General features: G+C 45.7%; 1 long non-coding RNA gene across 3 annotated transcripts; it reads right to left on the bottom strand.

Annotated features, from left to right (window-relative positions):
- Positions 1 to 31574: 31574 nt before the first annotated feature.
- Positions 31575 to 48682, bottom strand: LOC138848793 (uncharacterized). Of its 3 annotated transcripts, none has more exons than XR_011386871.1 (3): positions 48617 to 48682; positions 33634 to 44893; positions 31575 to 33224 (listed from the first exon to the last, which is right to left on the bottom strand). It is a non-coding gene; the product is annotated as an uncharacterized lncRNA (long non-coding RNA). The 3 variants fall into 3 exon arrangements; XR_011386872.1 differs by having other exon boundaries at positions 31580 to 34464; positions 36777 to 44893; XR_011386873.1 differs by having other exon boundaries at positions 31581 to 34464; positions 36905 to 44893.
- Between the last annotated feature and the right edge of the window lie 23407 nt (positions 48683 to 72089).

Here is a 72089-nt window from a genome sequence, read left to right as displayed (position 1 = left end):
AATTAAACCCGGCACAAGCAGCACTGACAGTGCACGTAATCCCGTAAAGAGACGACAATAGCAGCAGCTGTGAACAAGCTCACACATGAAGGCCGTGACAGCCCGGTCACGTGCCGGCCTGGCGGGCAGCAACCGCAAGATGCTTTCGATTGTAACATAGATTCCAGTTTCCAAGAGTTCAGCGATGCTAAACTGTGAAAGGAAAAAAGAGTGCCTTGGAAGCAACGCCAAATAAGCCGTAGATTTTTCTTTGAGTTTCTTACACTTCCTACTTTCCTACTTTGTGTTTTGCTCTCAAATGGAAGAAATTTCCTTTCAGGGACCGATGAAACCTGATGTGTGCTACACATCAGCTTTGAGTTTGAAGGGTGTATTCCTGACTCCGTGGAGTCCATCGGGACCATCCCTGGGAGGCCATGCCCGCTCTTTCCCTACGTCCTGGGTTGAGGTTGGCTGTGTTGGGCTGCTTTGCACACACCCCCCCCCCCATTCCCTGTGAGCTTCAAGATGATGCTCAGATGAGACACGCCCACGCTGGCATCCACCCACCCTCGCTCAGGACAGGTGCGCAGGGGACCGCATCAGAGCTTCGCACCCGCAGAGCGGGAGGCTCGGGTGGCCATTTCATCCATTGTGTTAGGAATTTTCTCACCACTGAACATATCACCAGCCCTTGATCTGCAGCGGGAGGGGACAGGCTAGATAAACACGTAAAGAATGCCAATCTCTAGTTACACATTTCCCAAAATATTTTCCGTGCAGAAACATGGGAGTTTCCAGGGATTTTAATAGGCATGTCCCCTGAATGACCGTGCCTGCCATGTGGAATAAACACACACCTCCATGGATGGCACGCTGCTCAGCTCAACATCTGGACCAGAGACGCATCAAGGGAGAGTGGGAAATTCAGGGATGCCCCACCTGAACAGTTTCCTTTACTCTACAAACCAGGGCCATCCTTAGTGAGTCCCGTGACTTAAAGTAAGAGGGGCTCATTTGCATTTTTTATATTTAGTGGGGACAAGATGGGGATGACTCCTGGCCTCTTGCGAGTGCGTGGAAATGACACTGCCCTTGGTCACGGCCACGTCTGGGGAAGAACAACCTGTCCCTCTGTGTGGCGGCTCTCACTTGGCCCACATGGTGGGTGAGTCCACCGATTATCGATTATCGCAGGCTTGCCTTGTGTTCCCGCCCAGCAAGTCCTACGGCAATCATGCAAGAATGTAGCAAGGTTAACTTTTCTCCCAGGAACTCAGTGAGCTTGATGTACCCAGGAAGCAGAAGCCAGGAAGCAGCGGCAAGAGCAGGGAGAGGAGGTGCCAGATCCCATACACTCTGGGAAGTGGGTGCTGAGCGCACTTGAAGCTTTGAGATTTCTCCTTAAGATTATATTGAGAATTTAAAGGAAAGACAATCAACAGAGAGCTTCGTTAGAAAGCACACTGAGGGCTGGTGCCATGGCTCACTTGGTTAATCCTCGGCCTGCAGTGCCAGCATCCCATATGTGTGCCGGGTTCTAGTCCCAGTTGCCCCTCTTCCAGTCCAGCTCTCTGCTGTGCCCCGGGAGGGCAGTGGAGGATGGCCCAAGTACTTGGACCCTGCACCCCATGGGAGACCAGGAGAAGCACCTGGCTTCTGGCTTCGGATCGGCATAGTTCTGGCAGTAGTGGCCATTTGAGGGGTGAACCAACGGAAGGAAGACCTTTCTCTCTGTCTCTCTTTCTCACACTAACTCCATTTGTCAAATGAAAAAAAAAGCATACTGAGATAATAATCTATGCTCTCAGCATACGAAGGTTCTTCAACAAGTTTGTGGAAAAATAGAGTGAAAAAGATAAGTTTATTTGGTACTTTAAAAAAAATGCATGCATTGCTTTTTTTCATAATATGCATTTTCCATGAATTTTTTGCAAATCCCACATACTCATAGATTTCAAAAATTTTTTTGCACTACAAATAAATTTCTCTCTCAAACATTTTGCACAGTCTCATTTATTCAAGAGGCAGAGAGGCAGAAAGAGTGAGGTCTCATCCATTCATTCACTCCTCAAATGCCCACAGTGGCCAGGGTTGGCTTGGGGCTGAAGCCAGGAGCGGGGCACTCAGTCCAGGTCTGCCACTAGGGTGGCAAGGACCCAGCTACCTGAGCCAGCACCTTGCAAGGTCTGCGTTGGGAAGATTCAGCTGGGAACTGGAGCTGGGACTTGAACCCAGCTACTCTGATATGGGACATTAGCGCCAGCCGTGAGGCTACCCACTTGCTCCCTCCACTTGCCTCGTAATGAAAGTCTCCACGCACTTTCTGAATACCCCTTTATGTTCCGACAGAGCATACCTAGACTTGCTATTTTTAAAACAGGATGAAGTGTAGTAGATTTTTGCTGTGTAGCAAAAGGCTGCAAATACAGAAACTTAGAGCATCACCTGAGTGTGCCCCAGGTTCTACAGGTCAGCATCAGGCAACCCCTACCTGGCTCTTCTGCTCAGGGTCTCACAGGTGCCATCAGGGGGTCAGCTGTGACTACTGTCTTGTCTTCTTCCATAGTGTGTGGCTGGTGGCAGAACCCATTTCCCATAGATCCCAGTTCCCGAGAATTCCTGGAGGCTGCTTCCTTGGGGCCAGCCACAGAGCCTGTCTGCTTTGAGTTTCTTGAATTTCTTTTATCAGTGTGTCTGATTGAACCAGGCCCACCTGGGATGATCTTTCTATGATTAATTCGAAGTTAGCTGATCAGGGGCCTTCCTGAACAAAGCGACGTAATTGTGGAAACGAGCTTCCATCCTAATCACAGATCCTGCTCTTCGTAGGCCAGAAGGGATTACTCAGGCATCTCCAGCAGGGGCCAGGAACCTCGAGGCCCACCTTAGATTCCTGTCTGCCTTGTGAAGTCAACACACACACACACCTCTGTTTACCTCCTGCTAAAATCAACTATAAACCTGGACTGGACACAAGGACAGCTGTTTGAGAACTCAGCAAAGTAAATACAGCAGGCAAATCAGGGGAGAACAGGATTCTAAGTACCATAAAACCTACAGATATGGCCAAGACCTGCCTTCTACACAATACCCAAAATGTCCAGGATACACACCAAAGTAATTTGTTGTAGAAGGAGCTGCGAAGGTCTCTATTCTCGTGGGAAAAGACAGTCAGGAAACACCAAGGATTGGAAGACACAGTGGAATTTTCTACAAAGACCTTGAATAAACTATTATTTTAAAATGCTTTAAAAAGCATACTGAAGCACTTGTAACTTTGAATTTCATTTAGTCTTCTTTTTTCTGGCTTTATGCAGAGGTTGAGGTAATTGATTTAAGGACTTTCTTTCTAATCTATGCATTTACTGCTATAAATTTCCTCCAAATACTGCTTAAACAGCATTCTATTCTTACTACGCTCATTTTTTGTTATTTTTATTCAATTGAAAATATTTTCTAATTTCTCTTTTTAATTTCATCATTGATTCGTTCCATATTTACAAGTGTATTATTTAGTTTCACTCATCCAATCATGTGGAATTTTCCAGAGATCTCTGCATAATTGGTTTTTTAATTTAATTCCACTGTGGTCTGAGAACATACTTTGTATGCCTTGAACACTTTTAAATTTATTATAACTTGTTTTATAGTTCAGAATATGGTCTATCTTGGCAAATTTCTATGTTAACTTGGGAAGTATGTGTATTTTTGCTGTTGGGTACTGTTAGGTAAAGTATTTTTTAAAAAGATTTATTTATTTGAAAAGCAGAGTTTCAGAGAGAGGTAGAGACAGAGAGAGAGAGAGAGGTCTTCCATCTGCTTGTTCACTCCCCAGATGACTGCAATAGCTGGAGCTGTGCCAATCTGAAGCCAGGAGCCAGGAGCTTCTTCCGGGTCTCCCACATGGGTGCAGGGGCCCAAGGACTTGGGCCATCTTCTACTGCTTTCCCGGGCCACAGCAGAGAGCTGGATCAGAAGAGGAGCAGCCAGGGCTAGAACCAGCGCCCATATGGGCTGCTGGCACTGCAGGCCAGGGCTTTAACTTGCTGTGCCACAGCGCCAGCCCCAGGTAAGTGTTTTAAATGTCAGTTATGACAGGTGAGTTGGTAGAGATTTTTAAATCTTTCATGGGCCTGCTAATTTTCTTTCTACTTGTTTTATCAATCAACAGGAGAGTAGTATCGGATTTGCTAATTATAATTTTGCATTTTTTCCATTCTTTTTGTTTGCTACGTGTGGTTTCAAGCCCTATTATTATATACCGTTCTGTAATTAATATGGCCACTCCAGTCTTCTTGTGACTGGCGGTAGCATGGCATGTGGCCTTTTAGCCTTTTACTTGCGCTGCCCATGTTCTAATATTTAAAAAGCATTTCTTGTGGACAGCGTTCACTTTGGTCTTGACTTTTTCGCAATCTGACAGGCTCTGTCTATTAGTGAGAATATTTAGACCACTTAGGTTTACTGTGGCTCGGCGTGGTCAGGCTCCAGGCTATCATCTCGCTTTGTTCTCTAGATGTCCGTCTGTTCTTTACACGCTTTGTCCTGTTTGTTCGTCTCTGTGTTACCTGAGTTTTAGATGGCATGTATCCCTCATTGTTGTCTTTTTTGCTGTAAATGTTGATTCTGTGATTTTCGCTGTAAAATACAGTGTATAGTATACCACTCTGCTTTACCACTGACTTACTTTTTTTGTTTGTTTGTTTTTGACAGGAAGAGTTAGACAGTGAGAGAGAGAGACAGAGAGAAAGGTCTTCCTTCTGTTGGTTCACTCCCCAAATGGCTGCCACGGTGGGTGTGCTGCGTTGATCCGAAGCCAGGAGCCAGGTGCTTCTCCTGGTCTCCCATGCAGTTGCAGGGCCCAAGGACCTGGGCCATCCTCCACTGCCCTCCTGGGCCATCCTCCACTGCCCTCCCAGGCCACAGCAGAGAGCTGGCCTGGAAGAAGAGCAATCAGGACATAATCTGGCACCCGGACCGGGACTAGCACCCGGGGTGCCAGCGCCGCAGGCGGAGAATTAGCCTAGTGAGCCGGAGCGCTGGCCTTACCACCGACTTACTGTAAGTGATAATCTGCCACTTCGTGCCACAACTGGGGCTGGCATCGTGGCGCAGTGGGCTCAGCGGCTGCTTGTGATGCCAGCATACAAACCGGAGTGCTGGCTAGGGTCCTGGCTTTTCTGCCTCCAGTCCAGCTCCCTACTAAGGCACCTGAAAAGGCAGCAGAGGATGGCCCACATACTTGGGCACCTGCTACCCATGAGACTTGGATAGAGTTCCTGGCTCCTGGCTTCAGCCTGGCCCAGCCCTGGCTGTTGCAGCCATTTGGGGAGTGAACCAGAGAACGGAAGATCTTTCTGTTTCTCCTTCTTTTTCTGTCACTCTGCCTTTCAAATAGATAAATAAGTAAATAAATATTAATAAGGAAACAATAGAATATTTCCATTTATCCTTTTTAGTTGTTATATCATTATTGTCATATTTATTTATATAATAAACATCACAATGCAGCCAATATTGTTCTTTAAATAGTTAATTACCATCTAGAGAGATTTACTAAGAAAAATCATATTATTCACCATTTCTGGTGTTCCTTATTCATTTGTGTGGATCCATAGTTTCATCTGATATTATTTTCCTTCTGCCTAGTACTTCTTTTAGGCTTGGCTTTGGTGTGGGTTTGCTGGTGAATTTCGTCAGTTTCTGTGTGTTTGGAAACCTCATTATTTCACCCTTGAGAGGTGCTCTCGCTCAGTGTGAAGTTCTAGCTCAGAGTTTTGGTCTTTTAGCATTTTAGGGACATCTTGTTGCTTACGTGGTTTCCTATTTAAAATCCACCCTTTGTCTTCGCTTCTCTTTGCATAACATCTCATTTGTCTCCCTCTGGCTGCTGCAGCATTTTGTGGGTATTATTGCTTTCTTTAGCGATTTCATTATGATTTGCCTGGAAGGACTTTCTTTATGCTTCTTTTGCCTGGGGGTTTGTTGAGTTTCTTGGATCTGTGGGTTTATAGTTTTAATTAAACTTGGAAAAATTGCAACCATTATTTCTTTAAATATTCATTCTGTCGTGTCTCTCTTCTCTGGCAATTTCATCGCATATATATTAGACTACCTGAAATTGTCTCACAATTCACTGATGCTCTTTAAGTTTAAAAACATTTGTTTTGACTCTTGGTGTTTTATATTGGGATGGCTTCTATTGTCATCTCTGCAAATATGCTGATTTATTTTTACACAGTGTTTAATCGGTTAGCCCCTTCATTTAGTCTCTCTCAGATATTATAGCTTTTCGCCTGTAAAAGTTCAACTTGAGTTTGGTTTATAAAAACATTTTTTATTTCTCCAATTAACTTTCTGGAGATCTGGAACACAATTAGCTGTGTTGCTGTCCTTGTCTATTCATTCTGACATCGGTCCTGAGTCAGTTTTGATTATTGGTTGTTCTCCGCACTCTGGATTCTATTTTCCTTACGCTTTGAGTGTCTGGTAATCCTTGATTGGAGGTCACTATGGCGACTGCCTTCTTTGGATCTTGGCTGCTTTATTTTCCTGAGGTCATTCTTGAGCTTTGCTCTAGGATGCAATTAAGTTACTTGGAAACGGTTTGAGCCGTTCAAGCCTAGGCTTTCGGGTTTCTGATAAGCATCTGGAGCAATGTTTGGTCCTACTACTGCGGCCTGACCTTTGTAAGTACTTTCCTAGTGTCTCCCACACTTCAATTTTTTCCCAGGCTGGCTAGGACTATATTCTTGGTCCTTTATAAACTGGGTCCTTTGTGAGTTGATCCTTTGAGAGATGTTTTTCCTTGCTAACACTGAGTTATACCTTCACAAAGCATGTAATAACGAATATCCTGCCATATATTTTATAAAGATTTATTACTTTTTAAGATATATTTGTTTATTTGAAAGGCAGAGTTACAGAGAGAGATCTTCTATCCGCTGGTTTTGCTCCCCAAATAGCAGCAACAGCCCGAGTTATACCAGGCTGAAGCCAGGAGCCAGAAGCTTTAGCCATATCTCCCACATCGATGGAAGCACTTTGGCCATTTCCCACTGCCTTCCCAGGGGCATTGACAGGGAGCTGGATCAGAAGTGGAGCAGCCAGGACTTGAACCCATACCCATATGGGATGCCGGCGTCTCAGGTGGCAGTTTAACCTACTATGCCAGAACATGAACTCCGTATTTATTTATTTGAAAGGTAGAGCAAGAGCGAGAGCGAGAGCAAGAGGGAGATAGAGAGAGAGAGAGGAAGGAGTATGGGGTGGAGAGAGATCCGCCATATGCTGGTTCAATCCCCAAATGCCCACAATAGCCTGGGCTGGGTCAGGCCAAAGCCAGGAGCCAGGAACTCCATCCAGGTCTCCCACATGGGTGGCGGGAACCCACACACTTGGGCCATCTTCTGCTGCTTTCCCAGGCGCGTGAGCACAGGGATCTGGATCAGGAGTGGAGACATGGGGACTCGAACTGGTACCTCGATATGGGATGTGGGCGTCAGAAGCAGCTGCTTACCCCACCGTGCCACAAGGCTGGCCATCTGCTATTCGAATCCTTGAGGGGTGCCCTGCAGACATCAGGGTTCTTCATGACGTTGTTTCTTTTCTGGCGCTCTGTTCGGTGAGCTCCAGCACCCGTGCTCTCTCTCACCTCCATCTTCTCACCTCACGGAGTCTGTCGGCCTCTGCCTCACTCCCCCTTCCTGCCCTGCAATCTGGACCCTCTCAAGACAGCCAGCGGGCGCAGGAGCAGGGCTCGGCTAATCTGTTTCCCTGCCTCTCAGATCGCTGTCCTTTCTGGCCTGCCAGCCGAAGTCTTGGAAACCGTCAGTTCCTGCAGTTCACTGTGTGTGTGTGTGTGTGTGTGTGTGTGCTTGTGTGTTTCAGGCTGAATCTATTGCGATGACTCCACCTGCAGCCAAAGCAGAACCGCTTCAAGCTGCGTACCTTCGCCTTGTACACTGAAGCGAATCGCAGTGTTTGGCTGACGGGGAGCAAAGATCCTGAGAGATTCAAAACCTCTCATGGAGACCGCCCACCGGGAGGAAGGGCCCCCACTTTCCCTGTGTGCCCCAGAGAAGGTTTGGTAGAATCTTCCCGACGCTGCAAGTGACACGGCTGTAATTACATTACAAACGCCAACAGGAGTTATAATCACAATTAGGCTACACTGTGTTTAGTGCCTACTGTGGCAAGCAATTATGGTCAATGAGCTCAATTGGTAAGTTTTATTTATTAAGTGTAGCCACTTACATAGACTTCTGTTTTAGCAGGCTGCCTATAGCATTTATGACGATCGCTATTTGCTTCAAGAATTTCCTAATAAGGCTTAATGGCTTATAAAAAGGCTTCCCATCGTTACTTCCCTTTGGTGGAACAGATGAGGAAACATGCCAGAAATCAGGGTTTTGGCCTGTCTAGTAGATAACGGGGACTTGGTGACGCTCTTCGCAAACACTTCAGAGAATGTTTTTGAAGAAGCTGCCCAGTTCTGGCTGGGAGCTCACACAGGCGCTGTAGACTAGCGGAAACCTCAAATCTCAGATGGCAGCAAGTAGCATGGGTATGCAGTGGAGACAATTAACATGGACGGCGTCTCTTTACTTCTCGTGTTTACTGGAACACTCCTAAACCGCAGTTGTGTTAAGTGAATACGAGCAGAGGCAGGCAACATTCTGCAGTGCAAATCCTTCTCCAGGAGAGTGAGCGATGTAACCAAGTCGGTCTTGAAGGCATTTGTTTATCCATGATCTGATCCACACGTTGGCCCAGGCTTTCCAGGACCCATCTTTTGCTGCTTAGCAAGCCCTCCTCCCCATGCCCCAGGGGAGGTTGCCTCTCTCCCACTTGTCAATGGGGGCCTTTGCTGTGGCCCGTTTCCTTAAGGCCTGGTGTCTCCTGGCTTGGCTCATCAACTAAGTCAAGAAAATTGTTGCTTTGGCTGTGGGTACCCTGTGGGCTGTAGGCAGGAGGTACACAAAGTATCTACTGAAGTGAGGGAAGAAGGTCACATAGCTCTTCCTTATATTTATTTTTTGCTCCATCCTTTTCCTTAGTTTATGGTTTTTCAGGTATGGTAATGAGTATCATAGTTTGAACTGATATATGCAAGTGAAATGTGTGCATATGCTAATCTTACACAGTCATGTGCCTTGTGACAATATTTTGCATAGCACAGTGTACACCGTGCAGCCTAGGTGTGTAGCAGTCTCCATCATCCAGGTTTGTGTAAGTAACTTCTGCGATGTCCACACAATGATGAAACTGCCCGATGACACATTCCTCGGAGTATATCTGTTATGTTGAATGATGCACGACTGGAATACGTATTTAATCCTGGGCTTGCCCCAGTGGAGCAGACCTCTCTTTTACCTATTCCATCAATGCATCTTCTTGAAGAAGACGTCTCCATCAGAGCCCCTAACCTGGACCAGTCTGGGTTTCTGGCTCTCTGAGTCTGCTGCATACCCGCTGCCTCCTGCTCTCTTTACTTCCTTTTGGGAACTGTCATAGACTCTCTCTTCCATTGGCTTATCTATACCCCCGTGTCCTCCTGTTTGGGGGGGTATTTCTGGTACATCTATCTTTCAAGAGCTTCCGGCGGCTTCCTGAGAACCTCTAAGTGGAAGCAAACACAGACAGACTTTGTCTGAAAACTCCTTTGGTGCACCCTTCCCCAGGAGCTGAAGATGTGGCTGGGTACGGAAGTCGCTTTCCCCTAGACACTGGAAGGCGTTGCTCTATTGTCTTGCAGTTTCCAGCTGCTGGTGGGACATACGGCGTCGTGCTGACTCCTCAACCTTTGGAGGAAAGCTGTTGTGAGAAACTTGTCATATTATCTCAACACCTTTCCTCCAAAGAGCAACCACCATGTCAACCTCTCCCACTCCAGCCATTTTGTCAGCAGTAGACAGTTGGAGTCACAGGAAAGGCTACGCGTTTGTGTCCGGCTACTTTTACTCAACATCACGTTTGCGAGATCCATCACCACACAGAGCAATACCTGTTCTCTGCTGGATGGAATTCTATTGCAGGAATAAAACACAGTATCCCAAGTGTACCTTGTGTATATCATGCTACTTCTCTTTTATGGATCAAATAGATGCGCTTTCCTCTCTGAGAATATTAGTATTAAATACTTTTTTCTTATTTCCTCCCATATAGTGTTTATTTCCTCCAAGTCATTTTGGGAAACTTGTTTAGGTGTTTGTGTCTAGTTTTGTGTTTTCCTTGAGTGCCTGGTAATCCTTGGCTTTCTGCCCTTCTTCACGCTGACGGTGCTGAAAAGCTGGCTGCTGGGTCTCTGAGCCCAGGGCTGGGTCTCGTCAGTTGCAAGGTGTTTTTTCTGCCTCATTTTCTTGAGGGAGGACCTTCAGGTTGACATCTTCAGTCTTATCCTCTCTTGAGCTGGTCATACTACCCCAAGAGCAAATGTCCACGCCAAGGTGTAGTCCTGTCTCTCAGCATTGTCAGAGCCACGTCAGAGAGGAGGGCTAAAGAAACTCTATGTTGGTTCATGAGCCCGATTTCAGGATGATTTCCCACCAGGAATGGGCCAGGACTTCCGCAGCCAGAGAACTTTTCCTTAGTGCCTTCAGAGAATAAGCCTCTGGTCTTGTCCTAGTAGGGGGAGGAGAACTTGTCTCATTCCTGGATGAGAGAGCCACTGGGGAATGGGGAGATAGCTGACTTCTTTTCCCCCAACAAGCTAACAACTGATTCTCTGTCTTTAGCTTCATCTTTATCTCCAATTTCAGAAGCACCTGGTGCTACCACCTCCTGTTCTTTCAGAAGGTTCTAGAAGGAAGTCAGCGTTTTCATGACTGTGGATTTGATATGCTTCCCTGCTTCCTGAAGTTTTTTGCTATTGCCTCCTCTCCTTTTTCTGTTGTCTGTCTATAACAACATGCTGACTGCTACTTTGTGGAGTTTCAGGAAGGAGTGGTGGTAAGTCTGTGTGTTCGCGTCTGTTCTCACTCTGAAGTCCTGTTCAGTAGTGTTTGGGACTCCACTTCTAGCACTTTGGCTCAGGTTTTTCTAGAATAAACAGTCGTCTAACAGGAGAAGGATGCTTGTGCCGAAGCTCATCATTGTTTAGTTTCTGTTGATATTCATATACTGATGAGCACACAACTCTGTTCAGATTGGCCTAAGGCATTTTGGCTCCTTTGCTTGAGTTCGTTTAATGTTTCCAGGGTACAAGTACCATTTGCTGAATTATCTGCTAGGTTCCTTAGGAATCTGATTGTGGGAGTAAGAATGGCAAAGCTGCTCCCAAATCCACTCATTACATTGGTTTGAACTACAGAGGTGAGCTGAGCCTCTCTCTCTGAGGACTCTTTACTTAAGAGAGGGGTTTGGACACAGAAAAACCCAGCTCCATCGAACCTCAGGTCACCTACTTCCTGATAGTGACCTGGGATAACATTGTTGCTTCTGGGTTGTTCTGTTTTCTAATTTTTAGAACCTCCCTCCTTGTTTATAAAATGAGAATATTAATGCCCAATTGTCAATGCCGATTAAACACATTGAATGATGAAGACAGATTATAATAAATGTAAGATTACAATGGATGTAAGATAGCCTAGATTCTTTTTAAATGTATTTATTTAAGAGGCAGAGAGAGACAGACAGAGAGCTCCCGGCTCCTAGTTTACTCCTCAAAATGTCTACAATGGCTGAACAGGGCAGGCACGACAGCCCAGGTCTTCCTTGTGGATGGCAGGACCCAATTATTTGTGCCATCGCCACCTCTCCCAGGGTCTACAGTGGCAGCAGGAAGCTGGAGTTGAGTGTCAAACCCAGGTACACCGAGGCGGACATCTGCCATGGCATCCGAACAGCCTTGCCAAATGCTGGGCCTGAATCAATTATTCTTTACGTAAGGAGAGAGACATAGAGAAGCACACTGGTTGATGTACTGTGGTTTGAACGTGTGTCCTCCGAAATTCAGGGGTTGCCAAGGTGACCAGAGATGAGGCCTTGTAGAGGTGATTAGGCCCTAAGTGGGAGTCAGGCCTTTATGAGGGGCTTTATGCAGGGTTTGGGGAGCTTGCTCTCTGCCCCTGCTGGGTGAGGATGCAATGCCTCTCCCCTGCAGAGGAGGCAGCCCCAGGCTCCATCTTGGAAGCAGAGAGCAGCCCTCGCTGGACACGGAACCTGCTGGCGCTGGGATCCTCCACATCACCGTCTCCAGAGCTGGGAGAACATAAATCTCTGTTCTTTATAAATTCCCCAGTCTCAGGTACTCTGTTATAGCGAAACAGAAGGGACTAAGGCCTGGCCCTTAGGAAAATGACATGTGCATTGCTTAGAGATGGAAAAGACGGGCGTTGTCGTCCAGACACAGGGAGGGCAGTGGCTCAGAGCCTGCAGGGTCCTGGCCGAGGACCCGGCTGTGGGCACAGGCCGCTGAGCTCAGAGAGCTTCATAACACATGGGGGTGCACACCTGCTCGTGCGCAAGGCAGTGTGGGAAGGGCCCTTCTGCCAGGGCCAAAGCACCATGCGGTGTTTTCAACATCAGAAAAAACGATGGCAGTGCTATTGGTGAGGAGATTAGATTCACCACTAAGGACTGCTAGCAAGGTGACAGTCCCAGCCTTCAGCCTCACCTCTGTCTGCAGGGCTCCCAGGGGACCACTTTTGCTCCTGTCCCTAGCTACCCCCGGCCTCTTTCTTTTCCTTTCTTCTTCTTCTTCCTTTTTTTAAAAGATTTATTTATTTACTTGAAAGTCAGAGTTACACACAGAGAGAAGGAGAGGCAGAGAGAGAGAGGTCTTTCATCTGCTGGTTCACTCCCCAATTGGCTACAACTTCCAGAGCTGGGCCGATCTGAAGCCAGGAGCCAGGAGCTTCTTCCGGGTCTCCCACATGAGTGCAGGGGCCCAAGGCATCTTCTACTGCTTTCCCAGGCCACAGCTGAGAGCTGGATGGGAAGAGGAATAGCCGGGACTCAAACCAGCACCCATATGGGATGCTAGTGCCACAGGTGAGGCTTAACCTGCTATGCCACAGCACCAGCCCTGATACATATCTTTTAAAGAGATAAAAATAGTGAAAGAAAAGATGAGCTATTCAATCTTTTTAAAGATACAGTTTGGTCACTGTGGTCATGTTTGCGTGATCCTTTTCTCTTTCCTCCTTCCTCTTTGAATTTGGCCTCATTGTCACTAATTTCTTCTGACAGAGTTTACCTTGAGTTCAGGTTTAGCAACTTCCCCGACCCTGCCATAAGCTTTCTTGGCTGTTGCTGTGATTCCGTGAGCTAACCTGCAGTTTGGAGCTAATGAGGGCCCCCAATTTTGGAACTTGCAAGATACAATTACCCTTAACTTTCTTTTCTTTCTTTTCTTTTTTTTTTTTTTTTTGACAGACAGAGTGGACAGTGAGAGAGAGAGAGACAGAGAGAAAGGTCTTCCTTTGCCATTGGTTCACCCTCCAATGGCCGCCGCAGCTGGCGCACCGCGCTGATCTGATGGCAGGAGCCAGGTACTTCTCCTGGTCTCCCATGGGGTGCAGGGCCCAAGTACTTGGGCCATCCTCCCACACATCCCGGCCACAGCAGAGAGCTGGCCTGGAAGAGGGGCAACCGGGACAGAATCTGGCACCCTGACTGGGACTAGAACCCGGTGTGCCGGCGCCAAAAGGTGGAGGATTAGCCTAGTGAGCCGCGGCGCCGGCACCCTTACCTTTCTATTGAGATTACAGTGGAGAGAGAAAAGACAGGCGAGCCGGTGTTAACTCTGTCCAGTCCTGCCACGTGGGCAAAGATCAAGGCCAAGTTGATGTTTATGAGGACGACTGAAGGCCCATATGTCTGGGAGCGCCCAGGACATCATCCTTACATCCTTCCCTTGGGGACGTCATGAGGAAAGGGGAGTTGTGGTCTGACCAGGTGAAGTCAGACTTATCCAGGCGGCGTGAGATGCGTTCACAAAGCAGGACCTGGGATTTCTGCAAAGGCTGGGAACCAGTCCCTTTGGCTGGGAACGCTGTCACCTGGGGTGTGAAATCCTTTGCTCTTTCCTGCAGAACAAGTGATGTGTCAGAGCTTGAACGGTTCTGATACCTTTTAGGGTGAACCAGGCACTCCTGGCAGAGGCACATTCCAGGACACTGAAGTCAAGTTGTCCTTTTGCTGGAGCATGAAACCTGGCTACTGACAGCAACGTGCGTGTGACTCAGCTCTCCTTGTGTTGCATCAACGGCGACTGAATCTGGGCCGGCTCATAAGGCGGCCCACCGATTCGTGCCCCGACACTGCAGCTGAGAGCAGGGGCCGCTTCCCCGAGATCATCTGTGCCTGTCATGTCAGGTTCAGTTACCTTGAAGTCACCTCTGTACCCCAGCGGCAACACCCCAAGTTAGTCTCTGCTCACAAATGATCTCGGAGGCAGCTTTGCTGGGAGAACTTAAAAGGCCCTTTACCTGCTGCCAAGACAGGAGTCTGGGAGAAGGCGGTAATTAGACCACAATGGTGGTGAGGGTCTCGCAGGTGTAACAAAGCCACTTTCTTTGTCTCAGGTGCTGACCTGTTACTACACAGCCTCTGTGTGGGAAAGGAGGCAGGCCAGGGAGGGAGGAGGCCATGGTGGGGGTGTGAGGAAGGGAATGAGGAGAGCCACAAGATCTGAAAGGGGAGACTGATGTGGGCAGGGAGAGGAGCTGAATGTTAATATTCATCAGACATGGGTCCTGTGGCATTTCAGCCTAAGACATCTTAGAAGAGGTGAGGGGGCTGGCGCTGTGGCACATAACAGGTAAAGCTACTGCCTGCAGTGCCAGCAACCCATATGGGCCCTGGTTCAAGTCCCAGATGCTCCACTTCCAATCCAACTCACTGCTAAGGCCTGGGAAAGCAGTAGAAGATGGTCCAAGTCTTTGGGCCTCTGCACCCATGTGGGATAACCGGAGGAAGCTCCTGGCTCCTGGCTTTGGATCGGCACAGCTCTGGCTGTTGCAGCCAATTGGGGAGTGAATCAGTGGATGGAAGACCTCTCTTTCTCTCTCTCTCTCTGCCTCTCCTCTCTCTCTGTAACTTTCTCTCTTTCAAATAAATTAATTTTAAAAAATTTTTAAAAAAAGAAGAGGTGAGGTAGAACCAAGCCACATCCTTTTTTTAAATGGATGAAGGGCAGGGGTGAGGGGCAGGGTAAGAGAAACAAGAATAAGAGCTGCCTTAGAAAGGGTGGACTTGAATCAGCTTGGGTTATGTACCTGGATGGAGAGTCAAGGTCAAGGTCAAGGTCACTACCACTGTCAGCAGTGGCCATAGGTGCAGTTCAGGTTCAGGAGAGGGAGGAGAGGCCTGGGAAGTGCCAGACTGAGTCCCCGTTGTGTGATCTTGTGTCTATCAGCGAACTATCAACCCCACAGCTGGGAAGGGGCGGCTGTACACGAGCCACCCACCCTCCATGTGCACCCTGTCGGCTGAAGGCTGGAACGCATCTTGGTGGTAGTGTCTGCACCACTGTTGATTTGCCTCCTGATTCAGGTTGATCCAAAGGTCGTTATGATGGATGAGTCCTGGGAATCTCTGCAAATCTCATAAATAAGAAAATTCGTGCCACTTGCTTCGGCTCATGCAATTTCAATCTGTGCAGCCCACAGATGAAAGAATTGGATCGCGGTGCTCGGGGCTCGGGGCCAGGGTTCCGGACACACGGGAAGGGGCTTGTCTTCCATGCTGACGGAATTCCAGAGCCCTCTCTCGTGCTCGCTCCCTGTTGGAACTGAAACCTGGCTAAGACCATCTGGACCTCAGAGGGCCATGGTGCAGTGAGAGGTGAGGCTGCTGTTTGCAGCACCTCTCAGGATTCTGTGTGGGAGGAGTGTGGTGGGCGGGGGGAGGAGGAGAGAGGAGAGGCACTGAGCTATGACTTCATCTCCTGCACAGAAGAAAAGCAAATCTGACCAGATCTTACTTCCTACAGGAGCATCTGGGAAAGAAGTTGGGAAATTCCATCACAGGAGGACCGGGACAGGGACTGAGCAGATAAGGGAAAGACGGCAATAAGGTGTCTCCTTATGCTCACACTGTTGTTACTGTTGCCGATTAGAAATGTAACACGTAATTCACTCTAGAAAACACGAATCTGAAGGAGGAATATACAGCATTCATGATACCAAAATTAAAGGATAAGCATCATTCATATTTTGGAGCATTTTGTCATTTTACTATAGTTTTATATCTAGCTTTTTTTCCCCCTTCTAATAATTGCTTTACAAGCATTTTCCAGGGACCTTGCAAAATTTGAAGGATCATCTCTTTTTCCATCAGCAGATTCCTGTTTCCTCGTGGGGATGCAGTAGGGATCAGCTGAGCATTTCTAAATGCTAGGCACGGGGGTCACTTGCCCCCTTCCCTGCAGGAAAAGCTCCCGTGTGCACCCTTGTGCACATACTCGGTCTGCACTTGAATGCACAGCTACTTTCTGGAAGTGTGTGCGCAGAAGTAGCATTATTAAATTAACTCTTGATGGCCTTGCAAATCCTAACAGAAGGAAACCCTTTGGTTTCAGTCAGTGGTACACAGAGGGTGCTGGGATCTCAGCTTTGGGGTCGGTGCAACCAGTATGCGTTTGAGTGTGATGTGTGCTGATAGTGTGTATGTAGTGTGTTTGTGTGAAATATGTATGTACAGTGACTGAACGTGAGGTATGTGTATGGCATATTTGTGTATGTGGTATGTTTGTGTGATATATGTGAGGTGTGTTCAAATGTGGTGTGCTGTGTTTGTGTGTTCATGTATGCTTCTATGTATGGTACATATGGTTTGTGTGGTATATGTGTATGGTGTGTGCTCATGTATGGGATGTGTGTTGCATGTGTGTACGGGTGTGTAGTGTGTTCATGTGTGTGGTACTTATGGTAGGTGTGGTGTATGTGTGTGGTGTGTGCTCATGTATGGGATGTGTGCTGTGTGTGTACAGGTGTGTATTTGTGTTCGTGTGTGTGTTGGGCTAGGAGAGCAGAAGGTGCCACTCTATTGTCTCAGACGGTCCCTTGAATTTCTCGGATGTCTGAACTACCAGATTCCGGAATAAGTCTCTTGGCAGCCAAGGTCACTCCCAGTGGATTGGACGGTCCCCTGAGGGCCACCCTCCTGAGAAGGATTTACCAACAGGGCCTGAGGTTGCTGGGGGATGGGGAAGCGGGGAGGTCCAGGGATTCCCTTTTTCCCAGACCCAAGGGACAGTGCTCTCGTTCGCCCTGAGATTGTCAGTGAGCACCATCCTTCTCCCCGCTCCCTCACGGACCTCCCAGGACAGGGCTCTGTGATGCGAGGGCACGGCCAGCCCAGGCTACAGGCACGGGAAGACAGAGGCCGGGGCTGACGACTCATCCCGAATGGCATGGAGAGAGGCACTGCCACCCAGGAGGTCCTGACTGTGGTGGGGCGGGTGGGCTGAATGCTCCTGCCTTCCCTGGGTTCACCCTATGCTCTCCCTGCCTCCTGCCAATTAACGTGAGGACGCAAGGCCTCAGGGGCCATGATAGGAATTGGGAATTTTTTTTCCTTTTTTTTCAAAGAATTATTTTATTTATTTGAAAGAGTTACAGAGAGAGGTAGAGCCAGAGAGAGAGAAAGAGAGGTCTTCCATTCAGCTGGTTCACTCCCCAGTTGGCTGCAACGGCTGGAGCTGCGCCAATCTGAAGCCAGGAGCCAGGAGCTTCTTCTGGATCTCCTACATGGATGCAGGGACCCAAGGCCTTGGCCCATCTTCTACTGCTTTCCCAGGCCATAGCAGAGAGCTGGATCAGAAGAGGAGCAGCTGGGACTTGAACTGGTGCCCATGTGGGATGCTGGTGCTGCAGGCTGGGGCTTTAACCCGCTGTGCTACAGCACCAGCCCTGGGATGTCTTTGTCACTGGAAAGAAATATCCCTCAGTAGACATGAGTGCGTTGGTGCCTGGATTTACAAATGGAGGGTCAGGTCAGCGAACCTCCCCTCATCTGTTAGAACGCAGGGCACTGTAGGGCTAAGGGGCACATGGGAGAGGCAAGGAGGGCCCCTGCCAGGGCCCACTTCTGCAGAGACAGCTTGTGCCACTCTTATTCAGGCCACCAACCAAGGGCCAAAGGTCTGTGAAGATCACCCATGGTCAGTTGTGCCCTTCTCTTCTGTTGCTTGGAACTGGCCTAACCATTTTCTGACTCCTGCTGTAGCATCAGGAGTGCCTCACAACCCACATAACCTAGATGCACATGGAAGTCATCATTTTCCTCCCAAATATGGAGCTTGAATTACTGACATCAATATGGTTGATTCTGTCCATATATATATATATATATACACACACACACATATATATACACACACATATATAGTCCCCATATACATATATATATGTATGTAAATATGGATTTCCCAGTGCAGTCAACAATATTGTTGTTTACCGTTGAATTGTGTCCCTTTAAGATTCATATATTGAGCGGCGCCGTGGCTCAATAGGCTAATCCTCCGCCTTGCGGCACCGGCACACCGGGTTCTAGTCCCGGTCAGGGTGCCGGATTCTGTCCTGGTTGCCCCTCTTCCAGGCCAACTCTCTGCTGTGGCCAGGGAGTGCAGTGGAGGATGGCCCTAGTGCTTGGGCCCTGCACCCCATGGGAGACCAGGAGAAGCACCTGGCTGCCTTTGGATCAGCGCGCGGTGTGCCGGCTGCAGCACACTGGCCGCGGTGGCCATTGGAGGGTGAACCAATGGCAAAAAGGAAGACCTTTCTCTCTGTCTCTCTCTCTCTCACTGCCCACTCTGCCTGTCAAAAAAAAAAAAAAAAGATTCATATATTGAACTCCTAATGCCTGGAACCTCAGCGTATGGCCTTATTTGGAAATAGGGTCCTTGCCAATGAAATTAGCTAAAATGAAGTCCCAATGGAGTAGAAGGAGCCCTAATCCACTGTGACCAGTGGCCTTACAAAAAGAAAGCCGGAGCAGCTAAGATACTAGTTGGGATGTCCACATCTCGTATCAGATTGGCTGGATTGCAGTCCTGGCTCTGCTCCTTATTCTAGCTTTCTGAGAGGCAGCACATGATGGCTCAAGTAATTGGAACGCTGCCAAACATATGAGATGCCTGTATTGAGTCCTTGGCTCCTGGCTTTGGTCTTGACCCAGCCCTGGCTGCTGTAGGCATTTGAGGAGTGAACCAGCAGATAGGAGATCTCTGTTTCCTTGTCCACCAATCTGCCTTTCTCTTTCAGATACAATTAATTAACTAAAGAAAACCAAGAACACGCACACAGGGAGAAGGGCATGTGGAGAGTGGAGTCCCAGGATCTGAAGCCAGGAACGACTGGTGGTTGGAAGAGGATCCGGGATGGCTCCTTCCTAGCATCCTAGAAGCAGCACAGTCCTCCAGTGCCTTACTCTTGGGCTTCCAGCCTCCAGAACTGTGAGAGATGGGTTTCTGTTGCCCACGTTCCTCTGTGCGTGATATTTTGCTATGGCAGCCCTAGGACCCTAGCACATTTTTCCCTACCACCCAGGAGCTCAAGGCCTCTGAAGAATTCCTTATCCCTCCCACTTATCCCTCTGCTGTATGTAAAAGGGCCAACCAGGGTCACACCTGCTTTATAAATGGGGTGAGTACGTCCAAGAGAAGTGAAACGATTTATTTAAAGTGAGTTTCTGGTGCATTTCTTTAATAAGAGAGCACAACAGAGGAAAAAGTTAACTCGCCAGTGTGCTGACTATCTGAAATTGCTAACCTCATCACCTAAGCTCCTGACTGTGATAGGCCCTCTGGGATACTCTGCTTACACAGGTGAAGTGGCCACAGCTGCGAATTCAACCAAGGGTAATGGTCAAGAGCATACCAAGCCACATCCCACTAGGATGCTTAAGGGCCCATTGATGTAAAACTTGCCAACAGAGAATGATGCGTGCACCTAAATTTTTATTTTTACGCCATGAAATGCCAAAGAATGCTTTGAAGTTTGCATCGAAGTAGTTCTCACTCTGAAGGTGAACCCACTCTGCGTTCCCAAATTGTTGTGCAAATATCTGGACCAGAACCATCTTTTAAGTGCCCATTGAATCTGCAAGACTCTGAAGGTGCAGAGGGCAGACAGGGCTCTGGAGTCAAGAGAGGAGGTTGCTGTCCCAGCTCTGATCTCACTAAAGGCACGACCTTATATCAGGCAAAATGCATTAATGCCTCCAGACCTCAAGTCGTGATGGGATGAGCACCCACGTCGAGTGGCAGTTCTAGAAGATCCCAGTGGGAGAATGTCTTTGGAAGTGCTTTACAAGGGTCAGGTCACTAAGCGGCATGAGCTGTTGGGTGGAAAGCATTCTGCAGCATTCTGAGGCCATGTAGCGCCTGGATTACATTTCAGCCTGAGTCCGCACAGAGAAGATACTGGGTGGATGCTTGCTCAGAAGCTCTGGGGTGGGCTTATTATTATTATTATTTTTTAATTTGAGAGAGAAGGAGAGAGGCAGACAGAGAGTGATCTCCCGTCTACTGTCACTCCACAAATGCCTGCAGTAGCCAGGGCTGGGCTGGGCTAGAAGCTGGGAGCCGGGAACTCAGTCCAGGTCTCCCACGGGGTGGCAGGGGCCCAGTCACTGAGCCATCACCACTCCTCCCCGGGTCTGCCTTGGTAGGAGCCTGAGTCAAGAGCCGGACGTGGGTGCTGAAGTTGGGTGTTGGATGGGATGCGGGCCTCTTCCAAAAGTTAGGTACGCCTTCTTGAGATGGGGTGTTCAAGGGGCTTGCAAAAGGTGCAAACAATAAACTTGGAGACCTGTGTTCTTTATATCCAGTGGAGTCATCACTTTCCCCCTTCCACCTTCTCCGGCCTGCTCAAGACCCCACCACACCTCTCCCTGCGGAAGGCTGCCTTCCCTTTCCTCACTTCCAGATTTCACCTGGGTGTCTGGGGGACACTGGCCTAGGCAGTGTCTTTTGCTCTGGGGTGACTGCTGTCAGAGTGGCACCATAAGGGAATCGGACTGAGCTGCCCCGGTGCCTTCCCATTCCCCCAGGAAGATGTGGCAGAAAGAATCCGGACACAAAGGGGTTTGTGTTTGTCAGAGACGAGAGGATGCAGGCTGGAAGTGACACGCGGAGTGGAGCGGGCGGGGGCGTGGGGAGGAAGGAAGGGTAGGGAGGTGAGAGAGCAGTGACTCATGCTGCAAGAACTGGGCTGTTGAAGCTTACAAAGTCTCAGGAGCAGTGAAAACAAACGCGAGTGACCTCCAATTCAGCTAATAGAGAACATTGATTTCCTTTACGCGGCTCAGCCAAATGCATTTGATTTCTCCTGAAATGTTGCCAGCAAGTATTTTTCAGTTCTTATAATGAAATCTTCTTTTTAGGTCACCTTTAAAACTTCCTGGCTGTCTCTTTGAGGGGCTGCACTCAGTGCTAATGTCTCAATTCAGCAAGACTATTTTTTTTTAAGATTTATTTATTTATTTGAAAGAGTTACACAGAGAGAGGAGAGGCAGAAAGAGAGAGAGAGAGAGAGAGAGAGAGAGGTCTTCCATCCGCTGGTTCACTCCCCAGATAGCTGCAATGGCCGGAGCTGCGCCAATCCAAAGCCAGGAGCCAGGAGCCTCCTCCGGGTCTCCCACATGGGTGCAGGGGCCCAAGGACTTGGACCATCTTCCACTGCTTTCCTAGGCCATAGCAGAGAGCTGGATCAGAAGTGGTACAGCCAGGTCTCGAACCAGCACCCATAAGGGATGCCAGCACTGCAGGCCAGGGCATTAACCCGCTGTGCCACAGTGCCGGCCCCAAGACTTTTGTTAATTAAGCTGCCAATATGCATTCTTTCCTGCCTCTTTCAGAGAAGCAGACAGAAAACGATCCGCATTCTTCCAGAACTGTTTTGTGGTGCTGTGTTTCTAGCACCACTGTATATATAGGATCCCCTCGCTGGCAGTCTACCTCTAGGCCCACCTGCTCACCAACCATTTGGCCAGCCTCAGTGATGCTTATCAGTGGTCTTAGTAACACCAGCAGCAGAAAGAGCCAGAAGACACCCTCCTTGTTAGCTCTCCTGGCTGCACTACATCATAATTCTGGTTTCATATAGCCTCTGTATTCCTTTAATCTGACGTCAATGATGCAAGAAGCAAATGATCCTTTTACTCTTATGCACCTTATTCTTAGAATGTGGATAGAGCAAGAACTAAATAAGATTTTGTTATCTGAACTAGGTATCATTTTCATCTTTAGTCTCACAACAGGAAAATGTCAACGCCCCTACTGTATAGAAGCTGTCTAGGAAACACAGCTCAACAGTTGGAGAAATTCTCATGCCTTCAGTGTTCCTGGCTCCCTGCTGTTTTCTCCTCCTCCTCCCACCACGCTCATCCTAATGAATATTCAGCCTGCATCCTTCCACTATGATTTTGAATAGGATGTTTCCTGTTTTTCCTATTAAAGACTGTTGTCCTGGGTCAAGGGGATTGTTTAGTAAGACCTTGCAGCTGGGAATTCCTGTTTATTTTTTATTCTGACCCTGGTTTGGGGACAACATATGTCTTTTCAAATAATGCCTTGCATGTTCCAATGGATCTATTACCCTGACTATATTGCAAGATTATTTTTTAACCAGTTCACTGTTCTCCTCTCACTATTAGCAGTTCAAGGGCAAGGGTTAGGTTCTGTTTATTTCCCTTTTCTGGTGCCCAGCATAATGCTGATAACAGAAGTTCAATAAATTTTGTTCAATGGATGAAAAGGCATGGCGATGGTGTGTTCCACAGAGAAGTGGTCTTAATTCTCCCCATCACTGTGCTTAGGCTAGAAATGGATTGGGAGAAATGCAGATTCCCGTGTGCTCATTTGTGTGCCCTCTGGGGCAAAATAATGATTGCTTAGACATGGTGCACCATGACCCATTGGATCCAAGACTTGGGTTCTATTCCGGTTTCCTGGCTGTAGACTTTGCCACACTTCAAGCACTTGGTGACTGCTACAGTTTTTATGATGACAATGGCTCCATGGGTCATGGTTATTGTTCATTACTCATATCTGCCTTGCAAATATGCTACCTGGGTAGACTGGGGATGTTCCTGAAGCATTAGTGATGATTTGGTCCCTGAACAGGAACTTAAGAGCAAGACCATATTTGGAGTGTGCTTCCATCAAAGCCATCTGTAAACATGTGCATGTTTGTCAATTACAGCATGTAGTTTGGGAGCTGGGGCTGAGCCTGGTGGTTAGGATACCCATCCCCTCATTAGAGGGTCTGGGTTTGATTCCTGGCTCTGAATCCTGAGTCCAGCTTCCCACCAATGCAGAACCTGGGAGGCAGCAGTGACGGCTCAAGTAATTAGGTTCCTTTCTCCCATGTGGGAGACCCGGGTTGTGTTTCCAGCTTCTGGCTCCAGTCCCAGCCCAGCCCCAGCTGTTGTGGGCATCTGAGGAGTGAACCAGTGAATGGAAACTTTCTCTGTCGTCTTCTGTCTGTCTCCGTATGCCTCTCAAATAAATAATACAAATTTCAAATTAAGGCATGTAGTTTTGGATTTATGACTTGGGCTTCACGGGATTAGCCATGAGAGAATGTCTGGGAGCCCTTTTATAGTGCTAAGGGGATCCTTGAGTTTCTTCCTTAAACACTCTATGGATGGTCTTTCCATTCGCCAGCCGGGAGAAGAGATATAAGCACCTTGGTATTTCCTCATAAGCAGTCAGAAAGGCTGCAAATGCGCTTCACAGACATTATTTCATGAGTTCTCTAACCAAGTCTAGGGAATAGTAGATACCCTTAACAGTCACTAAAACCCATCAGTGGCTTCCGCCTGTCTCCCTAGGGATAAATTCCTCCATAACTCACCTGCTCCTCATCTCTTCTCTGCCTTTCGCAAGCATGAACACCCCCACCCCACCCCGCCCCACCCCAGTTACATCAAACTGCTGCAGATTTTCACCTCCTGTGCAGTCTGCCTCCAGTCTCTGGAGGCCACCGTTCCTTCCTCTCCTCCCGACTCCTGCTCCTCCTTTGAGTGGAGAGTCTTACATGTCACCTCCCAGATCTATGCCAGGTGAGACTGTCTCGCTCCAGAAGTCAAGAGCCCACAGTGCCAGCATTTTCAAAGGAGGCGTGACTTTTTTTAAGATGGCCTGGCCATCCGTGGGAAACACCTTGGTCCACAACTGTCCGTTCTGTGATCACCCGTGTCCTTCTACTTAGGTATTTGAGTTGATGTCCCGCTCCAGGTGTAGCCGAGAGCAGCCAGGAAGAGTCTGTCAAACCTCTTGACTTGTGTTTCAGATGCCTTAGTTTTGTCCGACTGCTTTGGCTGTCTAGGAAAGAAACAAATCATACCTCTGTCCCTGACTTCTTCCTCTGCTTAATTTAACATATTATTAGTACTGTGACCATCAATAATTCAAATTCCATCAATGTGAATGTCGGAAGATCGTAAAACTTTCCTGACGTGCTGAGACCAAGGAGACTTTGGGTGATCTATGGTGCTTTGTGCATGGCATTATTTTAATCATGCTAGGTGCTTGTTCTTCTTGATAATGTTCAGAACGGCAGAAGAGTCAGGAAGGCAGATTCTAGCGAAGGCTATGCCACTTCTGATATGTGAAATCATCTCTGCAGGCGTTTTATCTCAAATGTACATTGGAAATGACAATGGCACCTGTCTTATTCCCGGACAGTGGTGGAGGGAGTGGGAAATGAAGCCATGCATCTAAAGTGTTTAGTGTTCTCTAGGGTCAAGGCCAGCTGTCAGTAAGTTGTGTCTTATTATAGCACAGATCCTAGCAAGTTCCCCTTCTCACTTCCCCTCGAGGCAGTTCAGCCATGTCCTTTCTCAACTTGACCTCCTGCAGGTGCCGCCGAAGTTGTGCAGTTACAGGTCAGTTCATTCCACCCTGTGGTCGAGGAAGGGAACCCAGAGTCTCCCCGAGCACGAAAGCCCTGAAGCTCCTGAGAGAGAAGCATGGCTCCCCCATTCCTGAAGCCCCTGCAGCCCGCACGCACTGTGGGACAAGGCTCCCTCTTCCGTGTGGATGGCAGCTCTCTCACCCACTGGGCCCGAGCTCCCTCACCTGTGTCCTGAGGCCAGCTGTGTGTTGCCCGTAGGCGCTCAAGAAATGCTGAGAGGGGCACATGTCCCTCTTTACAGTGAATGCATAGGAAAATACTGGTTTCCTTTTAAATGGTTTACCTTTTTCTTATGTTACAATCTCGGTGAAAAATGCATTGGAGGAGGGGTTGACAACACTTTTCTTCACTGATTCCCAACCTACCCAAGCAATCCACAGAGTCCTCGGATCCTAAGTGGGCACCAGGTCCTATTTCAAGGGGCAGCTTCCTGCTGCTGTGTCTGGAAGACAGTGGGTGATGTCTCAAGTGCTTGCACCCTTGCAATTCTTGTGGGAGACCAGGGTGGAGTTCCTTGCTCCTGGCTTCCTCCTTTTCTAGTCCTGGGAGTTGTGGGTATTTGGAGAGTAACAGTGGATAGGAGATCTCTCTCTCTCTCTCTTTCTCTTTTTCTGTCTCTCCCTCTCTTTCTGCTGTTTAGCCTTTCAAATAAATAAAAGATTAAAAAAATCGACTTTCTTGTGGCCACTTGCTTATCAAAAATAGCTTCTAATCCTGAGTGCGTAACTAAGTCCGTCCTAGGCCCTGGCATGAAGCTCTTCTCTCTCTCCCTATTTGTTGTGACTTCACAGAGGGAGCCTGTTCTGGGAGGAGCTGATTCTGATTCTCCTTTGTCATGTGCTGCTTTGTGAGAAGAATAGAGAATAAAGGAAGAACAGAGCTGGCGAGCCATTCATCCCAGAGCAGCTTGGTCTCTGCTGTCCTGGCTCTCAATTTCCTATCTGTCTGCTGGAGGACTTGCCCCGCATGGAGAGGCCTTAAGCAATGCTTAGAACTCTATCATTTTCTTTCACCAACCTGTAGGGAAAATTGGAGGCGGTCTCAACAGTTGGCAAAAGGATTCCAATTCTTCAAAATTCCATTCTGCTAGAACTATTCAGATCCATTCTATAGCAACACTTGACTTGGACACCATTGTCTATTTAAAGGGTAAAGCTATGGGTATTATGACTTCTCATCTGATAGCTGTTTCCTGTGCCAAACTCCTAGGAGTTTGTTTGTTAATCCTGGAAACCATTATAATCAGGTTAATAGGAAGAAACAGCTCCTTGAACTCAGTGTACTTGGAAGTTCCCGACAACAGCCCGGAGCTGGTGACTGGCTGCCCAGGCAAGAACAGTGCAAACAGGAGAGATGGGAACCCCTCTGGTAGAAGCTACCCTGCCTCTTTCATGTAGGTGTTTGTAGGCCAGGCACTGCCTTAGTTAGGACTGTCATTTTAAGATTGATTTCTGTATTCATGTGTGTACGACAGCAAATTCAGAGGCAGAATGCCTAATTTTACCAATGTATGAAGATGTGATCATTTTATCCCTTGTCTAAGTTATGTTGGCCATGCACATGTGCATAACTAAGCTAGTGGATTCTGATAGTTCGGGAGAATCCCTTACGCTGAAACAGAGAATTCCAGGCAGCTTGTAACTACGTCACTTCTGAGACATTGTCCTGCCCATTGTGGCTTGCTTGGTTTTTTCAGGCACAGGCATCAAGTGGCTAATGAAGATTGTTAACATGATTGGAGTTTGCACAGTTAGCCAGGTGAAAGGAGGAGCAGAAGATTTTTCTGCCCTGCAGGGTGGGTCTGTGGAGAGAATTTTACAGAGTGACCGGCAAACAGGTGGTGCTCAAAAACTATAAGAAAATACCATTGTCATGATGAATCAACATGCTCACAGCTCTGGGCAGTGCCAGACAGGCTGAGTGGTAAGGATGGACTTGGGCCCCAAGGAGTTCTCTTCCAAGGTTTCCACAGAATCTAAAGAAACTCCTGTCGCTGCTCTACTTCTGATCCGGCTCTCTGCTGTGGCCTGGGAAAACAGCAGAAGATGGCCCAAGTCCTTGGGCCCCTGCACCCACATGGGAAGACCTGGAGGAAGCTCCTTGCTCCTGGCTCCTGGCTTCGGATTGGTACAACTCTGGCCGAACCGGAGTTTGGGATGTGAACCGGTGGATGGAAGACCTCTCTCTCTCTCTCTTTGACTCTCCTCTTTCTGTGTAACCCTGCCTTTCAAATAAATAAATAAATCTTAAAAAAAAAAGAAAGAAAATCCCATCATCACCCTTTTCTCTCTATCCCCTTAATTTAAGACAACTATTTGGTTTAAATATCGACAGGAATCTGTCAACAAGACTGGAAGTCAAAGCTTTTGTCATTATGCAAGCAGGTTTCTATGGACCATTTTAATTCTCCAAAAAATCATGTCTTTTATAACTATTTAGGTATCAAAGTTTAGAGGATTACCAGGACAGAGTCAAGGACTATAAAATGAAATGTTTGGTAAGATGAGCGGAGAAAATACAAAAATGTATACATTAGAAAATGGAAAATGTCTGCAATAGGAAACTTCAGGAAACCGGGGAGACCCATTTCCTGTCCAAAGGTTTCTGAAGGAGGAGCCAGGCCTTTTGGCTCTTGGCCTTGGCCGGAATCCCAGACTTGCCTTTCCTGCCCGCAGTGTGACGAGCCAGGGACAGAGGCCTTTGATTTAATCCTAGGGCTTCAGCTCCATCATTCACACTTCTGGTGACCTTTGACCTGGATGTGATCACTCCCCCTTGATGCACCCACAAATGCCTGTCAACACCCGTAATGCCACCGTTCTTGCTGTGGTTTTGTTAGAGGGGTTATCGGGTCCAGGTTCTTGCCTTAAATACACGAAGGAGTTCAAGCACAAGAGACAGGTCAGATTCAAGAGAGAAGCAAGATTTATTTACCTGCAAAGAGAAAGTACACACTCAGGAAGGAGTGTGGGTTAGCTCAGGACAGAGTGCACCAAGGGACAGGGCTGCCCCTTTATATGATCTGGAGACACAGCGGGCGGAGTCAGGGGCAAGGCTTGAATGCTACCCCTTTCCTTGCCCTTTTGTGAAAACCTTGGAAGTGCCATGGCCTCAAGTGCATGATGAGGGTGGGAGTGTTGGCCATGGTGAGGTGGTTATATTGACCTTATAATGAGCTCAAGTTCATTACGGGGACACAGTCAGGAGCCATGCTGAGTGTTTTTAGCTGGCTCCGGTCCTAAGCAGCGAAACCACGGAAGCTGTGGTTTGCTGCTCACAAAATGGGGGCGTGGTGGGGGTTGGAGCCATGCAGGCAGTGGCTGCAGTGCGGGTGAGGCTACAGAGGTGTTGGCAACCTCAGCTTCTCCTTGCTAGCTTCCTTCCTGCCTAGGTCAGGTTGAGTGTGGTCTGTGCTCTCTGAAACACCTGTTGCAAGGAGTCCTCATTGTGCGAGTGCGAGCTGGGACCAGGTGGGATGCTTTAGAGCTACTTAGAGCTCTGCCTTCCTGAAGGGATTAACAGGTTAATGAGTTAATTTGTGACTGCGTCGGCTACAACAACCATTTTGGCTAGATCTCTAGCACTCTGCTTGACTCTTGCCGTGTGATGCCCTGTGCTGCCTCAGGACTCTGCCAGCCAGGAGGTCCTCACCAGATGCAGCCCTTTGACTTTGGACCAGAACTGTCAATCAAAGTAGAACTCCTTTCTGCATAATTTACCCAGTCTGTGGTGAGACAGTCTTTCTTTGATAAGGTCAAGTTTCTTTCATGAACAAGACTCGTTGGTATACATCTTTATGTGTGAAACAGTGGCTTGAATTTAGTCGGTACTTTGAAAATGTAGCAAGTGTATGACAGCATAAAATATAATTAAAGGGGATGTTTACCTCAGCACCTGATATAAATTGTGTACCTCACAAAAAGTAATTATGATTTGGGTGTTAACCAATATCATAATTGTTATGAAGTATACCATTGAGGGAGAAGTGCCTGAATACAATTTTTTAATTAGTATCTGAAATACCACTTCACATAGAAAAATTTAGCTTTGTAGACCATCTTCAAAAAGTTATGAAACAAGGAAGTCTAAATATATGGAACTTCTCTTTTAAATACTCTAAAATATGCTCCTGAGTATATTTTTCTAGCCAAATAATGTTTGTTATAATATTTTAAAAATATGGGCAATATTATGTATAACTATCATCCAGAGATAGCCATATCATTACATAAATTTTATTTCTGCGCTTTACGCATTTTTTTTTTTGACAGGCAGAGTGGACAGTGAGAGAGAGAGAGAGAGAGAAAGGTCTTCCTTTTTGCCGTTGGTTCACCCTCCAATGGCCACCGCGGCAGGTGCGCTGCGGCCGGTGCACCGCGCTGATCCGAAGCCAGGAGCCAGGTGCTTCTCCTGGTCTCCCATGGGGTGCAGGGCCCAAGCACTTGGGCCATCCTCCACTGCACTCCCAGGCCACAGCAGAGAGCTGGCCTGGAAGAGGGGCAACCGGGACAGAATCCGGCGCCCTGACCGGGACTAGAACCCGGTGTGCCAGTGCCTCAAGGCGAAGGATTAGCCGATTGAGCCACGGTGCCAGCCAGCAACATTATTTTTAAATATTGATTTATTTATTTGAAAGGCAGAGTTAGAGAGAAAGTAGTCCATTTGCTGGTTCACTGCCTCAGTGGTCTGGGCTGGGCCCGGTTGAAGCCAGGAGCCAGGAGCTCCATCTGGGCCATCTTCTGCTGTTCCCAGGTTACTGGCAGACAGCTGGGTCAGAAGTAGAGCAACTGGGACTTGAACCGACCCTCATATCAGATGCCGGCATCAGCAGGCAGTTTAATCTGCCCTGCCACAACACTGGCCCCACAAAGTTCTTTTTTTTTTTTATTCATTTAACACATATTTATACAATGCTTACTATGAGCCAGGACTATGTTCATCTTGTTTATTCTGTGATTATATAGAGAATATAATTTTTATATAATTTTTTGTTAATATAATAACAAATATTTGCCAATCTTATTTGAAACTCTTTGTAAATGTAATTAGGCTTTTTCAAACTAAGCATACTCTGATTGATCATTTTGGTTCTACTCTTCCATATTAAAATGCTGCAATGACGTTTTGGGCGGTTAGAATGCGTGGTTAAGGGAAGTTTTCCAGGTACAGGTTTACTAAGGAAAGCCAGAAATCTCTTAAGATTTTTGATACATTTACCAACTTCCCAAAATGAGGTACAAATGAACTGCATTGAGAATCCATTAATATATGGAACTATACAGAAAGTAGGTGGAACATATAAAAGGTGCTTTCATATATAGAATATAGAAGATTCGTCAAAAGTATACCTCAACAGCAAGACTTGAGTGGTAAAACAGTGAGTGGGGATGTGGTATCCAACCCAATATAGTCTCTCACATATTTTAAATTCATTTGGACTCGCCAGCCCGTCTGGGGGCTCTGACCTTGGCCAGAGAGGGAAGGGAGGGTTTGGTGAAGGCGCCTTGTTCTTAATCCAATGTCTCCTAAAAGCACAGAACCTCGGTGAATCAAGCAAGAGGTCTGTTTGGTATGCCTAGGAGCACCTAAAACCATGACAAAGTGAGAACAAATATAGCCGATGGTGCACATGCACGGTTTCATGTGACAAGTAAAACCAAGATTTCTTTAAAGGCCTGCGACTCCTTTCATGTTAAATATACTTTTATATTTTTAGACAGGCAGAGCTCCAGGCCGAGGCCAACAGTGTAACACAATCTTACATTGTCTTGTCTTGAAGGAAATTAGCCAGGGAATTGATTCATGCTGAGCCATGACATTCCGGGAATCCTTTAAGCTGGCTATAGGGAACCAAGACTTTCTGGAAAGTGATTGTGACCAAAACAGACACACGCTTCTGAGGTAGGAGAGGCAGGCATTGCAAGCAAGTTTTAATGCAGCTACGTTTCCCCGCCTCTCTCTCCCCTGTCTGGTATGTGATATGTACATTTAGGAAGTTTAGGTGAATTTAGTGGTATTTCAGGATGTTCCTTATAGTTGACAACTCGGTCCAAGGCTCAGAAATCTGGCTGTGAGTGAAGAATTGCCTGTCTGGCTCCTGGAGCCCTTTCCCAAGGTATGCCTGTGAAGACCGCGCATTTAGCTGATACTCAAAGTGCAAAGATTGATCATTCTTTCACCCACCGCTACAAGTGTGACACGTGCGAAGTCATGATTTTGATTCTAGTATGTCATGATTAACTGTGTCCTGTTTCCTAATCAGACTCCCTGTCATGGTTCAATTGGTATAAGGAGAGAGCAATCGGGTGGACCCTGAAAAGGAAGAAACATAGAAACAGAAACTTCTCTTCTTTTATTATTACTGTTATTATTATTATTATTATTATTTGACAGGCAGAGTGGACAGTGAGAGAGAGACAGAGAGAAAGGTCTTCCTTTGCCGTTGGTTCACTCTCCAATGGCCGCCGCACTGTGCTGATCCGAAGCCAGGAGCCAGGTGCTTCTCCTGGTCTCCCATGGGGTGCAGGGCCCAAGCACTTGGGCTATCCTCCACTGCACTCCCGGGCCACAGCAGAGAGCTGGCCTAGAAGAGGGGCAACTGGGACAGAATCCGGCGCCCCGATGGGGACTAGAACCCGGTGTGCCGGCGCTGCAAGGCTGAGGATTAGCCTAGTGAGCCGCGGCGCCGGCCTACTGTTATTATTATTAAAATTTACTTATTTATTTGAAAGGCAGAATTATAGACAGAGAGGGAAACATCTTCCATTTGCTAGTTCACTGCCCAAATGGCTGCCACAGCCAGAGCTGGGCCAGGCCGAAGCCAGGAGCCTAGAACTCCATCTGGGTCTCCCACATGAGTGGCAGGGGCGCAAGTTCTTGGACCATCTTCTGCTGCTTTCCCAGGCACATTAGCAGGGAGCTGGATCAAAAACAGAGCAGCCAGGACTTGAGTTGGCACCCATATTGGAGGCCAGAGCCACAGGCAGTGGCTTAACCTGCTAAGCCACAACACTGGTCCCTATTATTAATTTCTAAATGTCAATCAGTTACTCTTAAGCATTCTTGAAAAACTATTTTCACTTTTTTTTTTTTTTGAAAGGTATAAAAACAGAGAAAGAGACAGAGAGTCAGAAAGGGAGATTTTCTAATGATTAATTCACTCCCCAAATGCCTGCAAAAGCTGAAGCCAGGAACCTGGAACCCAATCCAGGTCTCCCACAGGTGTTAGGGATCAAGTGCTTCAGCTGTCACCTGCAGCCTCACAGGATGCGCAGAGCCGGAACTCAAACCAGGCAGCATCTCAAGAGACAACCATTGCTCCAAATGCCTTCCAGAAGCTTCTTTTTATTGAACCACCAGTGGAATCCATTCATTTGAGAGTAAAGACCAGACAAGAGAATACAGTGATACCTCCATATGCATGAATTCTGCATCTGTGGGTTCAACCAACTGTGACTGACCATGAAAAGAATCAAGTCTGTACTGAACCTGTACAGACCTGCTTTTTGTCATAATTCCTTAAACAGTGTGATATAGCACTATTTCCATAGCACTGACATGGCATGAGGGCACTTCAAAATGTTTTTTGAAAAAAGTGGAATTAAAAAGTAAGTCTATTTTGGTGCAAAAATTTTTGAAACCCACATCTAGTTCTATTCATAATACGCCTTTTCCACAAACCTTTTGAAGCTCCTTTGTGTTATGTCTTATAAGTAATCTAGAGATGATTTAAAGCAGATGAGAATACGTGTGTAGGTTCTATGCAAACATGGTGCCAGTTTATAGATGGGACTTGAGCATCCACAGATTTTGGTCTCTGTGGCTGGTCCTGGAACCCAAACCCAAGGATATTGAGAGATGGCTGTAATGGCAGATCACTTCCTACATTACCACCATTGCAAGAGGTAAGAACAGCATTCAAGGCGAAGCATATTTATGTGTATGAGGAACAAAACATGTGATAACAGTGCATTCCAATAAACGCATATTATCATTAACCTCTGTCAACTGAGGTCCCTTATTTCTTATCTGGTACATTCACTCATTCATTCTATAAATATTTATGAAGGGTTCATCATGTGCCAAAGTTCACAAAAGGAAGATTAATTTCTTTTATCTAGAGATCGTTAGATGATGCCTTTAGGAAATCATAAAAGCAACATCTCAGCCCCTTCTGGTCTGCTATAATAAAATAGCACAAGTTGGGTAGCTTCTAAACCACTGAAATCTATTTCTCCTAGTTCTGGAGGCTGGAAAGTCCAAGATGAAGACTGCGAGAGACCCGGTATCAGGCGAGGGCTGTCTTCTTGCCAAGTCCTCATGGTGGAAGGGTGAACAAGCTCTCTTGTGGCCCTTTTATAAGGGCATGAATCCCTGAGGAAGAACACAACCCTATGAACTAGACCCCTTACCACAGGGCCCATCTCTTAAGACCGACACCCTGGTAATCAGTTTTCAGCATAGGAATTTTCAGGACATGTGAACATTCAGATCATGGCAACAGCATAAACCCAGGAAGGTCACAGGAACTAGGAATGACTTGGGTTACAACAATGTAGGGGTCTCTTGCTCAGGGGAGAAATACACTGGTATATTAACAATCTGTACCAAGTAACTGATTACCCGGGACTAGATGAGGCCAACTAAAATCAGATAAAGCGAAAAGAGAAGAGGGCTGGGTATGGAAATTTAGAGTTTCTAATAATCTTGGACATCAGAGAGGCCATTGGAGGTGATTTAGAAGGAATTGTGGACAGATATCCACTATCTCTTCAGATCTTACCTAGGTTTTGCCATGTTGGAAATGGGACGTGGAGTTCCTTCTTTGAAAAGACATCTTGAACGAGTAAGAGAGTCAACCTTCCTTGGCAACTACATTTCTAAAGATCATTGTCTCTCTTCTGTTGTCTTAGGGAGATTTTTCTTCTTCTACTGAGTTCTGGTTGAAATATGAATATCTAACAATTAGTTCTCTGTAGTATGGCTGAGACAAGGCTACTATATTTTCATATTTCTAAATTCTTTCAACCTCTCCCCAATCCACAGTAATAAACACGATGACTAATAAACATGATGCTCACTAGGGCCAACTGCCTAAACCCAAGCCCAAGTACACAGGATCCATAAATGGTAACTTGTGTTACATGGAAAAAAATTATTCTTGAAAATAATTCCATCATGTCCTGAGAGTGAAATATGCTGATTATAACAAAGTTTAGCCAAATTGCAGGATTTCAGAAATGAGGATGACATTCTAAACACTTGCACTTTCTCCTAGATTCTTAATGAAATGATAAAATAATGTTGAAATTCTATAGATTACAGAAGACTAGAGAAGGGATCCCCCTCTGTTGGGAGTCTATCCTCCATGTTTTTTTTTCTTTTATTTCTACGTCTCTTGCAAGCACAAACACTGATGGCATTTTTAATAGACCATCTTTTCGAGGATGTTTATTTGGCAAACAGTTTTGGAAGGCAGCCATAGTGTCTCCCTATAGAACAAAGGGCAGGCATATTTACTCATTATAAAACATTCAGCTTCCCTAAGTCAAGGTTCCTCTTCTGTAACTCAGTCCATTGCACGTGAAGAAAACACTTTGTCCTCTTCATGTAACTGTGGAATTTGAGATTCAGAGAGTCACTACAAGATACTAATGCTCTAGCTATTGCTATTGCTATAATAAAGTTCTCTGACCTGAACATCTGTCTTCTGTCAAGATCCTTGAACCTGTGATAAGTCAACCCACTGACTTGCACGTATTGTAAAATCTTAGGCCCTTTGCAATTCTTGAATGTTTTGTTAACATGGATGAGATGCCAACACAGACATGTCTTTCTAGAAAAGGATGGATCCTTGTGAGCCAGTGAATGGGATTTGAGTGAAGTCTTTTGGAATTAGCAGTGAATATACTGATCACTATTCTTTAAAAACAAACGTCTATGGGACTGGCATTGTGGTGTAGCCTGTTAAACTACTGCCTGTGATGCTGGCATCTCATAAGGGTGCTGGTTTGAGTCTCAGCTGCTCCACTTCTGATCTAGCGCCCTGCTAATATGTCTGAGAAAACAGTGGAGAATGGTCCAAGGGCTTGAGTCCCTGCCACCCATGTGGGAGATCTGTATTGAGTTCTAGGCTCCTGCCTTCAGCTTGGCCCTGCCCTGACCATTGTGGCCACATGGGGAGTGAACCAGCAGATGAAAGATTCTCTCTCTCTGTGTTTCTAAATCTGCCTTTCAAATAAATAAAATAAAACCTTTAAAAAAATAACCTGGTACCTACATGCAGTCTGCTTTTAGTTGTTTCTGTTACAGATTCTTGAGTGGAATTCAAAGTCATTTTGAATTTTTTTTAACAATAAAGAGCTTATGAGTATAATTTTCCCCAAATCCCAGGGGTGACATTCTCCACATGGAAGTTTCTACAGCTGTCCCAACTCAAAGTATGGAAGGAATATAACTAGGTTGCCAGAGAAGGTGTTGCTTATACCTTGCTGGTTAATAGAAGCAATAAAACCCCAGAAAGGTTAATGAATTCCAGACAGAAGGGATCATGGCTTGACTTCCCAGGATTTTTCCGGGGACACTGGAAGCCTTATAGAGAAGTCCCATGCCTGGCTGGGGTGTGCTGAGTTGGAGGGTGGGTATGAGGGCAGCCCCTCAGCATGTGGTGGAGCAGATGAGAATATCCTGCCTTCCAAGGTAGGGTTGAATGCTGAAGTCCCACTGAGTTCTAGGAGTGCATGGAATGCAGAGTGCATGGAATAAGAGTCCAGGAACTGGTGGGATCCTGGGGATCAGCAGATATGCCAGGGCATGATGAGACCAAGAGCAGGTAAGTCCAGCTACACTGTAGCAGGAGCCAAGGTGCCTGGACAACAGAGCAATCAATCCTGGGGAACTCAGGTCTCTCCAAGGGAAGACAGAAGAAGAAATGGAAACAATCTGTAGCAGCCGATGGCCCAAGTTTAGACCATGAATTAACCCTGTTGAAAACCAAAAGGGACAGAGGTACTGAATTGAAATGGAGGCCTATCAGCTAAATTAGTTTCCATTATCAACAAGGAGATAAGTCACATGTTTGAACATCTGAGTTGTGCATCTAAACTGCTGTATCTTTATAAAATTTTTAAAAATATTTTATTTATTTGAGAGGTAGAGTTACAGAAAGAAGGAGAGAAAGGTCTTCCATCTGCTGGTTCACTCCCCAAGTGGCTAAAAAGGCGTGAGCTGAGCCAATCTGAAGCCAGGAGCCAAGAGCTTCTTCCAGCCCAAGCCCTTGGGCCATCTTCCACTGCTTTCCCAGGCACGTTAGTAGGGAGCTGGAGCAGAAGTGGAGCAGAGCCCCTATGGAATGGCGGTCCTGCGGGTGGAGGCTCGATGCGCTACGCCACAATGCTGTCCCTTCAACAACTACTTTTCATTCTACTTTCTCCCAGGTCATAATTGCCCTGTTTCTAACTTTTGGTGGGCCTGGTTAATTGATTAAACTTGGATGTTAGACTGAATTGTGCCTGTTTACTTTTAAGATCAAAGAAACAAATTAGTGTGGCAAAGCCCAGCTGGTGGCCCAGGTACGCTGCTGCCACACTGAGGGGGTGGGGTCAGGAAGGCTTCCTGTGCAGAGCCGGGAAGCACTGAATTCTGCCTGGCAGAGACCCTCTGATTTATGTCACCCACATTTGCATGAATTAGTCTCACTTTGCTTCTTCCTGCTTAGCTCTCTCACATGGGTGACGGCTCAGCCTTTGGGAAGGTGTGAGTCAGAAGGCTGCATTGCGGTGACCGTCTGACACTGGGGAGTGCTGGCTGTAAGGAACTGTGGTGATAACTGGGAGGCGGACCAGGATGTTGGCCCGGGCAGGGCTGAGCTCTTTCTCCTCCACACAGGGGCTGTATCTTCGCCCACTTTGCAGGGATAGCATGTACCTGGGGAGGCTGAAAGCTTAATCATCTGAAGACCTCTGCCTTCCGATTTAGGAAGGGAATCAGGAATTATCTCTGTTGCCTTTTCTTTTGTTCTTAAGTATGTTTGATAACCAAATATAAATATTCACAATTGCTCCCTGGAATCTCTTCGGAAGATGCTTCCTTGAAGTACTGCTTGTCATGGGGCTGGCGCTGTGGTGCAGCGGGTAAAGCTGCCACCTACAGTGCCGGCTTCCCACATGGGCACCAGTTCGGGTCCCGGCTGTTCCACTTCCGATCCAGCTCTCATCTGCTGCGGCCTGGGAAAGCAGTAGAGGATGGCATCAGGGCCAGGGATGGCTGTTGGCTGGCACACAGCTGCAGTAACATGCTGATGGAGTCACTTGTTCCTCAACATCAGGAAGGCTAGTCCAGGCATGTTCTCCCTGTGGCTGGACAGGATTCCAAGAAGGAGAGCAAAAGAGAGGCTGAAGCTCAGAGCTGGCTCTACCCCATCATAAAGCAGACCATGAGACCAGACCAGACTCAGGGAATGGAAAACTAAACTGCACTTCTAGATGTGAGGAGTTACAAGGTCACAGTGCAGAGGAGGAGGGTGGTTGGATGCAGGGAGAGGAGAAGACATTAACAAAAGTGTTGTGATCAGTATACCACAGGGATACTTCTAAGCGCTTATTATTTACAAAAAAAACTTTGCACACCAACTTACCCGATCACTACTCACCAAAGGACATGGCTGAATATTCAGATTCACAAAAATCTGATAATGCATGAAATTATAAAAATAATTTTCACAGTGTTCCAGAAAAGTATTGTCCATATCTGACTTATGGCTAAACCAGAGTCTTCGTGAGAGGGCGCAGACATCATGGTATGCCTTCTGAGAAGGAGAAGCAAGGAACGTGCCTCTAGCTCACACAGCTTCTGCTCCAGGCAACCTGCCTCTGGAAGCTTTTTGGCTGGGAGGTAATCTGGAGCTTATCTAGCCCAGTGTTTTCAAACCTGTTCAGTCCTGTGAGTCCTCAGGTTTCCACGGGGGTGTCCTGGAGGTCCCCACTGCCAGGAATGGGCAGAAAGGACAGGGTGGGAAGGGCTGGGCTGAGGATTCCTAGGAGCCGTCTGGGTGAGGGCTGTAGGCCTTCCACAAGAACCCGTTTCACCATAGCAGCTGCCTTTTTGTTGTCTGTATATTGGGTTTTGATATACAATTTCACTGAAAGGGGTTATGCATAAGCTTTTAAAATGGTTGAAATATAAGAAGTCAAAAACAACAACCCAATGAAAACACAGGCAATGGACTTCAACAGACATTTCTGCAAAGAGGACATATAAGTGGCCAGTAAGCACATGAAAAGATATTCAACATCACTAATCATTAGGGAACTAAACCAAAATCACAATGAGATGCCAATACACACTAGAAAGATTACTATCAGAAAACGAGCAAATAGCAAAGGTTGGCAAGGATGTGGAGAAACCAAACTTCTGTGCACCGTTGATGGAAATTTAAAGTGGTATAGTCACTATGTACAATAGTATAACAGATACTCAAAAATAATAACAATGGAATTACCACATAACCCAACAATTCAACTTCTAGGTATGAATGGATAAACAAAATGTGGTATGTAGGTACAATGGCATATTATTTAACCTTAAAATGGGAGGAAATTCAGACAGAAGCTACAACATCAATACACCCCGAGGCCATTACACTAAATGCAACAAGCCAGTCATGGAAAGTGTGAACACTGTAGGATTCCACTTACATAAGGCACCTACAACAGTTCAGTTCACAGAAACAGAAAGTGGAATGGAGGTTGCCAGAGTCTGGGGGAGAGTGGAATGGGAATTAGCGCTTTGTGGATTCGGAGATTAAGTTCTGGAAGATGACAACAGTTCTGGAGATGTCCTCCCATTATCAACATCACCCACTAAAGAGGTACCTTTTTTTTTTTTTTCACAGCTGAATCTATATCACTATGTCATCACTACCCAAAGTTCATAGTCCAAGGGTCACTGTTAGTGTTGAATATTCAGAGGGTTTGTACAAATGTGTAGTGACACGTATCCACAATTAGAGTATCAAACAGAAGAGTTCCACTGCCCTAAATATCCTCTGTGCCCCACCTATTTTTACCTCCTTCCCTCTTAATCTCTGGCAATCGCTGATCTACCATTGCCTTAGTCTTACTTTGTCCAGAATGTCATATAGTTGGAATCATAAAGCACGTAGTGTTTTCAGATTGGCTTCTTTCACTTAATAATATACATATAAGTCTCCTCCGTGTCTTTTCATGGCTTGATAGCTCTTCTCTTTTTGTCTGAATTATCTGAATATACCATAGTATACTTATCCATTTACCTAGGAAGGGCACTTTAGTTGATTCCAAGTTTTGCAATTACGGATGAGCTTGCTATAAACATCCATGTGCAGGTTGTTGTGTGCATGGAAGTTTTCAGCTTCTTGGAGTAAATACTAGGGAATGTGTTTGCTGGATTGTATGGTAAGAGTATGTGTAGCATTTGTAAGACTTTGACAAACTGATCTCCAAAGTGGTTGTACAAGTTTGCATTCTGACTAGCAATGAGAGAGAGTTGCCATTGCTTCACATCCTGCAGGCATTTTGTGTTGTTATTTTTTTGAGTTTTGGTCATTCTGATAGGCATAGAGTGTATCTCAAGGTGTTTTAATTTGCATTTCCTTGATGACATAGGATGTGGGGCATCTTTTCTTATGCTTACTCATTATCTGTATACCTTCTTTGATGAGGTATCTGTTAAGGTCTTTGATCCACTTCTAAATATTCTGTATTGTTGAATTACGAGTTCTTTGCATATTTTGGATAACAGCCATTTCTCAGATATGTCTTTTGCAAATATTTCTCCTAGTGTGTGGCTTATTTTTTCATTATCTTGAGAATGTCTCTTATGGAGCAATTTTAATAAAGTCCTGTTTACTAATTGGTTCATGAGTTGAAAGTTCATCAACTCAAGGTCATCTTGATTTTCTCGTTAACTTCTAGGAATTATGAAGTTGTTCATTACACTTACATCTGTGACCCATTTTGAGTTGATTTTTGGGGCATATATATGGTCCATGTCTAGATTCCTCTTTTAAAAAAAAAAAAAAAAGATTTACTTTATTTATTTGAAAGACAGAGTTACAGAGAGAGGTAGAGACGGAGAGGTCTTCCATCTACTGGTTCACTCCCCAATTGGCCGTAACGGCCAGAGCTGCGCTGATCTGAAGCCAGGAGCCAGGAGCTTCTTCCGGGTCTCCCACGTGGGTACAGGGGCCCAATGACCTGGGCCATCCTCCACTGCTATCCCAGGCCATAGCAGACAGCTGGATCGGAAGAGGAGCAGCCAGGACTAGAGGAGCAGCTGGGACTAGAACCGGTGCCCATATGGGATGCCAGTGTGTCAGGCCAGGGAATCAACCTACTGTGCCACAGCACTGGCCCCAGATTCCTCTTTTTTTTTTTTTTTTAAGATGTGTATTTCTAGTTGTTCCAGCACCACTGATTTGGTGAGACTGTCTTTTCTCCATTGTATTGCTTTGCTGCTTTGTGAAGGATTAGTCGACCATGATTGCATTTGTATTTGTTTATTTCTGGGCTCTATAATGTAATTCGTTGATCTTTTGTCTTTTCTTTTGACAGTAACACACTGTCTTTTTTTAAAGATTTATTTATTTATTTGAAAGGCAGAATTACACAGAGAGAAATGGAAAGGCAGAGAGAGAAAAAGAGAGAGAGAGAGAGAGAGAGAGAGAGGTCTTCCATCCTCTGGTTCACTCCCCAGTTGGATGTAATGGTCAGAGCTACACTGATCCGAAGCCAGGAGCCAGTAGCCTCTTCCAGGTCTCCTATGTGGGTGCAGGGGCCCAAGGAATTGGGCCATTTTCTACTGCTTTCCCAGGCCATAACAGAGAGCCGGATCAGAAGTGGAGCAACCAGGACTCAAACCAGCGCCTATACGGGATGCCGGCACTGCAGGCAGTGACTTTACCCACTATGCCACAGAGCTGGCCCTTAGTATCAACTGTCTTGATAACTGTAGCTTTATAGGAGTTTTGAAGTCAGGCCATGTCAGTCCTCCAATTTTGTTCTTCTCCTTAAATATTGTGATGATTATTCTGAATCTTTTCTCTCCATATAAGCTGTAGAGTCAGGTTGCTGTTTTCTACAAAATAGCTTGATGGGATTTCGGTTAAGATTGCATTAAATCTGTAGATCAATTTGGGAAGAACTGAAATTTTGACAATACTGAGATTATCCCTAAATAAGGAACATCTTTACACTGAATCTTTTTTGACTTCTTTCAGCTGAATTTTTTAGTTTTTGTCAAATAGATCCTGTACATGTTTTGTTAGATTTATCCCTAAGTATTTCATTTCAGGCAGGGGCTGCACCTATTAATAAGATAATATGATTTTTCTTCTTTAGCTTATTGATATGATGAATTACATTAATTGATTTTTGAATATGAACCAGCCTTACATAACTGGGATAAAATTCATTTGTTGTGGTGTATGTCTTCTTATACATTGTTGGAGTTGATTTGAAAATACTTTTTTGAGGATTTTGGCATCTGTATTCATGAGAGATATTGATCTGTAGCTCTTTTTTCTTGTAATATCTTTTTTAATTTTAGGCTGATGTTGGCTTTATAGAATGAGTCAGGACGTATTCCTTTCGCTTCTACTTTCTGAAAGAGATTGCAGAGCATTGGTATAAATTTTTTCCTTAAGGCTTGGTAGAAATCACTAGTGAACTCATGTGGGCCAAATCGTTTCTGTTTTAGGTTATTAGCTATCGATTTAATTTTTGAAAAGATGAAGGGCTGTTGTGATCGTCTGTATTCTTTTATGTGAGTTTTGGCATATATCTTTCAAGAAATTGGTCCATTTTATCTAGGTTGTTAAATTTATGGGCAAAGACTTGTTCATTGTATTCTTTTATTATCCTTCTAATGTCCATGAGATCTGTGGTAATATTTTCTCTTTAATTTCTGATGTAAATACTTTGTGTCTTCTCTTTTTTCATGGCCTGACTAGAGGCCTATCAATTTTATTCATGTACTCAAAGAACCAATTTTGGTTTCATTGATTTTCCCTATTGATTTGTTTTCAATTTCATTGACTTATGCTCTTTTATGTCTTTTCTTCTGCTTACTTTGAATTCAATTTGCTATTTTTAAATATTGATTTATTTGAAAGTTAGAGTAACAGAGAGAGGGAGCCAGAGAGATCTTTCATCTGCTGGTTCACTCCTCAGATGATTGCCAAGGCCAGGGCTGAGCCAGGCTGAAGTCAGGAGCCTCATTTGGATCTCCCATGTGGGTAGCAGGAGCCTAGGCAATTGTGTCATCTTCCGCTGCTTTTCCCAGGCCATTAGCGGGCAGCTGGATTGGAAGTGGAGCAGCCAGGACATGAACTGGTGCCCCTATGGAATGCTGGCACCGCAGGTGGTGGCTTTACTCACTATGCCAGAATTCTGGTTCTTGCGCTTCTCTTTCAAGTTTCCTGAAGTGGAAGCTTAGGTAACTGGTTTTAGGTTGTTTTTATTTTCGAATATGTGCATTCGATGCTACACATTTCTCTCCAAGCAATGCTTTTGCTACATCTCACAAGTTTTAAGAAGTTGTGCTTTCACTTTCATTTAGCTCAAAATACTTAAAAACCTATGTCATGATTTCCTCTTTGACCCATGTTATTTAGAAATATGCTGCTTAAATATCACATAATTTGTGATTTTCTGTTATTAATTTCTAGGCTTAACTCCATTGTGTTCTCTGAGCAGACTGCATAATTTCTATTGTCTTCAATTTATTGAGATGGTCTTGGGCCCAGAATGTTGAAAATTCCATGTGAGCTTGAAGAGAATGGGTGTTGTGCTGTTGTTGGATGAAGTGTTCTGCCGTGCCAGTTATATTTGGTTGATTGATGATGGTGTTGAGTTCAACTGTCTTTACTGATTTGATGCCTACTGGATCTTCTCATTTCTGTTAAATGAGTGTTGATGTCTCCAGTGATAAGAGTGGGCTCACCTAATTCTCCTTGCGGCTTTGGTAGTTTTTCCTCTGTGTATTTGATGCTGTGTTGTTAGGTACATAGATATTAGGAATATTATATCTTCTTGAAGAACTAACCTCTTTATCATTATGTAATGCCTCTTTTTATCCCTGATAATATAGGTGTTCCTGCCTTCTTTTGTTTAATGCTAGTATAACATATCTTTCTCTATCCACTACTTTCCATCTTTATGTGTTTTTATATTAACAGTGGATTTCTTGTAAACAACATTTGGTTGGGTGTTGACTTTTTAATACACACTCATAATCTCTACTTTTTAATTGGTGCATTTAGATGATTGATGTTCAAAGTGATTATTAATATAATCAGATTAATGCCTTCCACATGTACTTTGCTTTTTTCATCTGAAAATATAACTTGTGATATTTTCCTATCAATCAATATGCATAGACCTGCCTAGAATTGTTTGAAAAGCTGTCCGCTCTTCTGCAATATGGACGTTCCATAATTTCTGTAACAAGTTTTGTGATGATAAGCATTGAGGTTGTTCAGTCTTTTGCCATTGTAGTTATCATTTCCGTCTTGCCCCTCCCCCACCCCTTTGGAACCCTGAGTGCCTTCTGAGGGCAAAGATGGTATCTTTTTCCTGTTATCTTTCCAGAAGCCCGCACAGCGACCCAGACCTAATCTTATTCTGTATTAAGGAAATGGACAAAAAAATGAACATAGGTGATGTGTGGCCCAGTGCATTTCGAGTCTGATCTTTATTCACTATGAACGAGCTCCATGACCTTGGCCAAGTCCCAATACCTTTACCTTCATTTTCTGTACTGAGGCGAGTAGATAAAATGAGCTGGAGCTCCCTGGGACTCCTGGTGTTGGATTACCCAGGCTCTCATTCCCTTTCCATCTCAGGATCAGAGAGAGAAGAGTCCCTCCAACTCTTGCACAACAGATCTCCTCTTACTGGGGCCACCCCCGGGAGTTCAGTCTGCTCAAAGCCTGGTCACCTCCCTCTGGGAGCAGAGACATGGGGCGTTGATCCTTCAATGTCCCCAGGGCCCTGGGAGGCCGCTGTGCACTGGGATGTAACTCTTTCTGTAGGTGGCTACAGTGACTGATACTGAGCAATTTCACACAGTCCCATTTGCATAAAACGTCCCCATAATGCACAGCATTGTGCCTTTTCTGCAAAGAAAGAGAAAAAAATGCATTCACAAAGGGCCTCACAAAGATGGGAAAATGGATGTTAACATTTCTGCCTGACTGATAATCTCTGACGTTACCCTGGGGAAGGCCCAGCTTTCAGGGTGATTTATGCATCGGGATTTGGAGCTTTTCACTCCCATAAATGGGTTATCTGGTGAAGGCGGCAGTGGGGAGTGGAAGGAGAGTCAGCGCTGGAAGCAAAATGAGGAGAGTCTGATGTTTTCTGGGAGTTTTGTTTCTGATTTCCGAGGCGAAGTTTTTGTTGGAAACAAAATACAAAGGGACAAAGACAATGGACTCGTTTGTTTGCTCATCTGTTTGTTGGGTTGCTCTTTACAAGCCCATTTTCTCCCCCTCACTTCCAAACTCTGAACTTGAACTCCCTGGCCCGCAGGGGCGAAGCTGAGGGTGAGGGTGTCCGAGTTGCCCTGTGATATCTGTGGGTTAATCTCTTTGATGGACAGAAGCCTCGGAGCGTCCTTGTTGGAGAGTCCACGAGCAGGTATCTTGCCAGGAGGCCAGCGCACAGTCTGTTTTGGAGCACAGCATGGGAGGGAATCCACGTGGCTGGACCTGCAGAGCTCGTCCTGATTGCAGAACCCAGGGACTGCCGAAGCAGTCAGCTGCTGTCATTGCACTCGCGCGTTTGAAGAGCTCACAGTCTCGCCAGGGTGCCTGTGTGCATCTGCAGACTGTCTGTATATGGAATAGATTTCCTTCTGTTTGCTCCTCGAAATCCCCATTGTTCTGGGGTAAATACCAAACGGAAGGCCGAAAGTTGTGACTTAAGGGTGCCAATCAGTGATTTCAGCAATCGCGCTTACTTGCAGCCATTCCTGGGTTGGTGGAGCTCTATGGGGTCTTCCTCCTGTAGACGAAGGTACACAGGTAAGTGTGTGGGGCCGGCATTGACACAGGTGCTCTGCAAGGGTAGCAAGTGGGTTCTTCTCCCCTTGGATTTCAAATGTAAGGGACGGAGGAAAATGTATCAAAACAATAGACTTTAAGTCCATTTTTGATTAGGTACCAAGGGAGCAGACGAAATAGTAATATTCACTGAGCGTGGTATCTAAGACGATCTGAGCCAAGAGGAATCACAGCTTGATGGTTACGACAGTAGAAGAGGCTTCTGTCAAACATCACATTAGTAGATAAGACTTCTGTGCCTCCACCAACGACACTCCCCAACCTCGCGGTTTTCCCACACATGAAATGTTTCTCTCCAGTAGGAAAGAAAAGTGATGGAAAAGACCTCTATTAGAGAAATGTGGCACCTAATTCAATCAAGGAAGGAGACGCTTTCAGGGACTCCTGGACACCCCTTGTGATGGCAATTGCTGCAGCCTCTCTTCTGAGTTCCCCCGACAGTGCCTTAGGACAACGCTCTGGCACAGAAAAGAATCAGAAATCTCTGTTGCAAGAAGTGCAATCGCAAGGGGCTTTGCGTTGACAGCAGCTGACAAGACTTTAATGACCACATTGAAAATCAATGGCAAACACACTTTTCAACATCAGGGAGTTGTGATGGCTTCTCCTTGACGGACAGCCAGGGAGGAATGTGTCACTACTCGTACGTCACCTAGTGCTGGTTTATGTCCTTCTTCATAGGCCAACAATATACTTTTACACCTCCCTCGGCCTCCCCTCTGCCAACTCTCTAAAGAGGAGAGTGAGTTTAATTTTATTTATTATCATATGTCTTGAAGGATAATTCAGATGCATCACTTTGAGGTCTAAAAAGGGTGCCTACTCAAGAGGAGGCAAATGAAAGAGGAGTCAAATATGCATCAGAAAGCTGTTCCCTTGTACCAATTAAGGCCCTCAGCTAACAGAGTGGGGCATGCCTTTCACATTTCTTCCTCCACACTTAAATTAATGGGAGACATCAGTTACCATTGTGTGTGTGTGTGCCACAACATATCAGCATTTTTAAAAAATAATAATGAGAATTTAGAACTGGCTTCATGATCTTTTTAAACATGTTCTCTTAATCACCCACAGGGTTCCTAGAAATGGAACTCATAATACTACATTTTTTTGATTGCATCCTATAAGACTGCTGTTTTGCAGGACAAAAACTACTGATTACTGGCAATTTCATAAGGATCAACCAAATAGTTCAGCTAAAAGCTGTGTGATTTCAGGAGCTCTGTAAAGGATCCATGATCTTAAACCACATGTAACTGAGACCAGGAGGGGAGGAAGCAGTTGAACCTCTTGGAGGTAGGAGTTCCTGTGATCTCAGGACCTACAGGATATGAGTTTGGTTCCCCTTGCTCTGGAGGTAAACAGACCCCCTGCCTGGACCAGCCTCACAGCAGTTGAGAGAGCCAAGGCTGACTCGGATTGACGGTGCTCATCAGAATGCATGCGACACACAACTGCGTGAAAAGAAACGATGGCAGTATTTTGGGAAATCTCACCTACTTCCCAGAACAACCATGAACATCCCTCCCTCTATCAGAATGCACCTCCCATTTATTAGAAGGTAGCTTCTCTTTCATTAAGTGACCCATATGATATTAAATACAGTTTGGAGATGGGGCCACTCGCTCTGAGCAGGTCCACTGTCTATGGGGTGTAAATCTTTGCTTTCTCAATAAAGTGCTTGCTGCTCCTTGACTTGCTCCTGAAGTCCTTGTTGTAAAGTCAAAGACCTGGGTACGGGAAGCCTTTGCTGTCTGGCACTTGTTCCATAACTTTAACAGTAATTCCATAATGATGATGATGATGATGATAGTAAATAAAACATAAATTAAAAATGGAGAAGAGCAGTGCATATTTCAATTGGAACTACAGTGTAAATGACCAGCATCAGAGTCATTGCTTCCAACTAAATGAAGCAAGCAGGTAGCAGTTTCTAGGCAGTGAAAGGGGGGGGTCGAGGGCAGTTGCAAAGGAGCAGGTAAAGGGAGGCCCCGCCCCCTGCCGAGTCCCTGGCACTGTTTGGCCACACTGTGATCCTTCTCTTTCTGAAAGGTCATCGTCCCATGTTGTAGTCAGTGCACTGGCTGAGGTCCTCTCTCACTCTGCTGCGGGCAGACTGCCCTATTTTTCATCCAAATTTGGGACCTTGAGGTGTGATTGGTCTTATGTGGCCTTTTGCATTAAGACTGAGAGATGGGGGTTGGTGTTGTGGCACAGTGGATTAAGCCCCCACCTGTAATTCTGGCATCCCATATGAGGACTCGTTCAAGTCCCAGCTGCTCCACTTCCAATCCAGTTCCCCACTAATGCACCTGGGAAGGCAGTGGAATGTGGTCCAAGTACTTGGGTCCCTGCCTCCCCTGAGGAAGACCCAGATGGAGTTCCTGGCTCCTGGCTCTGGCATGGTCCAGTTATCAGCTTTTGTAGCTATTTAGGGGAGTAAATGAGTGGATGGAGGATTTCTCTGTCTCCGTCTCTCTCTCTCTCTCTCTCCCCTTACCTCTCTCTCTCTCTCTCTCCCCTTACCTCTCTCTCCTCTCTCTAACTCATTTTTCAAACAAATAAATAAATCTTACATAAAAAAGCTTGTAAGGCTGAATATACAAACATGCAATGGCCAGACCGAAGGTAGGACACTGACCTACAACCTGCAGCAACCTGCCCAAGGAACCAGTACCTTCTCTACAATAACCAGCCTAGAAGCCAGCCCACTTATGTCAGACTTGGGAGAAGCCAGATTGCTATCTCTAGTAATAACCACCAGGGTAACAACTGCCGTAAATCTAGGACTTGACTACCAGCTGGCAGTTTTCCTGAAGTTTGTCCCTGCTTTCAGCTTCAGGCCAACCACCGAAAGCCCAGTGTGATCCCCTGACTAATCCCCCAGGATGCCCTGCTTCTGGTTAGCTTGCCTCCAACTTTCCCAGGCAACAGCCGCCAATCAGGCCATTCCCAAAGCCCTCTCTTATTTCATCATCAAGTTTTCCCACTGCTTTGCCAGCCTTAGGTTGGCAAGGGACGCTGGCTGAGTCTCTCACTAGAGCAGGCTCTGAATAAACAGTCTGGGCTTTTTCTGGTCTGTTTCTTTCCACAAGGTACTGCACCTCCCGCCTATGGTTCTGAATAGCCGTCCCCCATCTCGCCCCACTCCACGGGCTTAAAAATGACCGCCTTCAGAAGCTTCTTTGACGGCTGCCAGCCCTCACTGGCACGGGAGGTCCGGATCCCCTGTGGGACCCCAAAACGGGAGAGGCAGGCGTGCCAGCTGGTTATCACCCGCACAGCTCTCTTGGACGGCTCCCTTCTGACGAGGCTTCTGCGTCATTTTGGAGGGGCCCAAGACGAAGGCAGGGGAAGCAGAGAAATCTCCTTTAACCTTGGGATGTTTCTAAAAATCTTCCTCCCACAAGGCTGGGCTAAAGAAGGTGGAGGGGGAATCCTTGGGAATCCTTTCTGTTTTCCTGCTGTGTTTCCTGGTGATCACAACAAATGGGGTTTGGGCATCTTTCCCCTTGCTGTACCTCTTGTCATGCCACCCTCAGACAATACCTTTCCTAGCCCAGCCATTCCTGGAATCGTGAAGGAAGGTCCCTCTGAGCTGCAAACACACCGGTAGGCGACTAGACGGCCCCACCACCCTAGCCCCGCTCTCAGGCTACCTGACCTGGAACAACCCGCGGTGGCCCCGACTCCAACTCTAGACTCACCGCGAGGCCTGGGCTGTTCTAATAGGTGCCTGAGTGTTGTGATTGGCTGGTACGTGGTCTGCTCTGATTGGCTGGTGCCTCCCCTATTCCGATTGGTTGGTTCATAGACTGCATTGATTGTTGAATACTAGGCATTGTGACCCAGGTTAAACGCTTGCCTTGGACGGTGGCATCCCACGGCAAAGTGCAGGACCGAGTCGTTTCCACTTCAAATTGAGCTGCCTGCTGCTGTGCATACTTGAGTTCCTGCCACCCTTGTGGGAGACCTGGATGGTGTACCTGGCTCCTGGCTTTGGGCTGGGCCAGTCTTTGCTTTCGCAGGTATTTGCCGAGTGAATTAACAGATGAAAGAGCTCTTTCTCTGTCTCATCCTCTTTCTCTGCTAGAATTAATTAATAAAATGAATCATTTACGCCCCTCGCTTACCCCACCTTTCTGTGTCAGGCTGCCGAGGGGGTGGTGAGATCCAGAAATGCAAATGAGAGCGCAGGTCAGTGTGTTGAGAACCGTCAGCCTGCTCGTAAGCGGAACTCCCTTCCGAGGTCGTCGCACACTTGCCATGGATCCAGGTGGAGGGTGTGAGTCTTACCTTCCACTTGCAGTGTGGTGCTTAAGGGCCGTACTCGGGGCGTCGGCCAAGGCTATGCTCATTCCTGTCCGCCATGGACCAGTAGAATAAGCCTGACTCCGTTACGACCTCCCGGCCTCTTAGGGTCCTGACCTTCGAAGCAGAGCCAATGATGCTTGCCTCGGTTGGTGTGGGGATTTAATGAGGCGATGTGTAAAACACACAGTGAGGTCCTTCATGCATTGACAGTAGCTGCTATTGGTATTTTAAAAGCAATGACGTTTCTTCCAACTTTTAAAATTACAACAGAATCCCCTAAAGCTCGGGTCTGGTGTCCCTGAGCGCAATGTCAGCTTTTTTTTAAAAAAAAATTATTTATTTATTTATTTTTGTGATGTCAGTTTTATGGAGTTGAGTTTATCAGAAACTATGTAGTTAACAAGCTTCATGGTCGTGAATAGGAGAGACTGGTTCTGGCCCACAGAAGCAGCAAGGGAGTTTCATGCCTGTCCATGCACTCTCAGTATAGGTGGCATTGTCCAGAGAAGGGGTAAAAATTGGTTTCCGAGGGGCAAAGGAAATCTTAGATATAACAACAATCGGTAGTCCTGGGGTGGACCATGGTACCCAAACAGATGCACTGAATATCTGTGGTATTAAAACCTCACTAGGGCCAGGAGTGGGAATGACGAGAGAATAGAGTCTGAAGCATTGCCTTTGGAGTGCAGACGGGGGTGGGGAGCATGGAAAGATCTGGGGGCACTGGAGGAAGTGGGTAGCACTTAGCGTCTGTGCACAGGTCAAAGCACCAGGCTCAGATGAGGGCACAGCTGGCAGCCGGAAGCTCAGCACAGCCCACGCCACAGACATGGGCTGATGAGGGTGGTGGCATCGTTGCCACTGGCCACTGGGTGCCTCTGGCACTGGGGCAGGAAACCAGTGCCTGTGCTTCTGTTTCACGCACCCCAGCCCCGTCTCCCTAGAGCTCCATATCCCACCACACACATTCACTGTGGATTTCCCCAAGTGCATGCAGATGGCAGCAAGGCAAAATGACAGTGCATGCTCTCTGAGGCCCTGTGGTTCTAGGGACCCAGGCAGCCCCGAGTACAGCACTACCTTTTGTAGCTGTTTGCTCGGTGTCATCGGTTCTGGGGATTGGTTTCCCGTCAGCCCCAGCTGCTGCTATTCTGGGTCAGTGTTTGCTATCTTCACATTTTCAGCAAGTGGCTTTTCACCTTCTAATCTTTGACCTGTCTTCCGTGGGGCAAGTGGAGATGCCACTCATTCCTCTCATGCCTTCTCTTTCCCTCCAGAAGTGTGGATCCTTCACTCCTAAGCCCCTTCTCACTCTGGCCACTCCCTGGGATTCTCTTGACTTACCCTTTCTTCCAATAGTCTTATCATTCTTGGGGCCTCCCTTCATCAAATCTGCCCAGTTTCCCTAGGTGGGAAATCTGTGATCTGTTACATGCAGATTGGGGTGGGGGTAGGGGAGGGGCCAGGCAAGAGCAGAAGTGAGCTGGGTGGCCCTGGCAGAGCCTCAGGACTGAAGAGAGTAAGTCGTGTTATCTGGCATCATTAGTGTGCTTGTATATCGTGTACAGTGCTGTAGGGCTTTACACATGCACATGTAGTCTTTTTTTTTTTTTTTTTTTTGACTGGCAGAGTGGACAGTGAGAGAGAGAGACAGAGAGAAAGGTCTTCCTTTGCCATTGGTTCACCCTCCAATGGCCGCCACGGCTGGCGCACCACGCTGATCCGAAGCCAGGAGCCAGGTGCTTCTCCTGGTCTCCCATGGGGTGCAGGGCCCAAGCACTTGGGCCATCCTCCACTGCACTCCTGGGCCACAGCAGAGAGCTGGCCTGGAAGAGGGGCAACCGGGAAAGAATCCGGCGCCCCGACCGGGACTAGAACCTGGTGTGCTGGCGCCACTAGGTGGAGGATTAGCCTAGTGAGCCGCAGCGCCAGCCACACATGTAGTCTTATGTGACAGTAGCAGCATTGTGATGAGATCTTTGTTATGGTATTCATTTTTCTAACCTGGGACACACATACAGGAAGTACAAACAAGCAGGATTTAAATATTCCAAAGGAGAGTTAGGAAGAATGGACTCTTATTGTACCTTCTGGGACTAACCAAGATCCTCTCTGATTTCAGCCCCACTTGTAACCAGGTACCTCTGTCTTTTGAAGTTGAATGATCTGTGCTAAAGAGCTACGGGCGGCATTCCTCCCCCTGTACTTGGGCTAGCTGGTTTCCATGCAGTATTATTTATATTCATAAAGTTCAGAAACAGTAGAGCCTCTGTCCCCAGCAGCATGAATCACTGCTCTCTCTGTGCTGCCACTGGGCTGCACACAAGCCTCACATCCCTGGCTCACTTAGTAGACGCCAGGTACTGGGCTAAGTGGCTGTTCATGGGAGAGTTCATTTAGCCTGCGCAGCGACGCTCTGACGTAGGTACTGCTATTACCCCGATTGCACGGATGCAGAACCTGAGTCTATTAGTAACTGCAGATCACACAGCTATGAAAGAGGCAGAGCTGGGATTCAGATACCCAGCTGGGTGGCTCCTGTGCCTGAGCTCACCTCTGAACCATGTGGCTGCTTCGCTTGTGAGTTGGCTTCTGTCACTGGCTTCTACACTCTTAAGGACAAGGACCGCGACTTTTGCACCTGAGTCTAGTGCCTAGAATACAGCAGGCTCACACTAAATACTTGCTGGCTGGGTGAATGAACACACTCTGGCGCTTCTGTGAACCGGTTGTCAGCTGTGAGGTGCACACCATCTCTGGAGCTGCTCACTGGGCTGAACAATACCTTGTCTCAGGAGCCCAAGCTCCGATGTCCCGAGGGAAGAGGCTATGTTCTTCGGCCTGGGTGTGGTTGTGGATCCTTCCCTACGTCTTGTTTCGTGCTTCCTCTTCATTGAGGGGAATGCAGGAAACAACGCCAGATTGGCAACATCAAGGAGGAGCTTAATCCTCTTGCTGTTGTATCAGGCTTCCTGCAGTGCTGTGTCCTGTGTGAACATCTGTCCTTGTCTTCAGAGAAGGTGGCTTGTCTCCCAGGGAATGATTTATAGCTGACTTTCAGGTTCACATTCAAGGAGAAGGCAGGGCCCAGACCTGAAAAGGTGGGCAGCACCGACGGGATCCTGACGGATGGGGTTCCCTTCCTTCTACCTCCCCCCAGGGAGTGGGTGCTAACATGGACTGCACATTAGAATCACATGGTATCTGGGGTTCTGGTCATGCTTCCAGAAATTTGGCTTTAACTTTTTCTGGTATGTGACCTGGGAACCTATCTTGGAAAATACAAATTTACATGCATATTAACATGTATATATATTTTAATCTATACATAATTATAAGTATTTACATACACAATTAATCATTTACATTAATTGACACATAATTATAGATTTATATGCATATTTAAGGGATACTGTGATATTTCTTTTTTTTTTTTTACTACAAATCAAATAACAAACATTTTATTTTATTTTATTTTATTTTATTTTATTTTATTTTTATCTTTTATTTAATGAATATAAATTTCCAAAGTACGACTCATGGGTTACAATGGCTTCCCCTCCCCATACCGTCCCTCCCACCAACAACCCTCCCCTTTCCCACTCCCTCTCCCCTTCCATTCACATCAAGATTCATTTTCGATTATCTTAATATACAGAAGATCAGCTTAGTATACCTTAAGTAAGTATTTCAACAGTTTGCTCCCACACAGAAACATAAAGTGAAAAATAATAGATGATTTTTTTAAAATGATGATGAAATCAGATCAGACCTATTGTCATGTTTAATCCCAGTGAGAGTCAAGTTGGGAATTGAAAATTTCTTTCTTTTTTTTTTTTTTTTTTTTTTTTTTTTACAGAAGATCAGTTTAGTGTACATTAAGTAAAGATTTCAGTCGTTTGCACCCCCATAGAAACACAAAGTGAAATATACTGTTTGAGTACTCGTTATAGCATTAAGCCTCAGTGTACAGCACGTTAAGGACCGAGATCCTACATGAGGAGTAAGTGCACAGTGACTCCTGTTGTTGACTTTACCAATTGACACTCCTGTTTATGGCATCAGTAATCTCCCTATGCACCAGTTATGAGTTTCCAAGGCTATGGAAGCCCCTTGAGTTCTCCGACTCTTATCTTGTTTAGACACGGTCATAGTCAAAGTGGAGGTTCTCTCCTCCCTTCAGAGAAAGGCACCTCCCTCTTTGAAGACCTGTTCTTTCCACTGGGATCTCACTCACAGAGATCTTTTTGCCAGAGTGTCTTGGCTTTCCATGCCTGAAATACTCTCATGGGCTTTTCAGCCAGATCCGAGTGCCTTTAGGGCTGATTCTGAGGCCAGAGTGCTATTTAGGACATCCGCCATTCTATGAGTCTGCTGAGTATCTCACTTCCCATGTTGGATCACTCTCCCCTTTATTTATTCTAACGGTTGGTGTTAGCAGATACTAGACTTGTTTATGTGCTCCCTTTGACTCTTAGTCCTTTCATTATGATCAATTGTGAACTGAAATTGATCACTTGGACTAGTGAGATGGCATTGGCACATGCCACCTTGATGGGATACTGTGATATTTCAATATGTCTCTCAAACCACTAATCAGATTAGGGTAATTGGCTTATCTGTCACCTCAGATATTTATCACTTGTGTGTATGTGTTTGTTGAGAACATACAAAATGCTATTACCTAATTTGAAATGTAAGAGTAGAAGTAATTGGGGCTGACACTGTGGCGCAGCAAGTGAAAGCCGGCCTGATGCGCTGGCATCCCATATGGGCGCCGGTTCTAGTCCTGGCTGCTCCTCTTTCGATCCAGCTCTCTGCTGTGGCCTGAGAAAGCAGTAGAAGATGGCCCAAGTGCTTGGGCCCCTGCACCCACGTGGGAGACCTGAAAGAAGCTCCTGGCTCCTGGCTCCAGATTGGCTCAGCTTTGGCAGTTGTGGTCATCTGGGGAGTAAACCAGCAGATAGAAGACCTCTCTCTCCCTCTGTCTCTCCCTCTCTCTGTCCGTAACTGCCTCTCAAATAAATAAATAAATATTAAAAAATTTCTTTCAACTTAATATTCAATTTATTCATTTTTGAGATAACAGACTTTTAATTTACCTGGTAGTCAAAGGCTTACTGGTGCTACTAAATAAAGGGTTCAGCAAATAAAAAGTGCAAAGACCACAGTCCAGCAGGAAGTTAGGCAAGGACTCCACACCGTAATCAAATGGAAAGATGTTCAACTTCTCTCCCATGTTTTTTTTCATATGTGAATTGTCCACATGCACTTTTTCTTTTATTAGCTCTCACCCTTATCCCGTTTTCCTGTTTGAGTTTTTATGTCTGCTATTTTATTATCCTGACCCACAGCACTGTTCCCAAAGGTGAAAATTGTAAGCCAAGTAGAGAAGGAAGGGCTTGTCCTTCCTGTTGTAACGGGGACAGCACTGTTTATAAAAATGGCCGCTCATTCTACCACTGACAGAGGTTGTTGTCAAGAAATAAAGCAATGCTCTCAAATATCATCATGTTTTTAATTTTGATACTGAGTAATTTTAACATCTTCCATTGTCAAGGCTGAATGAATTTATATTGGTCAAAAGTCTAACGCAGACTGATAGAGGGCGTAAGTGTCCCTATCAACGCAATGCAGCATTCCCTAATTCTAACGTGCGTAATGTCCAGATTCTGGTATAGAATCTGCTAGGGATGGTATTCAAAACATAAAAATATGTGATTATAAGCAAAGCAGTATAAAATACATGAATACACTTCAAAGAGTTTATGAAAATGCAATTAAAAGATAAGTGAATTTGAAGCAAAAATATTGAAATCCACATACATGAGATCTGCAAAAAGCTCAAGGATGGTGCGCATTATAAAAATTCTACATGAAGATTTTAAAAGCATTTTGCATCAAAATATACTTTCCTCTTAGCTTGATTTTTTTCATAAACTTTTTGAAGTACTGTTATATTACTCACAGTGTTAAAACTATAGGGTTGATCTATTTTATGGATTCCAGGGACCTCATTTTGATCAATATCCTTGTGTTGATGGCACAGTTGTACCCACCTGCAGGATCATCATCTAAAGCCAAATGTTGCTGATGTCGCAAGAAGGGATTGACAAGTGTTTTAAGGGAGGGGCGTCTTGCTCTGTCTTTAAATATCAGTCTTCCTAGCAAACCACGCTCGTTCCTCCTGAGCCCTGCCCCACCCCAAGGCTTGGCAGAAGCTGAGCCCAGAGAAGTGGTCAGGAATGGGGCTTTGCTGACAGGTTTCGGTGTGGGCAGTCAGCAGGGTCACACGGGGCCATCACCTGAGTGGGCACTGAGGCTATTCCAGGGGTTACACAGTCTCCTTCAGAAGTGTGGTCCACCCTGGATGTCACTTACATGAATCAGAGAAGCCGTGTGGTGGCTCAGCTACGTGGGCGTCCCATGGAAACCAGAAGCAAACATGGGACGTAATCAATCAAGCTCTTCCACCAGAAGCAACTCTGTTAAAGCAGACATCCAAATCCATGCTAATTGCCCATGATTGGTTATTAAATGAATTGGCATTTTAAAAGGGATTATAAAACTTGCAAAGGAACAAAACAACATAGGCCCATGCTGTGCTGAATTTTACATGAACGCCAATTTTCAGCCACCCCAGCAAATCCAAAGGCAGGTGAAACAAAAGAGAAAAATGCTAAATTATATGTAGAAGTTGATTAAAGGCAAAGATGATTAAAAGCAATGCAGGTTAAAGCAAACTGATTTATAAAACACTAAAATGTTTAGAAAAGAAAAATATGCCTTAGGATTGAATACCAACTAAGCTGTAACTGATGTCTGGTTTGCATTACCAGGATGCAGTAGAAAGCTTGCCTGGACTCATCCTGTTAGAATCGAAATCTTTTGGAACTTTGGCCCTTGGATCCTAGAACTGTGGGGTGGTAGAAAAGCTCTGGAATAAAGTTCCTGAGCCTCAAGTTTTTTTAAAGATTTATTTATTTTATCTGAAATACAGAGTTACAGAAAGACTGAGACAGAGAGAGAGAGAAGTCTTCCATCTGCTGATTCACTCCCCAGAGGACAGCAATGGCCGGAGCTTTGCCGATCTGAAGCCAGGAGCCAGGAGCTTCTTCTGGGTCTCCCACGCAGATACAGCGGCCCAAGAACTTGGGTCATCTTCTACTGCTTTCCCAGGCCATAGTTGAGAGCTGGATCGGAAGTGGAGCAGCCAGGTCTTGAACCACCGCCCGTATGGGATGCCGGCATTGCAGGCGGTGGCTTTACCTGTTACACCACAGCTTCGACCTCCTGAGCTTCAATTTTTCAGTGAGATGGTTGACTCAAGTCACATTGTTGTGGTACTGGCAAAGCCACCGTTGTCCTGGCCTCATTAGAACAAATCAATAGCTAATATGTGTTGAGAGATGACGCATGCTCAGCACATACATTCTCTTATTTCATCCTCACAATAAACCACTATCTTGGGTTCGATTAGCTTCTCCCTTTACAACCATAATAAATGAGGCTCAGAGAGGTTAATTAAATTACCCAAATATGTTTTACAAGGTCACAACTAAAAACAAACAAAACCCATTTCTTTGTTTTCCAAAGGCCTTGGCAAACTCAATTATGCTCCTGCGTACCCTGGCTTCCTGCCTCATGTTACCAGTTTCTGAAGACAATGGAGATTCATCCCATTTGTGCAAGCCAGGCAATGTCTATCTTTTCATAGCCCTAAGTACTCTCAGATTACTGTTAATTAAAATTAATTCAGAAGTTCCAGCGTCAGTAATAAGAACAGGTCGTATTTCACAGTTACACTTCGAATGTCATTTTGACAATTAACTCGTCTCCAGTGACCAAGAGTCAGAGCCATTTGAAAACAGTGATTTCAACCCCTTTCTTATTTCCTCTGGGATATCTCACACGTGTTGCAGGGATTTGGATCACGCCTACATTCTGAGAAGATGCATTTGTTTGTGATGTCTAGAGTTTACCAGGTGAAGGAAAGAGTTAAATTAACTCTAGTTGAACAGCAACTTATCCTCATTATGTTGTGGCGAATAGACTGGTGGGACCCTGTGCAGATGAGAAAGAGAATGCGTCGTGACTAATCCCGGCTTTGGCCATTGTTTGGCCACAACACTGACAGGAGCTGCAGCTTCCTATCCAACTGACCCACATGAGTCTGGTTCTCATGGAAACGTGATAAATCAGGATGCGGCCACATGTGGAAGTGCTACGTTTGGCTTTGCACCTGGAATAACAGTGCGCTAATGAGGCTGACGAAACCATCGAAGACCCCCAGCACCAAGGGTGAGTTCAGGGGCTTTCACGCACATCTCAGCATTGCTGTCTGTGAAAGCCGTGGGCTCACGTCGGACTGCTTCCCCATGTCCCAGATGCAAGCTTGTTTGCTTACTGCTTATTTACTTAAGTAATTGATTTCAGTTTCCTTTGGCAATCACTGGAAATCCCTTTTCCTCTGAAAAGCAACTACAGAGACTCAGGTTTTATCTCAAAATTTATTTGTGTATTTATTTTTTAAAGATTTGTTTATTTACTTGAGAAGCAGAGTTACAGACAGAGAGAGGGAGAGAGACAGAGAGAGAGGTCTTCCATCTGTTGGTTCACTCCCCAAATAGCCGCAAAGGCTGGAGTTGGGCCGATCTGAAGCCAGGAGCCAGGAGCCAGGAGCCAGGAGCCAGGAGCCAGGAGCCAGGAGCATCTTCCGGGTCTCCCACGTGGGCTCAGGGACTTGGGTCATCTTCCACTGCTTTCCCAGGCCATGGCAGAGAACTGGATCGGAAGTGGAGCAGCCAGGACTTGAACCAGCTCCCATATGGGATGCCGGTGCCACAGGCGGTTGCTCAAGCTCCTGCGCCACAGTGCCGGCCCCAGGTTATTTTTAAATACAAGGGATTGACACTATGAGACCTACATCTTGAGCCAAGGTTCCAGCTTCCTGCCATTGCAGATCTTGGAGTCAGTGGTCACAATTCAGGTGACTGGGTCCCTGCCACCTCTGTGGGAGATCTGGATCTAGTTTTGGTCCCTGCCCAGCATTGACCATTTGGAGGGCAAAGCAGCAGTTTGAAAATGTCTGTCTCTCAAATAAATAAAAAGTAATTAATCAAAATTTGAAAAATTACCAGGGAATAGGCCAAGTATGGCTACTAAAGATATAGTAACTCAGAACCCTAAAACATGTTTCATTCAACGCTCATTTTTTTTTTTATTTGAGAGGCTGGTTCATTCCTCAAATGCTCACAATGGCCAGAAGTAGGCCAGGCTAAAGCTTTAAGCCTGGCACGCAATCCAGGTCTCCCAGTTGTGTGGCAGGGACCCAACTACTTGAGCCAGCACCACTACCTCCCAGGGTCTGCATTAGCAGGAAGCTGGAATCGGGAGCAAAGCTGAGATTTGAAGCCGGGCACTCTGAAAAAGCACGTGGACGTCTCAGCCTCTGTGTTAACTGCTGCATCAAACGCCCACCCCAGCACTATTCATGTTTTCCCTTTGTTCTGCTTCTTGTTCACAATGTTTAACTAGTGGAGCAATTCTGTTAGTAGAACCAAGCATCATCCTTTTCAGAGAGACCCTGGACGTGCGCATAGGAGCAACAGGAGACAGGTGCTGCGTGGGAACACACTGAAGGTTCTGTGTCTCCCTATAACCCCCCCATGAAGGTCTAGGATCCCAAATACACACTTGACAGCAGTCATCACGTAGTTCAGAGGGGCCGAAGAGACATCCTGGGGAAATAATTGTATATGAGAAATTGCCAACACCTACGCATAAATCAAATATCATTCTAAAGATTCCTGTCATTAATCACTGGGCACGCTCACTCCCATGACCCCTGAGTTGCTTTAACCTGCAGGACACATTCCTGGCTGTGTTCTGAAGACCTTGAACCAGAGCCAGAGACTGTGGGAAATACCCAGCTTCTATCCAGAGAACAGGGGCAGGGCCAGGGTTCCACCCTCTCAGCCCCTGCAAGCCCTGGGAAGTGAGACCCATATGCAGGTTCAGAGTCCAAAGATCCCTCAGTCCTAGCTCAGGCTGCCGCCATGAGATCGGCCTCCAGGGATTCTGCAGTTGGGGATAAGTCCCTGCACGGATGAGACTCAGCATGCTGCCTGAGGAACAGTCTGGAGAACCTCAGCACCATAGGCAGAAGGCGCGATGCCGCTGTGTTTGGAATGGTCTGCCACCGGCAGCCTCTGCTTCCAAGCAGTGTTGGAAGCACAGGCACCTCCAAGAATCCACTTGTTGGCAAGAGCATGAACTCACATCAGGGACAACATGGTGTTAGAATCCCGGTCCAAGAGTTCTGCATCTTGGAGCTCACTGGGTGATTTTAGGTTCTCTTTTCTTTGTCATGCAGTGGAAGAAACACTTCCTTTTGTTAGTAAGAACACCACTGATCTTTCAAGGAATTGTTGCCCTGGTTCCTACCTGTCCATGCCTCTGGCTCTGGGTTTTCACATGACGTTTTCCACCACTGTAAAACTGAGTAAGTCCAGACTTGAACTCAAGACCTGAATCCTGTTAGTCATACAAACCTTGGACTATGACCTCTACCCTAGTTGGCTCCTGGTTGTGTTGTTCTGCCTCCTGGCACACGGTATTATTTTTGTGTACTTTGCTCTCCACCTGGCTTTGATGTCTGCCTGCTGCCCCACCTGTCGTGACCTGGGGCAGGTTTTCACTGGGTTCCACTCCATAGCTGGTAAAGGAGGAAACCCAAGTTTTTTGCACATAATTTATGTTATTTTGCCCAGGTAAAAAACATCACAGTCTAAATACAAATAATAGCAAGTCATTGGAAAATAACTTAAAACTAATTCTATTCACAATAGCATAAAAAAGTAGGAATAAATTTTAAAGACATATCAGTATGATGAAAATCAAAATATGGCTGGGAAAAATTAAATATGGCCTAATAAAAGGAGAAGCATACTGTGTTTATGGTTTGGTAGATTCAATATTGTCAGAATGCCAAGATTCACCATAAGTTCAAGCCAAACTCCAGCTGACTTTTTTTTTTTGGTAGAAATTGACAAGTTGATTTCAAAATGCATGTGGAATTTCAAAAGACCTGAAAAAGACAAAATTATCATGAAGATAAGAGACATATTAGAAGGTTCATATTACCTGACTTTGATAATGAAAAATACATCAAATAATAATTTTTTTTGCGGATAGCTTTGTATAGCAATCTGGAGTGTGTGGTATTGTCACACAGATACAAATAGACCAGTGGGGCAGAATAGAAATCCAGAAACATACCCACATGTTTTGGGCCAATTGATTTTTTCATGTGGTTGAATACACATAATGCAGAACTTAGCACTTTATTTTTTAAGTGTACGGTTCTGGGGCATTAAGTCTATTCGCACCATGTTGCAACCATACCCAACATCCACCTCCATAACGGTTCATCTTCCAGAACTGGAACTCTGAGTCCATTAAACACTAACTTCCCATTAACCTCATTATGTAACCCTTACATCTGATATACACATTAACTTGAAATAGGTTAAATATAGGATATAAACTGCAAAAACTTGTAAAAGCAATCAGGAGAAAACCGTCAGGAGCTAGCGCTGGTGACAAGTTCCTAGATATGAGCACGGAAGCAAGATGTGGAAAGGATTCACTGGAACTAAATATATTTGCTCTGTGAAATACTCTAGTAAGAAGATGAAAATACAAGCTTCAGACTGGGAGAAAACATTCGCAAATCATTAAGGACTCATGTTTAAAAATGCATGAAGAAATCTCAAGTCTGAACAGAAAAAAAAAAAACGAAGAACAGAAAATATGCAGAAGACATAAGAAGCTGTCCATTGAAGAGGGGAAGGAAATATCTACAGATGACAAATAAGCACAGGAAAAAGTGTTGGCCATTAAAAGCCACAAGGCAAATCAGATCATTGTACGTCTATTAGAACAACTAACATAGAAACTGACAATACAGATGCCAGTGAGAGAGCAAACACCCTCAATTTCACATCCATTTTAGTGGGAAAGGAAAATGGTAAAGTCCCTTTGGAAATCATTGTGACTATTTCTTGAGAAACTTAACACAACTGTTAAGTTGTGTTAACCTAACAGTCACTCTGGGCATGTATCCAGGAGAAATGAAAACTGGTCTGCATAAAAACCTGTCCATTGATGTTGATTGCAGCCTTATTTGTATGGCCCCAAACGAGAAATAGCCAAATGCCCTTCAAATAGGTTAAATAAACTGTGGATCATCTCTGCGATGGACCACTAGCAGGGTGGACTAATGATGCCTGCAGACACTTGGATAGCTTCCGAGAGCATCATGCTGAGTGAAAGACCAATTTGAAAAGGTTGTGTAACATATGAGTATGCATAGCCTTTTCAAAATGAAAATTTGTAAAGATGGAGGGTGAATTAGTGCTGGCCAAGGGCTAGGGATGGTGGTGGTGAAGACAGTGGTGGTAGTGGTGATGCTGAAGACAGTGGGGGGTGGGTGTGACCATAAGGGGTAGCTGGAGAGGATCTGTGGGGTGAACAAGTGGTTCTGTGGCTTGATTGTGATGGTGGCTTCCGGAGTCTACACCTGGGGTAAAATGTCATAGACCTATGTATACACACTGTAGCAATGCCAGTTTCTTGGCTTTGGTATTATACTGTAATTACAGAAGATGTGGTCATTGTGAGAAACTAGGTGAAGGATACAAGGATCTCTCTGTACTGTGAATCTCTATTTCCAAGTAAAAATGAAGAACACAAACTTCTTTCCCCAAAACTGAATAATCAAGTCACAAATTAGGAGACAATATTTTTCAATATATTGTAACTTTCAATAATTTGCAATATTGAATTATAAGTAGTTACATTAGTATTTGAATACATTAATATCTTATAAGGGACTAACATCAAGAATAAGTAATGGACTTCCATATACCCACAATAAAGATAAACAATCTGATAAAACGGGCAAGTTATTGAACATTTATTTTATAGAAGATGTGTGGATGATCAATAGCATATAAAAAGATACTTAACATCTCTAGTTGTGGAAGGAAAGGTAAATTAAAAACTAAAAAAGTGATGCCACTTCACACATACCCAAATGGCTAAAATCAGACGTACTGATAATACCAAATGTTGGCTAACATGTGGAACAACTGTAACTCATAAATACTACTGGTAAATGCATTCAATAAGGCAGCCACCTTGGAACCCTCTTTGGCAGCCTTTGGGAAAAAAAGTTAAACTCTTTCATCCAATGATTCCAGCCTTGGGTGGATTTCAAAAAGTTTGTGGAAAATGGGTTTAAAAGATAACTTTCTTTTTTGATGCAAAGAAATTTGAAATCCCCGAATGATTTTTTTCAAAACATTCATTTTCCATGAACATGTTGGAGACCACTCAAAAGACAGGAGAATTGAAAGATGTGATTACAAAAAAGACTGTACTCAAATGTTTATAATGTTTTATACATTACTTCTCCAGACTGGAAATAGCCCACGTGTCCATCTACTATGAAATACACTCAGCAATTAAAAACTATATAATAAATAACAGATGTAATATATATATAAAATCTGATATATGCATATACAGCGGTAGGGATGAATCTCAAAAAGACATTATATTGAGTAAAGTCAGCCAAACACAAATGATTTCATCCATATGAAGTGCTAGACCTGGAAAAGGTAGAAGTCAGAACAGTGGCTGCTCATGCGCGTGTGGGTGGGAAGAGTTTAATGGGTGGGGGGTATGAGGGAATTCCTGGAGTCACAGAAATGTTCTATTTTGATTCTGTTGTTGCTTTTGCAAATGGCTGTGTTTGCCAAGATCTTATCAACTGTATACTTGAAAACGATGAATTTAACTGTATGTGACTTTTAACTTAATATGAAATACACAGGCTCAGGACTTACACCTAGGCAGTCCCAGGCAAACCATTGTCACCCTAAGTCCCAAGGTTTCCAGCACACACCAGTGCTACTCAGGAGGTCTACTCGTTAGGAAGAAGTAATGACAAAATCAGCTTGTCACTGGGGCAGACTGTTGCCTCCTTCCCAGTCGCCGAACTCCAAAGGAGGACAGTGATGAAAGACGGATCTGATGGAGAAGGCGGCCACGACACAGACCAGGGCTGGCAAGGACTGCCTCGAAGGCTGTTTTCTCTGCTTCGGTTGCATAACCAAGAGGCCCCCGAATGCCTGGCCATCTGGTCCCTGATTGTCCCTGGGAGCAGGAGAGCTGGGAGGACAGCTTTTCTCTGGAAAATTGGCACTGGGTCTGATTTTTCTGGATCAGAGACTTCAGAAAGAGAACTCGTTTATCATCTGAGACCATTCCGCAGGCTGCCCTTCCCTCTGGCTGGATCGCTCCTGTAAGGTCTGTTTGCAAAGTTAGATTTCTGCCCAGTAGACTTGTTTTTGTAAAAGGTTCTGCATCAATGACGTCTTTAACAATTTCTGATTACCTAATCTCCAGACTGCATTTTGCCCTTATCATGAATTAGAGGATCCTTGGAGAAACCAGAAAAGATCAAATCTCCTGAGAGCCTCGACATTGGCTCAAGGCAAGAATATCTGGGAACGACCCACTGCAAGTATTCCTCATTCTGGCTTCCCTCCATCAAAGGACGGGACTGCAACCAGAAAGTTCTTGGTGTTTGAACACACGGTGAACGGAGAAAAGCAAAGCGACCACTGTCTCAAACAGTGTTCCTTTTAAAAGGTCTTTCTTGGCTTGCAGCCCTTGGATGGTTCTTATACTTTACTACAGGCTGAACAGCCCCCATCCAAAAGACTCCAACACTTGAAGTGCTCCAAAATTCAACCCGCCGAGTGCCAACAGGCTGCCTCAAGTGGAAAATTCCACACCTCGGGACCTTGTTTCATGCACAAATTATTATAGAAAATTACTTTCAGGCTATGTGTATAAGGTGTAAATAACGCATAAATGAATTTTACATTTAAACTTGACTTCTATCCCTAAGGTAGCTCATCATGAATATGTAAATATTACAAGATCCAAAAGAAAAATTGAAGTCTGAAACATTGCCGGTCCCAGAAGTGGGTAAGGGCTACTCAACCAGGTTAGGTTAGGTTAGGTTGAGTGTCAAACGGGTTCTCTCTGCTGACTTCCCCATCAAGGCTGATGGTTGCATTGGCCTCCCTGTCTCTCAGGCTGGACACCTTGGGGTCGTTTTGATTCCTCATTTGTCCTTTCCCTCCACGAATGGTGATGATCTCCAAATCGTGTGGGTGCTTCCTCTCCTGGGTCTCTCACACCCTTCCTCTCTCCTGCCCAGGAACACTTCAGCCCTTTATTTCTTAGCCCTTCGTTTCTTTCTGCACTGAGCCTGAGAGTGGACCTTCACTGAATTGCTCACCCCCGTCCCATCTACAGATTTGTGTCCAGTTATTTTACCCACCATGTGGCTCAGACTACCACATTCCCATGGTCAAAAACTTCAGCAGGCTACCATCACGTGTAGAATTCAGCACAAATTTGTTTCTCTGAATCAACTTTTCCAGCCCCATCTCATGCATGCTCAACGGCTTGATCATTGCCATGATTTTCCAACTCTAGTCTTGGCTAAGAAACGCCTGCTTTTGGAGTGCCTTTCATCTCTGTCCACTTCATCCTTCAGTTCTCCTTCCAAGTCCTATATTAGAGTCCAATTCAATCTGTGCTATTCCTCCTCTAAACCTGCCTTAGTATATTTGAAAAAAAAATTCTTAAGGGTTTGTGTTGTGGCTCAGTGGGTTAAGCCACCACCACCTTCAGTACTGGCATCCCATTTGAGTTCCGGTTCAAGTCCCAGCTGCTCTGCTTTTGATTCAGCTCCCTGTTAATGCACCTGGGAAATCAGTGGAGGATGGTCCAATTACTGGGCCCTCACCACCCATTTGGGAGGCCCAGATGAAGCTCTAGGTTCCTGGAGGTTCAGCCTGACCAAATACCAGCTGTTGTGGCCATTTGGGAAGTGAGCCATTGGATGGAAGATCTTTCTCTCTGCCTTGCCCTCTCTATCACTCTACCTATCAAATACATAAAATAAGATAAAATATTTTTAACAATTCTTATGGATTGAATTTCTTTCTTAAACTTGTCTTATTCTCCTTATTTGATTATAAACTTCTTAAAGAACAAAGCCATGTTTTACCTATCATTTAAGCCTTTGTATCTAAGTGGTTTCATAAATTTCATGGAAAATGAGTATTATGAAAAAACTATGCATGGATTTCAAAATGGTTTTGTACCAAAATAATTTGTTTTTTTTTAATTTTGTTTGCCATGAACTTTTTGAATACCTTCATATTTTTATACTGGGCACAGTATAATCATTTAATAAGTATTTAGTATCTTGGGTTTAATTCTCATTATTTAATTTTCTTCTTTTTTAAAAAAGATTTATTTATTTGAAAGACAAAGCAACAGAGAAGGAGATTTTTCCACTGCTGGCTCACTCCCCAAATGCCTGCAACAGCCAGGGCTGTGTCAGACCGAAGCCAGGAGCCAGGAAGTCTACCTGGTGGCAGGGACCCAGGTGCTTGGGCCATCATCCACTGCCTTCCCAGGACAGTAGCAGGGAGCTGGATCAGAAGCAGAGGAGCTGGGACTCCAACCAGAACTCCAATAGGCGCCCCAAAACAGCAGCGTAATGGCCTGCCACACAACATCCACCCTTAATTCCAACTATTTTTAAAAAAATTACAATTAGTCATTACCATGTGATCTGGACTAGATTTTGAATAGTGTCAAATTTCAAATAACAGAGCATTGCCCTTCAGTTGTAAACCAGATTAGGAGTGGATACTTAGCCTAGTGGGTAAGACACATCTCACATCAGAGTACCTGGGTTCAGTTCCCAGCTCTAGATTTGATTCCAGTTTCCTGACAGTGCAGACCCTGGGAAGTGGCAGTGATGGCTTAAGTAATTGGATTTCTGCAACGCATGTGGGAAACCTGGATTGCATTCCCAGCTCTTGGCTTCAGCCTGGCCAAGTCATTGCATGCACCTGGGAAGAGAACCAGTAGGTGGGAGTTTCTCTTTCCATACTCCCACCCCTCAAATAAATAAATTTGAAAAATTTAAAACACAAATCAGGGAGAAGGTGAGGAGCAAGAGTGCTATTCTTTAGTATTCTTCATGTACTTGTCCCAGACCTCCGTTAAGCAGACACTGTACTTCCCTAGGGAATAGAATGTTGAACTGTGAGAGAACTGTGGATCTCAGAAACAGCCTCAGAAAGAGAGTGAGCTGGAAAGCCCAGCATTGCAGCTCTGCTCTCTGTGGCTGAAGCAGAGTGGTCATGGCCATAACAATCTATTTTGGAGTCCTGACCATTTTTTCTTAGGTTAACTTTCTATAGAATGTTCTTCCTTCCTCCCTCCCTCCCTTCTTTCTCTCTTTCTCTCTCTTTCTTTCTTTTTCTTTTTTACTGTATCTTGATGTTTGCTAAAGGGCTCTTGAAAAATCTCAGGCTGTCTAGGCCTTACTGAGGGAACCAAGGAAAGTATATATCCATCTATGATTAAATAGGAGGTAGAAAGGAAGAAGTGAGGGCTGAACATTTGGCACAGCAGATAAGACACTGCTTGGGAGACTCACAACCCACATCAGAATGTTTGGGTTCAAGTCCAGGCTTCACTTCTGATTCTAGTTTTCAGCTGATGGGCAACCTGGGGGGCAACAGGTGATGGCTGAAGAAGTCAGGTCCCTGCCACCAGTATGGGAGACCCAGAAGGAGTTCATGGCCTCTGACTTCAGCCTGGGCCTGCCCTACCTGTTGTGGGCATTTGGGAAAAGAACCAAATGGATGTAGATGGGAGATCTCTCTGTTTGTCTCTGTGTGTGTGTGTTCTGCTTTTTTTTTTTTTTTTTTTTTTTTTTTTTTGACAGGCAGAGTGGACAGTGAGAGAGAGACAGAGAGAGAAAGGTCTTCCTTTGCCGCTGGTTCACCCTCCAATGGCCGCCGCTGCAGCCGGCGCACCGCGCTGATCCGATGGCAGGAGCCAGGATCCAGGTGCTTTTCCTGGTCTCCCATGGGGTGCAGGGCCCAAGCACCTGGGCCATCCTCCACTGCACTCCCTGGCCATAGCAGAGAGCTGGCCTGGAAGAGGGGCAACCGGGACAGAATCCGGCGCCCCAACCGGGACTAGAACCCGGTGTGCCGGCGCCGCAAGGTGGAGGATTAGCCTATTGAGCCACGGCGCCGGCTCTGTGTTCTGCTTTTTAAATAGAAATAATAAGGAAACAAATACTTTTTACAAAGAAATATGTAAGAGAATCAAATCAATATATGGAGTGGTGGAAGAAGTAGAAAGATAGTAGGGTAACTAAGTTAGTAAGGTAAAGTAAACTTCTCCAGGTTGGAGGGAGAGAGAGGGAGACTTGGGGCTGTTCTTACATCTCCCTCTCATTGGTAGGAGATTTCCTTCTCCAGCGCTTCTCTGATAAAACCGTGAAGTGTTTCATTATTGTTTTAAACAAGAGAGTTGGTCCCTGTCCAAGACTCTCAATACATATTCACTGATTGATTGCTGATGGAGGCCCTTGGCTATTCCAAATGGATTTGCTCTGCTCGACTCGAGAGCCATATGGAATTTCCATCCGAGTTGACCACCAGCCCTCCTGCAGCCCGGAGATGACCTGAAGTCACATTTGTTCTTTTTGCTTTGACAACTCGTGGGCTTTCAACACCTTTGAAGCTGAAGCTCTATCCCTCTTGACTGCACATTAGACATGCTGCTTGGACACAAGGGGGCCCCAAATCTGGGGAGACTATTTTTCATGTTTCCACTGGACTGGAGAGACACGTGCTTATTTATGCATACTCTTCATCCAGTTTTCCTGTTTGCTAGATTCCTTTCCCTTCATTATGAAGAACAGATTTTGAGGTGGGAGAACACTTACACCAAGATATTCCAGAAGGAATGTAGAGCTGTACTTAGTCTTCCGCAGGGAGCTACTGTTGTGGGGGAGAGAGCAGAGAGATAAGACTGTGTGGGCTGCAGGGGTCTGCTCTCCACTCTTTCCAGCCAGTGCTGTAGGTGATAGCTTTTGGCTTCAGGTCAGCGTTCTAATGAGGACAACAGTGCAGGGAGAATTTGTTGCTAAGACAAGATTTTCCTTGCAACCTTGGAAGATGGCAATCTGGAAGAACTACCTCCAACTGGGTTTCTACCTCACTGATTTCAGGTTGCTGCTTATTAAAACAAAACAAGAGGGCTGAAAGGCTGAAACGTATTTAAACATTTTTAAAACAAAGTTTGAAATCCCACTGTGCAAAAATACCCAATATTATGTGTATCATACAATTCCTTCTAGATATTTCCCAAAGCAAATATACACACACTCTAATCACACATTTTAAAAATAGATGAGTCATGGTAATTGCTCTGCCATCTGGGTTTTTATTTTTGTTTTTATTTTAAACATTATGCTGTACAAGTCGTTCATTGTCAATGAATGTAAATACACACACATATTTGTAACGGCTTCATATATTTGATAGGAATGTTCTAGCGCATGTGTATATGACAATGTTTCAGTACTGGATTTGAATAAAGTCACAGTCATTAAAATTATTTGCCTAATTTTATTTTATGTTCTTTGTGTGCAATGTTTCCATTTATATTTTTGGCAAAGAATTCTGTATTTGACCTAAATGTTTTTTAATGTAACCCAAATATCACTCAGAACTACCAGGCACTTTGGGAAAGCTGGAGTTTAGCTCTTATTTTAGGCTGGTGCAGTTCAGAGTCCTCCCCATGACTTCATCTTCCTTTTCTTTTCTTATTTCTATTTCTGACCTCAGAGATTCTTCAGTGTCATCTTAAGTTCAGTTTGGACATCAGCTGAATGTAGGGCCTTGCCCTTTCTCTGTTTTCTCTTTGTTTTCTGAAGGTTTGAAGTATCATTAGGGAGAGAAGGTTCCCACCCTGCACCAGGCAACCCTCCTACAAGTCTCGGCCAACACCTCCCAAAGACCCCTTTCCAGATAAATGTCATCCCCACTGCACACTGACTCTGCCACGACCCCCATCCCCAGCCATTCCTCCAGCTGGGGAGCAACCGCATGTGGTCTGGCTGTCCATTGGCCCCGCAGAATTCCAGTAAACAAAAAATAGCACAGACATAAGTGTTAATTAATTTTTACTGCCTTGAATTGAATTGCTTATGTTTTGATGATATTGTAAAAATCCTCTTAATCATGTCATTCTGGTATGGGCCTTTGGAGCAAGAAGCAGCCCCATGGATGGAGTCCACCTCCTTCTTTTCACTGAATGACAAACCAGGACCTGCAGGCCAGTGTTTCCAGCCTCACTGGGACCCCTAAGGCCAGAACCTTGCCCTGAATTCTAAGTTCCCAGCCCCTGGCCCACTGCTGTGCACCAGGAGAAATAAGGAATTCTCTTCCACCCTGGCCCCAGCTCTTCTCCATCAGAAGGATCCAGGACCGGAAGCTGCAGGTGCAAGACCAGAAACAGGCTCTAAAGCATCCGTGCTTTTTAAAAAGGACAGAAAGTAAACGTGCTAAGGTTTTAAATATCAGGGAAAGAATGAACTGTTAGCGTTCAAATCATGAAATCTAACACTACTGCCGTGACTTCCCTTCTGATTGTCCCATAAATCTACCTAAGCCTTTGTGACCTCAGTGGGGAGACCTTGGCTTGAAGATTTGTTCCAGGAGTTGCCCTATGACTCTGCCCCATCCTTTAGAATTGCTGTAACCTTTTTGTGAACCAACTGCTCCCATAAAGGCAACAATTGCCTCCTTCCATACAGTGCCTTTTAAAATTCTGTGAGAGTCACGGAAGTGATGTTTTAGTCCAGAGGGAGAAGTCATGCTTTGCTTCTTCAGCAACATTTCGATCCTAATCTGAGATAAACAAAGCTATTGGGGTTTCTGTGTGTGCTTCTTTTCAGTTGAACAAAATGTCTTACCCTTAACTTCTGAGCATTTGAGATGTTCTAGATCACACCTTATGGGAAAAATTGTCTTGGGAGAATGAAATTTAAAATTGTGGACAAGTTTAGCCATCCCCTCTGAAGTGTACCTGCAGCCTCTCTCCCCTCTGTGTGCGTAAGACATAGTGTACAGTTCTGCTTGGCTCCTGACATCTAGCCCTGTGAGTTAGGGGGTCATTAGTGCATTTACAAGTCAATGTAGTGAAGACCGGTGCTGTGGCTCACTAGGCTAATCCTCCATCTGCAGCGCCGGTACTCCGGGTTCTAGTCCCGGTTGGGGCGCCGGTTCTGTTCTGGTTGCTCCTCTGGCGCTGGATTCTGTCCCGGTTGCCCCTCTTCCAGTCCAGCTCTCTGCTGTGGCCTGGGAAGGCAGTGGAGGATGGCCCAGGTCCTTGGGTCCTGTACCCGCATGGGAGACCAGAAGAAGCACCTGGCTTCTGGCTTCGGATCGGCACAGCGCCAGCTGTAGGGGCCATTTGGGGGGTGAACCAACGGAAAAGGAGGACTTTTCTCTCTGTCTCTCTCTCTCTCACTGTCTAACTCTGCCTGTCACACACACACAAAAAAAGTCAATATAGTGACGACTCCAATGCTACAGCATCAGGTCGATCTCAGTGGGCTTCATGATTGGATTCAGTCTCCCAGATCTTCACTTGGGTATTCCATGTCCAACTCCCTCTGAATGTCCAAACAGAGCTCATCACTGCCTGCCCCTTCCCCCATAGACGCCTCCTCTGTCCTGGTCCATCATCCAAGGCTGACATTCATGCCAGACACTCCCTTTTCCTCAGCTTTTCCACTCAACTGAGAATTTTCATCAATGCATCCAAGGTCTTTCCCCACCCCTACTCCCCATATCACCATCTTATTTAACACCATAGCATCCTTCATCTGAATTATTTCCATTTATTGATTTAACAAATATTTGGTAAGGATATATGGTAAGTCAGGCATTTTCTAAGAATGTGAGAAAGAATGAGCAAACAGAATATACACAGATGCTTGCCCTTGATCTTGTCACTCCTTGCTTACAACCCTGGGCAGCTCTGCGTCCCCTACAGCCCCTCCTGGGACGTGGCCCTGATTCTCCCTCCTATTCCCCACTTCCCTAAAGCAGCTCCTCGCTGCCTCCAGGGGCCTGCTGGCACCACGCAAGGTCATGCTTTTGTGCCTTAGGGAATCCAGTTTCCATTTTTCTACTCTGTTTGAGTGGTGCCCTGTCCTCCCTGTGGATTTGCCCAGCTGTTGGGCACTCCATTTCTCATCTAGTTCCAGAGGTCGTCTTTTCGAGAAGGTGGCCGCTCGCCTCCTGTGTGTGCGCCCCGCATTCCCGGTGCACACCCCGTGGTGCCTACCATCACGTCATGCTGAAGTGCGGCTCTCTTTAGTAACAGAACAGAAGCTCTGTTCTCCTCCGCTCTCCCCTACTCTCTCCTCCGCAGGACTTAGCACGTTGCTGGGCGCATAAGGAAACGAGAGTTCTGGGCGCTAAGGAAACTGGTTTGCTGCTCTGGTTCCAAAGCTCAGAAGCTGGTTCTGCACCTTCCCAACCCACAGGTGGCTGAAAACCAATCTCTGACGGTGCCTCGTGGAGCTAAGGATGTTCTCCGTCTCATTTCAGGGTTTCTCTGCCTTGCTCTGGCCAACCCAGACAGCAGGGGTCTTGCTTGCACACCCCACCCCAGCCCCGTGTTCCCATACATGTTTTGCAATGTTTCTCTCCTGAATGTAGGAAAGCAAAACCACAAGCAGCATTTGTTCTTGGCAGTCCTGGCTCTGCGTAGGGTTAGTGTGGGCGTGCACACCCCGGCTGAGGGCAGCAGCTCAGGGATGTGTCAACAAGGCCTCCGGAGGC

The sequence above is a fragment of the Oryctolagus cuniculus genome, chromosome 2, assembly GCF_964237555.1.
Source record: "Oryctolagus cuniculus chromosome 2, mOryCun1.1, whole genome shotgun sequence".
Classification (NCBI taxonomy): Eukaryota; Metazoa; Chordata; class Mammalia; order Lagomorpha; family Leporidae; genus Oryctolagus; species Oryctolagus cuniculus.
This window is presented reverse-complemented; position numbering and strand designations above follow the sequence as displayed.